This window comes from Lactuca sativa, chromosome 5 (assembly GCF_002870075.4).
Source record: "Lactuca sativa cultivar Salinas chromosome 5, Lsat_Salinas_v11, whole genome shotgun sequence".
In the NCBI taxonomy this organism is placed as follows: domain Eukaryota; kingdom Viridiplantae; phylum Streptophyta; class Magnoliopsida; order Asterales; family Asteraceae; genus Lactuca; species Lactuca sativa.
This window is the reverse complement of record NC_056627.2, coordinates 251,061,596-251,133,684: the sequence shown is the minus strand read 5'-3', so window position 1 is coordinate 251,133,684 and position 72,089 is coordinate 251,061,596. Positions and strand designations below refer to the sequence as shown.

The window sequence follows — 72,089 nt, the reverse complement described above, 5'->3', positions numbered from 1 at the left end:
TGAAAATTTTCCAATGTTCCAGAATTATACTTAAACTTGTAAGAATAACCATGTTTACTAAACTTTAGTAAATCATGACGAATAGTCTTATCGATCTTTATTGTGGATCTTGATCAGCGCACACCCAGTATACCCGATCCCTTAGTCCTTCACTTGAATCACATATACATGTGAACAAGAAATTAGTCTTAATTTACCAAAAATGAAAATTCTCATTCATCATACAATACGACTTCCATGATTCGTAGTTTTTGTCCAATTGAAACGTGGGTGATGAGAATCTTTCCTTATTTGGAAAATTTTGACACTGCCACAAACAAAAGAATCAAATCCATATTGCTAACATAGAAACATACAAACATCAATTTTCACAAATACCATTGCAAGGAGATATAAATAAAAACAAAATTTTATTTATTTATAAAATGTGAAAAAAAACTTTTCCTTACAATGCAGTTACATATGAAAACTATGTTATTACATATTTCCTAGAAATCTATCATAACTCCTAAGCAACAACTCAAAAATCTAATCATCGAACCATGCGATTGAAATCCATCTTTGTGATCAGATTCAACATACTCTTCCTTTAAGATTCCTTCCCTTTGCATAATCATCCAAAACATCAAAATGCAACCTCGTCACATCATGTATTAATAATCAATAATTAGGAGCTTAATATAGTTAGACAGTAGACTTACCTGAAGCAGAGTCAAGCTTTTTGATTCTACCTTTTCTTAGATCATTCAGGTAGCCAGGGTGGCTTCGCAACCAATGTCCATTCTCTTAGCAGTAGAAACATATAGACTCTTTGGGAATGGTACACAAGACAATCTCAGACGTAGCCTTTCTCTTTCCCTTGGAAAGATAAATCTTTTCTGGACTTCTAATGTTTCCATTGTCAATCTCCATGGAAGTTTGGGGAGTATATCTTCCAATCAAATTTGCTTTTCCAGTGCGCCAAATCGTTGATGATTCAGTAGCAACAGGCAAATAGGTAAGATCAACAAGGGTTATGTCGTCGTCTGTCACATAGTAGTCCTTAATGAACTCACTATATGACTCAGGAAGTGATTAAAGAACCCACTCAATAGCCAACTTCCTTGAGAATTAGACACCCAGTACTCTCATCCTGTCAATATGTGACGTCATCTCCAAGACGTGAGTACACACATGCCTTCCATCTTCACATTTCATTGCAAGTAGGGCTTGAGTGACCTTGAACTTTTCAAGTCTTTGAACTTATGGGTTAGGGAGAATTATTGGAGGAGGTGGAGGAAGTGAAGTATGACTTCCACGATCCAACCGCAGGACATCATCTTTAAGAGGAAAACTTGTTTCAAAGGATTTGGGAAGACCATAGTTGTCTGAACTAGACATCTACAATGAGAGAAATTCAAGTTATTTGGTTTAGTCCTTAATATAACACCCAAATGAAATATTAAGGCTAGGACTCAACACAATATTTTACATGCTAGGACCTAACATAATATTTTACAATTTGGAAGAGGGATGTCATAATCCAAACCACAAAATATTTGAAGGTAGGTATATAACGATTTACCAATTTCCACCACAAAAAACGAAAAAGAATTTTAGGTTTTAAGTGAATTGAAACTCCTAAATCCTTTGAGATTCATTGAAAAATTCAATGGTATGTTTAAATCTCGATTGTGCCCTTCAAGTTTGTGACTGGGATGTCGAGGATCAGAAACAAAGGTGTGAATAACCATGCAAATGAGCTTGGTACACCCAATGTTACCACTGCCTAATCAACGTGTCGGTTAACCACACACGCTCCATTGATCTATGATTAACTTCAAGCTATCCTTTTCCATGCATTGTCAGTCCATATTAGTGTGTCGGTTAACCACACACGCTCCACTAACGGCTTAACAAGGTGTAAAGTGCAATTTCATGGGTTGGCACCATATTCACATTTTCCTAAGTAACTAAGATTAGGAATTTATAAGTTTTTAGTTTCTTTATATTTATCATTATACTTTTAATGAAGGGAGAATTAGAGTCATATCCTACCCGTTAGGCTAACGACCATCCACCAATCAATGAAGCGGTGGGTGAGAGTGGACACCCATTAAACTGCTATTTTATAGGCAGTAACTTTATACCCCCCCTTATAGACCGGCTTCGTAAATGAGGCCTATCACGATAAGACTAACTTTACTCTTATACATATATATATATATATAAATATTAAACCTATAATATTATAATAGTATAAGGGTAGAATTTTAAACTTTTAAAATTCTAGGGTTTGGAATTAAATGTGTCAAAAGAAGACTCTACATTTACAAATTCCAAAACTTGAGGGCAAGTTTTGAACTTTTCAAAAACTTTTGGAATCCGTAACATATGAGTTTAATATAGGCTTTAATGAAAAGACTCTTGAAAATCCATAACTTGAGGACAAGTTATGGAGTTCATAAAAACATTTATGGAAAAAGACTCTTCAACACCATAACCTATGAGTTTAATGAATTCCTTAAAAGAAAAACTTTTCATTTTCCATAACTTGAGGACAAGTTATGGAGTACATTAAAGGCCATAAAGACCATCAAATAAACTACCAAACATGTAAAATTATTTCCATGATCTAGATTAAACTCATATGAACAATATAATTCATATCAAACAAATTTCATGTAATTAGCATAATCATATAAACTAATACAAAACATGAAACTTTGACAATTATCTTCTAAGTTGGATAAGCATGATCATTACCACATGAAAAACAGGTTTATAAGTCCAAAAACAGTTTAGAGTAATGATCCTACTCCAATTCCAGCCTTAAAAGTCTAAAATCTACACTCTGGAGCACCAACTCATCGAGTGCAAGAACAAACTTGGCGAGTTGGTCAGATTTGTGCTTGGACTCAGCGAGTCCACTGTCTAGAATGGCAGAAATCGATTTTTAAAGCATTAACAACAAGTAGCATCAAGTATAATTGAAAACAACCCTAGGATTTAATACCATTGATGGGCTTTGAGCATTCTAACACTCCTAAGCTGTACATGCAACCCTAAATAACTTGGATCTATGTTTTCTCTATTATACATGCAAACCTGATCTATCCAAGGTATTACCCTAACTAGCATACAAAACTTAGATAATATAGTGATAAAACAAGTTAGATGACATACATTTGGTTGTAGTTAGAAGCCTTGGACCTTTAAGAACTTAGTGCCCCAAGTGTTGCACCTAAAATGGAATCACACAACACCAATGGAGTAACTTGAGAGGAGGTTACTTGCACTCATAAATCGGCTTGCCGTCTTGTGAAACCACTAGTCACCACTTAAGTACCAATTTCATGAGCTAGAGGGGTTCTTATATAGTGTGGCTTAATTAGGGTTACACCATGCAAACCTTAATATGCATGACCTTCCATATTACTCATGCTCCATGGGTTTAAACCTCCATGGATCATCCATGGGTCACCACCTGGGTTTATCCCAACATAAGTAACTATGGATCATAAGCCCACATTATAAGAATGAATGATTTATGTCGCACCCCAAAACCAAGAATGGCGGAAACGTTCTGGGGCGGAGGACGTCATGTAAAGTATCACAACAGTGCAAAGTAATAAACAAGCAACAACATCATCCATTGCATTAATAGTAAAATTGCAATACATGATTGTTCCTTTAGAGAATAAGACATAATAAGTAATCAAAATGTAAGATGAGTCTTGACTGCTCTGTCTTCTCCAAAACCTGGTCATCGTACCTATCTATTGGTGACCTGAGAGTACAAGCTATTTTGAAAGCATAGATCAGCATTTAAGCTGGTGAATTCATAAGTGTTTTAGTGTCATTGCTTTGTAAAGCTGTAAAGAAAAGACTAGTAAATGTTTAGTGAAAGATTTTATATAAGTAGGAAACCCTAGAAAATCCTATACTTCCTATTAGTATAAAAAGTAGTATTCTACCAAGACCCGACTATTTTGAAAGTTTGCCTCTCTGTAAGAATGAAGGTTTTTCCCAAGTATGACTATCATTACCAAAATATAGCCTTATATTACCCTTTATGTGAGAAGATCACAATTTGAAAATAATGGGAAAATGTATATGTGTACTACAGTATTATTTGTATTAATCCCTGAAGTAATAACTACCTTAAAACCAATGGTTTAAGGCAAAATGTGATGTGATTGTTACCATACTAATCTGACTAAAACACGATGATGAAAGACGTCGGAAGAATGATATTTGGCAACCGTAGACTTGCAAGTCCCACTGTAGCGAACAACAAAGGTGTAGGATAGTCAATCCAGTATAGATCTATATGCCAACTCACGCTCTCCCTCCAGGAGATTCTGGTTACAAAACGTGACATAACGAAATGGTCGATGTGTCATGAAGTAGTATCTCACATTATGTTATCTTTGAATCTTGTTATAGTATACTTGTTATAGTAATAGTATTCTATGTATAGTAATCTCTATATAGTATTCTCTGTATAGTATTCTTTGTATAGTATTCTCTGTTATAGTATTCTTTGTATAGTATTCTCTGTTATAGTATGTAACAGTATATTTGTATAGACTCATGAATGAACTGACTCTTGTGTGATTCCTTGTACTAGGAATAGTAGGTAGTATCTCCTAACTATACCTATTTTAGTTACTAGTAATGTACATGTATAACCGAAAGTATGCCTTTGCTACCCAAAGGTACTGAATTGACTGATAGAAGTTTTATGTATAAATATGTATACATAATATAAAACTAATATTTAGACGACATTCGGACAAATAACTGATACCCTAAGGCCACATCCAAACAAGGAAAAGGAATTAAAGCGAGCTAGCAGTCCTAAGTCCTTTAAACATTACTTATATAACTATGCATATATAGGCATGCATTTGACAATATATGAGTTTAAAAGAAGTTTTGTAAAACATTTGAAAAGTTTAATAATAAGAATTGATGACTTGGTGTCAATTTATAAAACAATTTGAAAGCAGTTTGTTGACATAAACAGTTTAAAGTATAAGAAATCCTTTGTTTGAAACATAGTTTGAAATACCTAAAAACCTGTGTGTGAAACACAATTGTAACAGGGTTTGAAAAGAAAGATACAGTATGTAAGACAGATTGATAAAGAGTTTAACATGTAAAAACGTTTGAGAAAGTCATTTAGAAGTAGTATGCTCGGTAAAACAGCTAAAAGTGTAGTAATTCTATAGTTTGGCAGTTATTAATCACATGTGATTGATATAATAACTAACATGTTTCAACTTGTATCCCTCCATAAAAGCATATAAAAACATTTAAAATGTTAATTAAGGGGTATGAACTCACCTGTAGTGAGTGGATTGGATGGAAGTGTCGGACAAGGTGCTAGGTGTCAAGCGAAGACTTGAGCACACACACGGATCCTTATTGACATATATTGACACATATATGTATCCAATTAGTCAATTAACAACTAATTAATCAAATACAGACACCCGAAAACATGGATAACACTTTGATTCATGTTCTAGGAGTACATTAGGGTTGCATCTAAGGAGTGTGGGGCTTCTCAAAGGAGTTTATGGTCCAAATGGTAGCAACTCATGAGTTTACGGCCCATGGTCATTTCCCAATGAGTTTACGGTCGTAAACTCATGGTATTAAGTACCATTTTGTGTATTGAGGTCTTATAATTCATAAAGAAGCATCCTTACTTCAAGACTAAGCCTTAGGAAGTCATGGTGGCACAATCTCACTCCTTTATAGAGTTTACGGCCCATGGACCATTCCTCATTGGTTTACTGCCGTAAAATCTATGTATTCATGCTCTTTTTGATGCCTAAGGTCCTAAACACTTCAAGGAAGTGATCTAGACTAGTGTCCAAGGCTAAAGGAGGGACTAAGGTTCAATTTTCCCCATCTTTTAGGGTTTACAACCCAAGAACATTCCTTGGCCGTAAACACTTTTGATCATGTGTTTCTTTGTGTTTTCTAGGTGTAACCAAGTTCATTTCAAGTGTATAAAAAACTAGGATAAGTGTACTTACAATCTAGAAGCTTGATTGGTTGATTAAGGTCCAAGAACACTAGTGTGTGTTCTTGGTGTTTCTTGTAGATCTAAACAAACATGATTTTCATTGATTAAATCAATGAATGAAGCTAGTTGATAAGGTGTATCAACTAATAAAGGGATAGAATACTTACACCTTTGATGATCTAAGGATGGAATGTGGATGATACTTGAGAGAGAAGTTGGAAGTTCTTGACTTGAAAATGTGAAAAGGGGATAAAATGAACAAGTGTCACTTATATAGTCCTTAGGGTTTACGGCCCTAATACCATTTGGGCCGTAAACTCCAAACTCTTGGAGTTTAGGAACTTATATGTTGCACACATTACCCTATAGTATCCTCTATCCAGTTATCTCTTGCAGTACTAGGCTTTAGAACACTCAAACTGACTCCAAAAAGCTTAAAAGTTAGCAGAAACAGTTTTGACTTCCAATGAAATGCTTGACTGAACAGGATAGAAAATTTCGGGTTGTCACATCATCTCCCTGTTAGAGGGAATTTCGTCCCGAAATTAGAGTTTAGGCAAGGAAGTAGGTATGAATAATCGAGTAAAGAGATGAGGATATTTCAGATTCATCTGATCCTCACGCTCCTGAGTGAATTTTGGTCCTCGCTCGGTGTTCCAGTGAACCTTCACTACTGGGAAGCGGCTTTGCTTTGTCTGCTTGACCTCGCGGTCCATGATCTCTACATGTTCTTCCACGAAGTTGAGGCTCTCGTTGATCTCGATCTCGTCGACTGGGATTACGAGAGTGTCGTCAGACAAACACTTTTTCAAGTTCGAGACGTGGAATGTAGAATGTACGTTACTGAGTTCGCGCGGTAGATTGAGTCGTGGATGCTTCTATGCTCTTTCTTACTACAAGAGTTGATAACAAGGTCATTTATAAGGACAATGACGAACTGATCCATGTAAGGATGGCATACCCTATTCAACAAGTTCATGAATACTACGGGTGCATCGGTCTTATCCGAGAGGTATCACTTCGGACTCGTAGCGTCCGTATCGAGTTCGGAAGGTTGTCCTCGGGACATCCTCCTTTGACACTCATAACTGGCAATACTCGGATCTCTGATCCATCTTCGAAAGGTAATTAGTTCCTTGCGGTTGGTCAAACAATCTACCTATGCTTGGCAGAGGGTAACGATCCCTAATGGAAATCTTTTCGAGTTCTCCATTATTCGATGCACATACTAACTAATCTGTCTTTCTTCTTGATGAACCAGACTGGAGTTCCCCACGGTGAGAAGCTCGGTCTTATAGAGCCATTGCTGAGCAGTTCGTTAAGTTGACCGGACAATTCTTGCATCTCTGTAGGTGCTAGACTATAGGGCGATTTGGTCATATGGGTAGCATTTGATTGGATTCTAAGTTTATTCGCACGACAGTACGATCACTCGTAGTCTTGAGCGGTCTCTGTCCTGAAGTTCATTTTTGGAGTCATATTTGGTTCATCAATCACAGCTTCGAGTATATGAGTCGTATATAATTAAGATTGAAAAGGCAGTCGAATAAATGATTCTTCTTTAAGCTCACATCCAAACAAGGAAAAGAAGTTAAAGTGGAATCATCAATTCTAAGCCTGTAGAACCTTGATTATATACCACCCTTGCATATACTGTCTTCAGCGATAGATCAACCGTATGGGTCTTCGGGTTGAACTTGACGTACTGTACGAGTGGTACTCCGAGGAGGTTTGCCGAGGTATCTTCGGGAAGGACACAAATCATAAGGTACTCTATGCATGAGTACCTTGGAGTTCTGGAATGACGGCTTCGCATGGACGGCGATTACGGAGAAAGAGATGTACGCACGAAACTGGTATTGTGAGGATCTAATTGACTCAATTCAAATGACAATGTCGGACTACTCGGAATAACTGGCGTTAGAATATTTTAAGAAGGTGTTACAAAACAAAGCGGTGCAACCTATGAAAGAGTTTTAGTACTATAGTTTCATCTACAATACTACAGCTGCGAACAAGATATACTGCTAAAAGCAAGTACAAGAAGCACGAGAGTCCCTAACACTGATGGGGTCTCGCAAAAGATAGAACTTTAGTTGCACTAGTATTCATAAGTTTAAAAGTCTAACATTGACGCCACAGAACACACCATAATTTCAATGTTGATCCGGAGTAGTCTCTCCTGCGGCGGTGATCCTTAGTATCTTCCCGTCTACACCAGAGTTCTTTGATATTGGACAATCCTTCTTGAGGTGTACTATCTCACTGCATTGGTGACATATCTGGCTTGCACCAGCATCGGTGTTGGAACTAATGTGTCAGGTCAGAGTTATGTGGACGCGTTTGCTTTCGTTGTTCTTCCTTTTCGAACAATTCCTTTTAAAGTGTCCGATTTCACCGCAACCATAGCCAGCCTGGTTGCCTCCGATGTCAGGGACTTGAGTGATGGGTCGTGCCGGTGCTCCACAGCTACGAGCATGGTGCCATATCTTATGGCAATTGCAGCATTGCATTTCATGGCAAGCCCCATTATGATGAAAACTACACTTGATACACTTCGGGAGTTTTCCCTCGTATTGTCTGATCGATGCTGAAATGGCAGGGGTTGTCACTTGTTGTTGTTGCATGGCAAGTCTTTGGGATCGTTTGCGCTCCTTTTGGGCTTGACGCTTTCATTTCCTCTTCTCGGTTTTAAGGCTTTGCAAGTCTGTGACTGTTATCATTTGTAGGCTTCCTGGATCGATACCACGATCGGAATTGTCAACCCCCTTGCCAGCCTTGTTTGCGTTGCCACAGCTGAGGTTTGCAAGGACAGTTGCCACTGCAGCTGTTACTGCGGCTTGGAAAGTAGCGGTGTCGATATGAAGGATAGGGGTTTTGTTGTTCGGCTGACTATTTCTGGATGACGACATGATTCTGTTATACAAAAGAAAAGGAGTTCGTGAGTGATTATGGTTGAACCTAGATGTAGTCATATCATTCATGTAAAGAGTAGAAGTAAGTTCTCAAGGGTTTAACCTACATCCCTATGATACAGTCCTAGTAAAGAGTAGAAGTAAGTTCATAGAATGGTTATAAGAAGATTGCTATTCAAACTTCGAAAAGGATTGGAAGTGATCCCTGAGCTAAATTACTATAGCTCAAAAACTTGACTAGAGTGAGTTTCGGGTAGATTTCTAACGATAGTAGGATGAAAGTATTTGAACAAAGATTGACAAAGAAATTAGACGACTGGCAGTATCATTGATATTTATGACGTAATAAGTTTGGAAAAAAAATGACCTTGTAGTAGGTCTTACATCATATCCGGAGTAGAAAAGTTTTGACAGCATAAAGGCCTAACTAAAAGTACTTACGGTACTGGGGTAGTTACATAGAAAAGTGCTACATAGGGCATAGACAGAAAAACGATTCCTTATAACAAGGAAAGACAGTAAAGCATCTCCTACTGGTGATGGTCATCCCTTTGGTGAACCCTTAGTTCAGCCAGTTGGCGCTCCATATCAAGCATGTGTCTTTCGTACACCCTCTAGCGTACTCGGAGCTCTATGACTTTGGCTCTTGTTTCAGCTAGTGTTTGCAGCAGGGCCTCATGGGCTCTCTCAGATCTCTCACGAGCATCTTCAAGGCAATTGGTACGAATGGTATGCATTCCTACATTAGCATCAACCTCTGCGATACAATGGAGAGTCGTCCTGCCCTGAATTTCGTTTCGGGCAACTCTATGGACTAGGATTGGCAGAACCCTTTCTGCTGAGCTTCCCTCGCTTAGGTTATAGAAGCTTCGGTCTCCATTGAAAGGCATGGGCTGATCTTGCTCTTCGCTCCATGTTTCCAAACATTCTACCCAAGGAGGCGTCGGGCCTTGAAAAGCCAGACGAGGGTTAGGATTTGGATTGGGAGCCACCGGGGGTAGGTTCTCAACCTCGGGCTCGGAGTTAGCACCATCCGAAAATCCTTCAGCATGGTGATCATCCAAAGGGATTTGATTATCATCTTCTGTCTCTTCATTAAACCATCCATCATTGCCTTCGTTCGGAAGGTACGGGTCACTGTGGGGATGGAGTCCAGTCATGTTATCTATGCGAGAATTGGGGTAACGAAATAATTATTAGACGTACTAACAAGATAATTATAAGATAATCTTCATCAGTTACTTCAATATTTGTAAAGTGCATACCAGTTATATGTAATCAAAACAGGATAGGCCTTTGAATAAGTGACCTTAACTCCAAATTCACAAGGAACAGGGGTAAAGCAAAAATTCACAGATTCTAAGTGTATGTCATCCTAGTTACATGTAACCTTAGTGTATCCACTTAGCAATTATTGGCCTACTAATGAAGATCCTTTTAGTTCTCAACTAACTAATTATAGTAGCACATGATACTCCTAATGTCTTCATTGTGGTAGTGTTGGTAAGTGTTTAGACTTGTTGCCATATCACAACCATTCTTGGGCATATGCTAATCACTCCTCAGACTAGCATAGTTGATCAGGCTATGCCATTCCCACGACTGACCATACATCCCCAAGCTTACTTGTGATATTCAACAATCGTAATACTTTTGTTTTTGTCATTGTGACACTAATTTTAGTATGAATGCAGGCATGTATACTTAGTTAAATATTTTATTATTTAAAAGTATAAACTCTTGGTGAGAGTATTTTAATCCCATTGTATTTATAGTCTGTATAACTTCTTTGGGTTGATATACTCAATTCACTATAAACAATGCTCTGATACCAATCTGTCACACCCCAAAACCAAGAACGGCGGAAACATTCTGGGGCGAAGGACATCATGTAAAGTATCACAACAGTGCAAAGTAGTAAACAAGCAACAACATCATCCATTGCATTAATAGTAAAATTGTAATACACGAGTGTTCTTTTATAGAATAAGACATGATAAGTAATCAAAATGTAAGACGAGTCTTGACTGATCCGTCTTCTCCAAAACTTAGTCATCGTACCTGTCTATTGGTGACATGAGAATAAAAGCTATTTTGAAAGCATAGATCAGCATTTAAGCTGGTGAATTCATAAGTGTTTTAGTGTCATTGCTTTGTAAAGCTGTAAAGAAAAGACTAGTAAATGTTTAGTGAAAGATTTTATATAAGTAGGAAACCCTAGAAAATCCTATACTTCCTATTAGTATAAAAAGTAGTATTCTACCAAGACCCGACTATTTTGAAAGTTTGCCTCTCTGTAAGAATGAAGGTTTTTCCCAAGTATGACTATCATTACCAAAATATAGCCTTATATTACCCTTTATGTGAGAAGATCACAATTTGAAAATAATGGGAAAATGTATATGTGTACTACAGTATTATTTGTATTAATCCCTGAAGTAATAACTACCTTAAAACCAATGGTTTAAGGCAAAATGTGATGTGATTGTTACCATACTAATCTGACTAAAACACGATGATGAAAGACGTCGGAAGAATGATATTTGGCAACCGTAGACTTGCAAGCCCCACTGTAGCGAACAACAAAGGTGTAGGATAGTCAATCCAGTATAGATCTATATGCCAACTCACGCTCTCCCTCCAGGAGATTCTGGTTACAAAACGTGACATAACGAAATGGTCGATGTGTCATGAAGTAGTATCTCACATTATGTTATCTTTGAATCTTGTTATAGTATACTTGTTATAGTAATAGTATTCTATGTATAGTAATCTCTATATAGTATTCTCTGTATAGTATTCTTTGTATAGTATTCTCTGTTATAGTATTCTTTGTATAGTATTCTCTGTTATAGTATGTAATAGTATATTTGTATAGACTCATGAATGAACTGACTCTTGTGTGATTCCTTGTACTAGGAATAGTAGGTAGTATCTCCTAACTATACCTATTATAGTTACTAGTAATGTACATGTATAACCGAAAGTATGCCTTTGCTACCCAAAGGTACTGAATTGACTGATAGAAGTTTTATGTATAAATATGTATATATAATATAAAACTAATATTTAGACGACATTCGGACAAATAACTGATACCCTAAGGCCACATCCAAACAAGGAAAAGGAATTAAAGCGAGCTAGCAGTCCTAAGTCCTTTAAACATTACTTATATAACTATGCATATATAGGCATGCATTTGACAATATATGAGTTTAAAAGAAGTTTTGTAAAACATTTGAAAAGTTTAATAATAAGAATTGATGACTTGGTGTCAATTTATAAAACAATTTGAAAGCAGTTTGTTGACATAAACAGTTTAAAGTATAAGAAATCCTTTGTTTGAAACATAGTTTGAAATACCTAAAAACCTGTGTGTGAAACACAATTGTAACAGAGTTTGAAAAGAAAGATACAGTATGTAAGACAGTTTGATAAAGAGTTTAACATGTAAAAACGTTTGAGAAAGTCATTTAGAAGTAGTATGCTCGGTAAAACAGCTAAAAGTGTAGTAATTCTATAGTTTGGCAATTATTAATCACATGTGATTGATATAATAACTAACATGTTTCAACTTGTATCCCTCCATAAAAGCATATAAAAACATTTAAAATGTTAATTAAGGGGTATGAACTCACCTGTAGTGAGTGGATTGGATGGAAGTGTCGGACAAGGTGCTAGGTGTCAAGCGAAGACTTGAGCACACACACGGATCCTTACTGACATATATTGACACATATATGTATCCAATTAGTCAATTAACAACTAATTAATCAAATACAGACACCCGAAAACATGGATAACACTTTGATTCATGTTCTAGGAGTACATTAGGGTTGCATCTAAGGAGTGTAGGGCTTCTCAAAGGAGTTTATGGTCCAAATGGTAACAACTCATGAGTTTACGGCTCATGGTCATTTCCCAATGAGTTTACGGTCGTAAACTCATGGTATTAAGTACCATTTTGTGTATTGAGGTCTTATAATTCATAAAGAAGCATCCTTACTTCAAGACTAAGCCTTAGGAAGTCATGGTGGCACAATCTCACTCCTTTATAGAGTTTACGGCCCATGGACCATTCCTCATTGTTTTACTGCCGTAAAATCTATGTATTCATGCTCTTTTTGATGCCTAAGGTCCTAAACACTTCAAGGAAGTGATCTAGACTAGTGTCCAAGGCTAAAGGAGGGACTAAGGTTCAATTTTCCCCATCTTTTAGGGTTTACAACCCAAGAACATTCCTTGGCCGTAAACACTTTTGATCATGTGTTTCTTTGTGTTTTCTAGGTGTAACCAAGTTCATTTCAAGTGTATAACAAACTAGGATAAGTGTACTTACAATCTAGAAGCTTGATTGGTTGATTAAGGTCCAAGAACACTAGTATGTGTTCTTGGTGTTCTTTGTGTTTCTTGAAGATCTAAACAAACATGATTTTCATGGATGAAATCAATGAATTAAGCTAGTTATAAGGTGTATCAACTAATCAAGGGATAGAATACTTACACCTTTGATGATCTAAGGATGGAATGTGGATGATAATTGAGAGAGAAGTTGGAAGTTCTTGACTTGAAAATGTGAAAAAGTGATAAAATGACTAAGTGTCATTTATATAGTCCTTAGGGTTTACGGCCCTAATACCATTTGGGCCGTAAACTCCAAACTCTTGTAGTTTAGGAACTTAAATGTTGCATACATTACCCTATAGTATCCTCTCTCCAGTTATCTCTTGCAGTACTAGGCTTTAGAACACTCAAACTGACTCCAAAAAGCTTAAAAGTTAGCAAAAACAACTTTGACTTCCAATGAAGTGCTTGACTGAACATAATAGAAAATTTCGGGTTGTCACAATTTACATAATTAATCCCCATATATTTAATTAGTATCTTTTGATCACAAAATTAATTCCAAATTAATTCTTGATCAATACTAATTAAATAATATGATTTCATATTAATATATTAGAACTTAAAATATATTAACAAACCATAAATAACCTCTTCTCAATTATCCATCCTTCAAATTGTTTTGGTGCCATGCAACTGAAATGGACCAGGCTACTCTCGGGTCAAGTACATACCAATTATAATTATGGACTTAGACACTAATCCAACAGTTCAACGATCCATGAAACCTACATGATCTATGTTGACCTAGTAGTAATGGCTCGCACAACTCTTAGGGGAATTCTTCTGCTCAGCTACGGGGACATGACTATGCTTACAAACATAAATTGTGTAACTTTCTCCAGAGGAAGTCAATGCGAAGTGGAAGAAGTGACGAAATACCCACAGATCAGGGGTGATTCCATGAGCACAACACAACATCTTGAACGCAACCACCTTGTTTACTCCATTGGGCACTAGTTGGTTAATATGAACTTTATGATGATGAACAGCCTCCCGGAAAAAGTAGGACATCGGATGACGATACCCAACATCAAAAGGTTTAACGTAGATTACAATATTACCCTTAGGGGATTGATGAAACTAGCATTCTCACCAGGGAACATCACGTCGTCCTCCGACTTGAACCCATACTATTGTTGAAGAACGACGAATTGATCGGGAGTTGGAACAACACTGATAGAAGAATCCATAGAAGGAAGAAACAAGTACGAGAAGGAATCAAAGATGAAGAAAAACATTGAGGAAGAAAATAAAAGGGAAAGACAAAAAGTTAAAAGGGGAAACGTCGAGTGGGAAATTCAAAAGACCTAAATGATGATCGTTGATGCCACACCTTGGAAACTGCTTCGATGTGCAGTCGGAAAAACATGAACCAAGCATAGAGAGACACGTCATTTCAGGCTAGTCCCATATGTTGCAACTAAGTAAGCTTATGCCACAATGGATAAGACTGGGGAGACTTGATAGCGTGCCTTCTAGACACCAAAGGCACTAGCCGCATAACTAGTCGATCCAACTTGATAGGCCACTCCATTTTGTTTCCATCCCGCATCAGACTATCTCCCGATGTCCAAGGGCCAATCTGGAAGATGCACAGGAAAGTCAATAATCGAATAGCTGACACCTGTTAACTCCAGTGGAGGTATACCTACCACTACTATGTCTAAGACAAGCACGGCCTAGACAGTGGACAAATGTATGATTTACCAATTAGTGCCTCTGTCCCTAATCGGGGTCTGACACTCTTGTCTCCATAAGTAGGATATGTGCCCAGGATCTTACTATAAAAGACCACATGTCTTCAACGGTAAAGGGATCACCATCCCAACTCTCTAAGCCTTACACTACTATCATACTCATCTCTCCCATAGATTGACTTGATCGTTAAAGCGTTCTTTCGGGACCACATCTCGGAGATCGGCTAATGACCTATTTCCTTTTGTTGTGATAACATATCTCCACCGTAATCATATTTACCATATTTGGAAAGTCGACGGAGAAGACAACGAAGGTCCTATATATATATATATATATATATATATATATATATATATATATATATATATATATATATATATATATATATCCATTAGGATCACTTTCTTGAACATTGTTTTAGATCTTATGTTCAAATATTTTTAGTATCTATTGTATGCATGTATGATTGATTCTGGACCAATCATTTTAGTTATTTTAAGAAAGTAATTAATGCATATTAAATGTTGAAGATGTAATTAATATTCATTATATCTTCAACATGTAATATGCATTAATTACTTTCTTAAAATAACTAAAATGATTGGTCCAGAATCAATCATACATGCACACAATAGATAGTAAAAACAAAATAACCTAACCCTATATAGAGTTATATATATATATATATATATATATATATATATATATATATATATATATATATATATATATATATATATATATATCCATTAGGATCATATAGATCTTATGTTATATAGGAAAATATAAATAAAAATATATAAATTCATCATGTTTAACATTTTTTCATATTGACGTTAAACAAAATAAAAAAAAAAACTTAATGTGTGCATCATATCCATGTACTTTCGAAAAAAGTTTTTTAAAAGTTTATCTTCTATCGAAAAAATAACTAAAAATATGAAAATTCATCATTTTTAACCTCTACCCGTATTGATATCCGATTTTTTTTTTGCATATAGCGTAAAAATGAACATCATATGCACATATGCATTTACGCATATATGCATATTTTAATTTTTGTATATGTGCGTATGGTGTACATTTTATGTAAAAAAAATTTCGAATATCAAAATGTTAATAAATGATGAATTTAGATATATTTTGTTATTTTTTCCGATATAAGATAAAGTCTAAAACAATTGTTGAAAAATCAAGCACATTTGAGTTTCTGCTTACATGCACATTTTTTAAAAACTTTTTACACAGATTTCTTTAAAAAAACATCTTAATTTGCTAAAACATCGCTATATAAGGTGATCCATTGAATTTTGTTTCTAAAAAAATGAGTTTTTTCAAGTGATATATACATATGGTGCACATTTTTCAGATTTTTTTTGGAATATCAATATGGAAAGAAAATAAAAAATGATGTATTTACATATTTTTAATTTTTTTTTTATCTATAGAAGATAAATTCTAAAAGAATGAATGAAAAAGTGATACTAATAACCTAAAACATGTATATCGATTTTGTTTTTAGCATTCATAATGTGAATATGAACGGTATATAATTTTGATTTTAGCATTCACTATTTGAACTTAACTTACTATTTCAATACTTCAATCAATCACAAATTAATTTAGTAAAACTAAATGTGAATCGACTTATAGTTCTTTGTAATTTTATAATATTTTAACGCTTTAATTAATTATAAATCGGTTTTGTAAACTTAATAAGTGAATTTATTCACATTGTAAATCTGAACTGCATATAATTCTATTTTTATGATTCACAATGTCAATCTGACTTGTTATTATTCACATTCCGAATCAAAAGTGAATAGACATCCATATCAATATAAAAAAAATAATTTTTTTTCACCTTGCTGGTTTGTTTCACACTACGAATCCAAACTGCATATATATTCCACTTTCAGCATTTACAATGTGAATCTAACCTAAAATTCGTTTTTACATCTATGTATTATCTATTTAAAGAGTATCAAAAATGATGAATTTTGATGTATATATTTTATTTTTTTATTTTTTGATAAAAAAAATAAACCTAAATATTAAAAGAAAAAAAAACTAACAAAATGAAGTATATTTTTTTTAATATCAATATGGATGTTTATGGAAAGAAGATAACAAATTATGAATTTCAATATATTCAGTTTCCTTTTCGATAAAAAGATAGTCATAAAAATAAAAGACATGAAAAAAGAAGTAAATTTTTTGTTATGACCAAGTGCATGTTTTTTCAACCTTTTAATGTGTATCATTTTTTTTGTCCTTGAGAATTTTTTTATAATGAGCAAGATTGATTATTTGATTTCATGGTTTAAAATGATTCTTTATTGAACTTATATATATATATATATATATATATATATATATATATATATATATATATATATATATATATATATATATAGAGAGAGAGAGAGAGAGAGAGAGAGAGAGAGATTCAGGTATTCTAACTAAGTATTATATTATTATATGCATGATTGTGGACCAATCAAAAATTAATAGAAAAAACAATAATAAAATAAATCAATAAGGGTAACTAGGTAATTTGACAAATAACTTCCACAAATACTCCCTATAATTTTGCTAGTTATGTTGATTTTAACCTAATTCCCCCCTTTTATATAAGGCCTACGAATGATCTGATAAATCTTCATCACCGGTGTAGGATCAATCTTCATCAGCGGTTAAAGACTCCTTCACGCCGACCATCCAATCAACTACTGACCTAATTTTCCGGCGACGATGAAGAAGATACTAAAGAACCCCACTCCCGATGTTGAAGATGCCATGACCAAATCGGTAGCAGCAGTAGCAGCGATAGAGGCACCATAGCAGCGACGACCGACGTCGGTGATCGACGAGCGGTGGGTTTCCTTCGACGGTGAGCGACGATGCGGTCGATGGGAACAGCAGAGAAGGAAGAAAACGATGGGAAAATGGAGGACCTCTGGGGTTTGGCTAGACCAAAGGAAGAAGCAACAAAGCTGCAGTGGCCTTCGGTTGGTGCAAATGGGAGTTGTAGGGCGGCAGTGGGTCGTCTAGGGTGGTGGCAGTCGACATTTCCGTCTGCTTTTTTGAGGTTTGTTTCTGTTTTTTTTTCTTGTTTTAGACAGAAATCAATAGAGGGAAAAGATGGGTGTTCGGGTTTGTTGTTTTTACAAGGAAGAGAACATGAAAATGGGGCTATTGACCATTGAAACAGAAATATGAAGGGGAATTTGCAGTGAAACAGGTGAGCAGGGGGCTGTTTCTGCAGCTCCTTCATTCTTCATCTTTTATTGTTTAATTTTTAATGGTAATGGAAGCAAGAAATTAGTGGCTTTTGCTTGTGGAATCGGTGATGAGCAAGGATGGCCAAGAGAGGGTTGTTGCTCTCTTGATTTACCCATCTCTAGTGGTGTTCTTTGTAAGGAAAACAAAGGAGAAGAACAGGGAAGGCTTTGGTTGATTCATTTGACAGAAAAGAGAAGGAAGAACAATGGTGATGATCTCTTCTTTGATTGGGTATGTTTCTTTTGATTGAGTTTTACTAGTTAAATAGATAAAAAAAAATCAATTCTCTTGATGATCTTATTGTTATTGTATAGTTATGAATTTTGATAGATATGGAGTACATTGTGATCTAAGGGAAAGAAAACATAAATGTGTGGTACAACTTTTGAGATTGACATGAAGAAGATAAAAGGAATCATGAATTCCAATTCTGTTGGAATGGAGTCATGAATTCCAATTCTGTTGGAATGGTGTCATGAAGAAGATAAAAGGAATCATGAAATCCAATTCGGTTGGAATGGAATCATGAATTCCAATTCTGTTGGAATGGAGTCATGAATTCCAATTCTGTTGGAATGGAGTATGGATATTTTCTCACTGATTTATGCATGTTCTACGATTCTCGTTTATTGGTTTTGGTGCAATTCATAAGTCTACATCTTTCTCCAAAGGAATTTAGTTTTTTATTTTCCATTTGCTAATGCATTATTGGAATCTAAACTACAATTTTGTTTTGTTTTCACAGAAGTTGATGCTTGAAGAACGGACCACAAAATTGAAATTGATTCTAAGCAACATTATTCTTTTAGAATGTATTAGTGTCGTTATTAGATTTGATGTTTTCTTTCTCGTTTTGAAAGTTTTTTTAGTTTTATTCTTTAACAATAAATGTAATTCTTAACAATTGTTACCCGTATTCTATAAGAAATAATGTATTTTTTGTTTTGATTCGTCAACTGATTGTTCAAGAATTTGTTATTCTACAAGAAGTTTTTAAAGTCATGATCAAGAAATAGGTTCAATAATATTTTTATTATTTATGGTTCAAGAATATTTTTATTTTGGAATATACTCATAAACATATTTTATCAGAATGTCCGAATTAAAAGAATTATATTTCGTATAATCGGATTTTTAAAATTAATAGAATCTATGATCCTTAAAAAAATGCAATTTTCCTTTATTAAATCTATATTAGTTGACTAAATTACCCTTGTAATTAATTAAGATGAAAATTTTCAATTATATTTAATTCAATAATATATATTAATCACTTTCTTAAGATAAGTAAATTTGATTGGCCTACATTAATGCATACAATAACACAATAATTACTTTGAATAGATTAACTTAAGCATATATATATATATATATATATATATATATATATATATATATATATATATATAGAGAGAGAGAGAGAGAGAGAGAGTTAGGTTCATGTGAGACGACCTAATTTTGTGAGACCGTGAGACGTAATCCTAGTAACTTATTTTGTAGATAAAAAAAACATTTTTAAAATGCAAAATAATTGAAATTTTTTGAAATTTGTTTTTCAAATATTATGTTCGCCATTTATATTTTCCAAAAAAAAAATTTAAAAATTGAAAAAAAAAAATACTTTTTTTCATATTCTTGTAGAATATTATAATATTTTATCTTTTCCTTTCTTTATATATATATATATATATATATATATATATATATATATATATATATATATATATATATATATATATATATATATATATATATATATATATATATATATATCAATAAACATTTTCCCTCGTATTCTTACTTCCTCAAAACCTTATGTTACTAAATACACCATTCGAATTAATACTTCAAAACTTGCAGATGCCAACAAAAACAAAAATACATTCCGGTGTATTTAATAAAAAAGACAACTTAAAATTTAAAGTCTAAATATTGGTTATTCAATTATCAATTTAATGTTTAGTAGTTGATCTAATGCAATAAAAATCGTAGTTTTATAATTTACATTACAACCACAACAACATGTTCACTTTTTTCATATATAAAAGTACATGTTATAGTCCGCCGTAGATGGTAATGTTGTCTTTGATACAAACTAGCTTCAAGTTGGTTTAATGGTATTTGAGATTTGATTACTCTATAATTGAATGGTCTCGTGATCCAATCTTATAAATTCAACGTTAGGAGACCCGCTGATCACAAAGATTGTATATTCAATACAAATTAAAAATAAATATATAAATTAAATAAATAATAAAAAAAATCAAAAACCCTAATGTACATAAAAAATCTTGAAGTAACTAAATATGAATACACCAAAATGAATTTTAACATCACCCTCTAATTCCATTTTTAGTTGATCTTGTAGATATATTGGGTTAAATCTCTTTTATGGAAGTTTAGCAGGTCTCAATTTCGTTGGGCCAATCTTATTATCATTGACGGTTAGTAATTTGAAAACCCATTGACATATTGTTATTCCTAACTAGTCCACTAGAACAGCCCACTTTTTTGTTCAAATATGAGTTATATATCATCCTACAATCATGCAATACAATATGTTATTCTACCAAATCAATTAAACCTAAAGAAAGCATTTATATTTATATCACCCATTACAACCAGTCTTATAAAAGCGGTCAACTCGGCCGATTATTCAGCACTAGGACATATAAAATAGCGGGTTTTTTTTATTATTATTATTTTTTAAAATCGGTAAGCAATTTAAAGTCGGTCAAACTCGGTTAGGTCGACTTAACTCGTTTGTATTCGGTATATCTCGGTCATATTCTATCAAACCTGGCCAAATCGTTCAATGAAATAATTGACATATTTAGTATATTTAATTGTTTATTAAAAAAAAATTTGGTTAATCTTAATTTTTAAATATATAATAGAACATTTTGATCGAAAAATAAAAAAGTAAGACTAAATGTTAAATGATTATTCTAGTATTAAATAATGAATATAAATTTTTGAAATAGTTTATTACTTTAACATTAAAATATATATTTGATATTCATCTATCTTGTTATAAATTTTAAAGAATTTATAATATTTGCTATATATATAATTTCTCCAAAATTAATTGTTTTGTAGTTTGTCATATCAAATCTGAATACTTTCATTCAACTCAAGTACTCGCTATTTCATTGTTGACCAACTTATTACCGTCTAGCGACTAGCATTATACCTTCTAGTGTCGGGTATAATGTTGTATTGAAATGTCAAACTAATGTAATTTTATATGTCTATTTTTGTGATTTGATGCAAAACAGATAAGTTAGGTTCTTGTTTCATGCTAAATATCATCACACTTTCTTTTTCTATTTTGTGACATGATGTAAAAAGAACAACTTATTTTCTAATCAAAATACATCAATTATTAAATGTATTAATTTGATGATATAAAATTGGGTACTTTGTGTTTTTCTTTTAAAAGAGATTTTTGAACTATTTTAAATTTGAGAAAATGACGCAACGGCCTATCATGCATTCCGACTTTACTTTTTCAGTCCCTAAAGTTTTTTTTGTGCCTTTTAAGGAAATAATGTTATTTTTTACTTGTTCATTTGGTCACCTAACCTAATACAATCAGTATCATATGCCATGTATCATTTATGTTTGTTGACATGCCTAGTTAAACTTGATAATTTGACTTTTTTTTTAATACAATCGGTTTCAAATTCCTCCAACTAAGGGCATGTTTGATATTCATCTAACTCGGTTTGGGTCAGATGTTTCAGCTTACTCGGTTAGACAATTGTATTTGATACGAGCTGTCTCGGTCAGATGTGAAGAAGTTGTTGACTTGTCCAAAAGACACTCCTGCCCTTAATAATTAAATTTTCTCGTGACCTAAAAGAGACAACATCCAGACGCCTCCTCCATCGCCTCCATCGAATAGCTCCCACCCGATGGCTGCATCGAACAACTCCCTCCCGATCGCTGCCCTCAATAATTCTTCATCCTCCCAATCGCTACATAACCTTTAAAATCAGAAGTTCTTTGTTTATAAACTCTAAAATCAGAATTGTTTTTGCTCTAATATTGTTGGCACAGTGGCACCGGTCATCGCCCATGATGGTCACCATTTCACGGCCTCACCTCAACATCGCCCACCATCAATATCATCAACCTTTCTTTAGGTAATTTTGCAATTCTCTGTCTTTTTTTTCATTTACACTCTTGTACTCTATTTTTGTTTAATCTGATTATCTTCTTTCGTTGTTGTAATTAATCATGGGTTTTGTCTTGCTGTTTGAAAATTAGGCTAAATAACGATCTCTATGAATGGGGTATGTTCTTGTTGCTGCTCTTAGATAATTCCTTGAACTTGTGAATTTGTTTGAAAATCGTAAAGTATTTGTTTTATTGAACTGATTTATGAATTATTTCTTGTTTCGTCTAATCATTTATAATTCTTGAAGGGTGAAAAGTTTACTTTGTTGGTTATATCCTTATATGCTCAAGTAAGCTGCCGATTTTGTGTAATTGAGTTCTTTGAAACACCCTTTTCAATCTACACTTTTTCTTTGTGAGAAGCTAATTTGGGTTCTTAATTTCGTTGAGATTTTGCTTATGTTTGTCATAAATTGTAATTGCCATTAAATGTTTCTTTTATGTCATAAAAGTCACTCATTCAATGCTTTGATACTATATTATCACCACATGATGAGTTTATTTAATTTGGAACAGGAGGCTTTAATTGGAGGTTATTTGATCAATAAAGCTTCTATAGGGTTATATGTTTTAGTTAAGAAATACCAGTATGATAATTTTTAGTATGTTTTTATAATTGTTCAACAACTTCATCTACTAGAGCAACAGGGTAAAATGGTCATTTTGCATAAGTCAACACATTCAGTCAGATGTACAATCAAACAATATGGTTTCTTACTCAGTCAAAATTTATTACTTAGATAGATCTTTCTCGGTTGGTACTTTCTCAATCAACAACTATCAAACGAGGCCTAACTCAACTCAAATGAATCATAGTTGTTTCTAAGGTTTTTTTAACTACACCAAATTTCTAAACTCCTTTCAAATGAATGTTCAATACAATTACCAGGCACACGTTTACAAGATAAATGAAAAGAAGCCTGAATCTGAGCTTCAGACTGAAATCGGTTGAGGGTTTTGGAGAATCACTTCGATGGAGGTAAAGAAGGATGGATAAGTGGAGCATCTCTTTCGTTTCGGGATTAAAGATGTGATTTGTTGCTTCCAACCTCCTTTGAAGTAGTTGTCATCTTGCTTTCCCAATTATGGTCGAGAAGTTAATAAGGGTTTATAGGTGTTGTAAGTCTTAATACTTCTAGGTTTTTTGTTGTTGCTATGAACTAGAAGATTACGAGAGAGAGAGAGAGAGAGCCCTCTTCAGCTCTCTCTGAGCACCAACTAGGGAAGAGTAAAGGTTTTATTGGATGCGAAATAGGGCTTTTGCTGGTGGCTCGAATCAAACATCAAATTTTACAAATATTTGTTGGGTAATGGACATAAAGCTATTATTCACACTTTTTGAGCCGATAGAAAACGATTTGGACACGAAAAGGTTATGCAACCTGAAGAAGATGATGAATAAGAGCTCTATGTGTGTGTTTGTGAGAGAGAGAGAGAGAGAGAGTGTGTGTGTGTGATAATGTGTGAGGTAAAAAGACATGTCATTTCGTTTATAATAAACAAATAAATGAAAAGATCAATTAAGTGAGTTGGCATAAGGGGGTAACCAGATTACCCTTTCGTTTTGACAATAAGGATCAATTAGACCCGATAAAAATAATTTTATTCCCTTAAAAGACACAAAAAAGACTTTAGGGACTAAACTGATAAAATCAAAATACATAATAGGGTTGTTGTGTCATTATCTCTTCAAATTTCAATCCAAATGCCAAATATCTATTTAAAAAACATCAAACATAAGTTATATGTAAGAAAATACGGAACTTAGTGTATATATTTTCATTTTTAGACTCCTACAAATCACAGTACAAAAGCTTTAATATATTAAAGAACAATTTCCTTTAAAAATCAGCATCATAAATCCTAAAAATTCATCTACTTTGTGAAATCTAACGCAATGTACAACTAACCATGCATAAAGATAACTTAATACAACCACTTTTTGATGATCAAAGATCGTAGATTTTTTAGTATTTTTCAAGTTTCAAATACAAAAAAATTCCATCGGTAACCTTCCAGGTTAATCTAAAAACATAAAAACGCAAAATAATATTTAAGTCCAACCTTTTTCTTGGTATAGTATCTTTCTACCTAAAAATGTTTTTAAAGTCAATTACGTAAATGGTCCTTATGGTATGCATAGTCATACTTTTGAAAAATTGATACCAACCATCTTCATGGCTTTCAAATCTATTATCTATGGTTCTTGTGCCAATTATGGTCTATTTTTTCCGTTAGAGCACATCATGTGCCCTATACACGCGAGCAAATTGGACATTGCAAGGTTTTTTAACTACACCAAATTTCTAAACTCCTTTCAAATGAATGTTCAATACAATTACCAGGCACACGTTTACAAGATAAATGAAAAGAAGCCTGAATCTGAGCTTCAGACTGAAATCGGTTGAGGGTTTTGGAGAATCACTTCGATGGAGGTAAAGAAGGATGGATAAGTGGAGCATCTCTTTCGTTTCAGGATTAAAGATGTGATTTGCTGCTTCCAACCTCCTTTGAAGTAGTTGTCATCTTGCTTTCCCAATTATGGTCGAATATGAGAAGTTAATAAGGGTTTATAGGTGTTGTAAGTCTTAATACTTCTAGGTTTTTTGTTGTTGCTATGAACTAGAAGATTACGAGAGAGAGAGAGAGAGAGAGAGAGAGAGAGAGAGAGAGAAAGAGAGAGAGAGCCCTCTTCAGCTCTCTCTGAGCGCCAACTAGGGAAGAGTAAAGGTTTTATTGGATGCGAAATAGGGCTTTTGCTGGTGGCTCGAATCAAACATCAAATTTTACAAATATTTGTTGGGTAATGGACATAAAGCTATTATTCACACTTTTTGAGCCGATAGAAAACGATTTGGACACGAAAAGGTTATGCAACCTGAAGAAGATGATGAATAAGAGCTTTATGTGTGTGTTTGTGAGAGAGAGAGAGAGAGAGAGAGAGAGAGTGTGTGTGTGTGTGTGTGTGTGTGTGATAGTATGTGAAGTAAAAAGACATGTCATTTCGTTTATAATAAACAAATAAATGAAAAGATCAATTAAGTGAGTTGGCATAAGGGGGTAACCAAATTACCCTTTCGTTTTGACAATAAGGATCAATTAGACCCGATAAAAATAATTTTATTCCCTTAAAAGACACAAAAAAGACTTTAGGGACTAAACTGATAAAATCAAAATACATAATAGGGTTGTTGTGTCATTATCTCTTCAAATTTCAATCCAAATGCCAAATATCTATTTAAAAAACATCAAACATAAGTTATATGTAAGAAAATACGGAACTTAGTGTATATATTTTCATTTTTAGACTCCTACAAATCACAGTACAAAAGCTTCAATATATTAAAGAACAATTTCCTTTAAAAATCAGCATCATAAATCCTAAAAATTCATCTACTTTGTGAAATCTAACGCAATGTACAACTAACCATGCATAAAGATAACTTAATACAACCACTTTTTGATGATCAAAGATCGTAGATTTTTTTAGTATTTTTCAAGTTTCAAATACAAAAAAATTCCATCGGTAACCTTCCAGGTTAATCTAAAAACATAAAAACGCAAAATAATATTTAAGTCCAACCTTTTTCTTGGTATAGTATCTTTCTACCTAAAAATGTTTTTAAAGTCAATTACGTAAATGGTCCTTATGGTATGCATAGTCATACTTTTGAAAAATTGATACCAACCATCTTCATGGCTTTCAAATCTATTATCTATGGTTCTTGTGCCAATTATGGTCTATTTTTTCCGTTAGAGCACATCATGTGCCCTATACACGCGAGCAAATTGGACATTGCAAGGTTTTTTAACTACACCAAATTTCTAAACTCCTTTCAAATGAATGTTCAATACAATTACCAGGCACACGTTTACAAGATAAATGAAAAGAAGCCTGAATCTGAGCTTCAGACTGAAATCGGTTGAGGGTTTTGGAGAATCACTTCGATGGAGGTAAAGAAGGATGGATAAGTGGAGCATCTCTTTCGTTTCGGGATTAAAGATGTGATTTGCTGCTTCCAACCTCCTTTGAAGTAGTTTTCATCTTGCTTTCCCAATTATGGTCGAATATGAGAAGTTAATAAGGGTTTATAGGTGTTGTAAGTCTTAATACTTCTAGGTTTTTTGTTGTTGCTATGAACTAGAAGATTACGAGAGAGAGAGAGAGAGAGAGAGAGCCCTCTTCAGCTCTCTCTGAGCACCAACTAGGGAAGAGTAAAGGTTTTATTGGATGCGAAATAGGGCTTTTGCTGGTGGCTCGAATCAAACATCAAATTTTACAAATATTTGTTGGGTAATGGACATAAAGCTATTATTCACACTTTTTGAGCCGATAGAAAATGATTTGGACACGAAAAGGTTATGCAACCTGAAGAAGATGATGAATAAGAGCTCTATGTGTGTGTTTGTGAGAGAGAGAGAGAGAGAGTGTGTGTGTGTGTGTGTGTGTGTGTGTGTGATAGTATGTGAGGTAAAAAGACATGTCATTTCGTTTATAATAAACAAATAAATGAAAAGATCAATTAAGTGAGTTGGCATAAGGGGGTAACCAGATTACCCTTTCGTTTTGACAATAAGGATCAATTAGACCCGATAAAAATAATTTTATTCCCTTAAAAGACACAAAAAAGACTTTAGGGACTAAACTGATAAAATCAAAATACATAATAGGGTTGTTGTGTCATTATCTCTTCAAATTTCAATCCAAATGCCAAATATCTATTTAAAAAACATCAAACATAAGTTATATGTAAGAAAATACAGAACTTAGTGTATATATTTTCATTTTTAGACTCCTACAAATCACAGTACAAAAGCTTCAATATATTAAAGAACAATTTCCTTTAAAAATCAGCATCATAAATCCTAAAAATTCATCTACTTTGTGAAATCTAACGCAATGTACAACTAACCATGCATAAAGATAACTTAATACAACCACTTTTTGATGATCAAAGATCGTAGATTTTTTAGTATTTTTCAAGTTTCAAATACAAAAAAATTCCATCGGTAACCTTCCAGGTTAATCTAAAAACATAAAAACGCAAAATAATATTTAAGTCCAACCTTTTTCTTGGTATAGTATCTTTCTACCTAAAAATGTTTTTAAAGTCAATTACGTAAATGGTCCTTATGGTATGCATAGTCATACTTTTGAAAAATTGATACCAACCATCTTCATGGCTTTCAAATCTATTATCTATGGTTCTTGTGCCAATTATGGTCTATTTTTTCCGTTAGAGCACATCATGTGCCCTATACACGCGAGCAAATTGGACATTGCAAGGTTTTTTAACTACACCAAATTTCTAAACTCCTTTCAAATGAATGTTCAATACAATTACCAGGCACACGTTTACAAGATAAATGAAAAGAAGCCTGAATCTGAGCTTCAGACTGAAATCGGTTGAGGGTTTTGGAGAATCACTTCGATGGAGGTAAAGAAGGATGGATAAGTGGAGCATCTCTTTCGTTTCGGGATTAAAGATGTGATTTGCTGCTTCCAACCTCCTTTGAAGTAGTTGTCATCTTGCTTTCCCAATTATGGTCGAATATGAGAAGTTAATAAGGGTTTATAGGTGTTGTAAGTCTTAATACTTCTAGGTTTTTTGTTGTTGCTATGAACTAGAAGATTACGAGAGAGAGAGAGAGAGAGAGAGAGAGAGAGAGAAAGAGAGAGAGAGCCCTCTTCAGCTCTCTTTGAGCGCCAACTAGGGAAGAGTAAAGGTTTTATTGGATGCGAAATAGGGCTTTTGCTGGTGGCTCGAATCAAACATCAAATTTTACAAATATTTGTTGGGTAATGGACATAAAGCTATTATTCACACTTTTTGAGCCGATAGAAAACGATTTGGACACGAAAAGGTTATGCAACCTGAAGAAGATGATGAATAAGAGCTCTATGTGTGTGTTTGTGAGAGAGAGAGAGAGAGAGTGTGTGTGTGTGATAATGTGTGAGGTAAAAAGACATGTCATTTCGTTTATAATAAACAAATAAATGAAAAGATCAATTAAGTGAGTTGGCATAAGGGGGTAACCAGATTACCCTTTCGTTTTGACAATAAGGATCAATTAGACCCGATAAAAATAATTTTATTCCCTTAAAAGACACAAAAAAGACTTTAGGGAAAAGACTTTAGGGACTAAACTGATAAAATCAAAATACATAATAGGGTTGTTGTGTCATTATCTCTTCAAATTTCAATCCAAATGCCAAATATCATTTTAAAAAACATCAAACATAAGTTATATGTAAGAAAATACGGAATTTAGTGTATATATTTTCATTTTTAGACTCCTACAAATCACAGTACAAAAGCTTCAATATATTAAAGAACAATTTCCTTTAAAAATCGGCATCATAAATCCTAAAAATTCATCTACTTTGTGAAATCTAACGCAATGTACAACTAACCATGCATAAAGATAACTTAATACAACCACTTTTTGATGATCAAAGATCGTAGATTTTTTAGTATTTTTCAAGTTTCAAATACAAAAAAATTCCATCGGTAACCTTCCAGGTTAATCTAAAAACATAAAAACGCAAAATAATATTTAAGTCCAACCTTTTTCTTGGTATAGTATCTTTTTACCTAAAAATGTTTTTAAAGTCAATTAGGTAAATGGTCCTTATGGTATGCATAGTCATACTTTTGAAAAATTGATACCAACCATCTTCATGGCTTTCAAACCTATTATCTATGGTTCTTGTGCCAATTATGGTCTATTTTTTCCGTTAGAGCACATCATGTGCCCTATACACGCAAGCAAATTGGCCATTGCACCCTCCCCCCCCCCCCCCCCCCCCCTTATCTCTCTCTCATTAACGTCTTTGCGCCATTAATAATGTAATTATGGCTAAGAGCATCAACAATGGGAAGTTTTTGACCATAATATGGTGGATGGAAAAAATATTTACCATTTTAGTATTATTTCAAAACTATTTACCATTTTGGTGTTTTTCTTCTTTTTCTTTTATTTTTTAATTTCCTTTTCAGTTTTTTTTTTAATTTAAATATCTTATTTTTCTTTTTTTCTTTTTTATTCCACCTTTTTATTATTTTTCCTATTTCTCTTTATTTTTTAGTTTCTTTTCGGTTTTTTTAAAATTTAAATATCTTGTTTTTTTCTTTTTTATTCCACCTTTTTATTGTTATATATATATATATATATATATATATATATATATATATATATATATATATATATATATATATATTTAAATGACAGCTTTCATTTTAGTTTTTTTTTATCCTTTTTTTACTGTTTTGTAAATATATGTTTTATTTATTTATTTTTTTATGTTTTATTTAAATATCCGATTTTCTTATACAACCTTTTTACCATCAAAATTTAGCCTCAACATTAAAAAATTTTCAAAAACCACCACTATAATCAAATTTTAAGGTGTAAAAATTCCAACATTCACATACAATGTTTTTAAAGTGAAAAAAAAATCTCAACATTGTTTCTTACAAAGAAAACACCACAAAAAAACTCCAACATTGTTTATTAGAAAAAGAAAAACATCACAATTAGCTTCATCTTGAAACCGGTAAAAAATCATTACCTGTAAAAAAATATTATTTTTTAAATTAACTTGGCATAGACGGACATCTATTAAGTGGATGACTCTCCAACCATTCTTGAGCACGTGGATTTAACCGGGACATAATCGAAAACGATGTCCGTCTATGCCAAGGTAATTTTAAAAAAAATATTTTTTATGGTATTTGTTATAGTTATTCTCTTGTTATTATTAATTTTTTTTACAGGTAATGATTTTTTACCGGTTCAAAATGAAGCTAATTGTGATGTTTTTCTTTTTGTAATTAAAAATGTTGGAGTTTTTTTTGAGGTGTTTTTTTTTTGTAAGAAACAATGTTGAGATTTTTTTTTCACTTTAAAAGCATTGTATGTGAATGTTGGAATTTTTGCATCTTAAAATTTGATTATAGTGGTGTTTTTTGATGATTTTTTAATGTTGAGGCTAAAATTTGATGGTAAAAAGGTTGTATAAGAAAATCGGATATTTAAATAAAACAAAAATAAATAAATAAAAAAACATATATTTAAAAAACAGTAAAAAAATGATAAAAAAACTAAAATGAAAGCTATCATTTATATATATATATATATATATATATTTAAAAACAATAAAAAGGTGGAATAAAAAAGAAAAAAATAAGATATTTAAATTAAAAAAAAAACTGAAATGAAACTAAAAAGTAAAGAAAAATGAGAAAAACAATAAAAAGGTGGAATAAAAAAGAAAAAAAGAAAAATAAGATATTTAAATTAAAAAAAAACTAAAAAGAAAACTAAAAAATAAAGAAAAATGAGAAAAACATTAAAATGATAAATAGTTTTGAAAGAACACTAAAATAGTAAATATTTTTTCCATCCACCCTATTATGGTCAAAAACTCCAACAATGAGGAGTTTAATGGAAGAGTTGAATGAGATGTGATATCTACTTGTCATTCAATGGATACAACTCCACCATTGTGAAATGCCACCTTGGCATTCAATGGATTTGAAGTTCAATGACCGCTGAACTCTTCATTGGGAAAAAGGAAAATATTTTTTTAATATGTTTTCATTGAACTTGTAGAGTTTAATGCGTTGTGGGATAAAAATGAATAGAGTTGTATGGAATAGTGAATGATGATGTGACACTCCATTAAACTCTATAGAGTTCAATGCATTGTGGATGCCCTAAGCTACATTTGATCTTAACCACGAAAATTCATTCATTCCTCACATTTGTAACGCGACTATAAATTTTGGAAAATTGATATTATCATTCTTCCTTCAGCCAAACACCATCTTTTTAGAGGGTGTTTGGGAAAACTTTTTAAATAACTTTTGTCTTTTAACTTTTCTAAAAAGATATAAAGATGTTTGGATGATGCAAAAGTTCTTTTCAAAATAACTTTTTTTAAAGAAGAAAATGGTGAGTTTTCAAAAGTCAAGAAAGTGTATTTTTTGTAACTTTTGCACTTTTAAAGCTAAATCACACTCAAAAGTCAAAAAATACTACCCAAACACTTTTTAAAACCCACTTTTGGCTTTTGTTTCCTCAAAAGAACTTTTATAAAAAAAACTTTTACAAAAAGATCTTTTAGGCTTAAAAAGTTTTCCCAAACACCCCCTTAGTTTTTACAAATTAGGTTTATAGGTGTTTTTGTCACATGTGCTTTGATTTCTTGCTCAGGTCATTCACGTTAGGAGTTCAATGAATTGAGGTTGAATGATGTGATGTGGCAAAGTTGAATGGATAAAATTTCATTACGGAGATGGCGAGATGCCAAAGAATCAAGATAGCACATGTTCAATGAGAGTTTAACCACATTGTGAGTTTATTGAGTTGAGATAAAATGTTGCTCATATAGATTGTACAGAATTTAATGTTGCTCATCCTATTTTTTTTTAATGCTTCTCACTTATAATACTTTTATTTTTTCTAATATATCCATTCGCCATTAAAAACAAAATCATTTTTAATAATTATTAAAAATAGATCATATATGATAACACCAAAAACCTCAAATATGTACTCAACCATATATATTGTTGGCTGTTCACTTTATAAAAACCTTTTTAAATTATTTGTACACCTTTACAGTGTTTGCATCACATAATTGAAGAGATTTAACGTGACATTATTTTTGGTTAAGTTTCAATGGTTGGTCGGCACTGATGACTAGACATGCCGCCCCTGACTTGACCTGGAAAACCAGAAACTCTATCATGGTCGGTCCGCTAACAACAAAATCACCAAAAAGAAGGTTCCTGTAACTGGAAATCCCTTTCAATTTCATTTCACTCGAATTTGAATTTCATTTAGCTTTTCCATACACAAACATAATAAGTACACCCTTCCACCCTCGCATTTTCTTTCAAAGTATTCTGCGTTCAGCGTGAAAAACTTCTTCAGATTCCTTCATATCTAACTACAGGTACGCTTCAAATTCGCTTTTGTGTATATAATATATACGCCCTTCAAGGTTTAGATTCATGCTGTCATGCAGATATGTGCGTATTGTTTGATCTATCATCTATTTAACTTTATTTATCGAGTATTCGCTTGAATTTTACGAATTGAGCTTATTTCTTTGCTACGCGACTTAGGTTTTTGCTTTTCTTTGTTTTTTATCTAATTGGGAATGAAATTGGGGTTTAAAAGCTATTGAATCAGTACACATTCATATGTAAGTAAACTTTCGTATTTCGAATTCTATGGTTAATGGATTCAGATCAAGGAAAGCTCCTAGGGTAACTGATCGATTGGAGTTCCGTACTACCTGACAATTGATGAAAATTTTGCAATTGAATCCTTGTTCTGCATGCTCGAGTTTATAAATAGAAGTTAAGGGTTGCTCGATTCTTTGAGTAATTGTGTGTGACGAACCAAGTGTTTAGTAGTTTGGATCATTCAAATTCAACAGTAATTCTATAACAACTTGTTTTTACCCTGTTTTCAAGCTCTTGATAAATCTAGATTATGTTGGTGGTGTGCATGGAAACAATACTACACTTGATACCTCTGTGCATGTCTGGTTTTAGACATTGATAATCTCCATTTTCTTTTCTTCATCAATTACTTGAAGCTTTTTACTTTACTAATATTTTATAATGACAAAGATCTCCACACTATTTTACTCTCCTTATAACTATTAATTAGTTTTACAAAAAAATTTAAAAGAAATATACAACAGTAAACAGTCTTTCTTTTTTTTATTGAAAACTCAAGAACATGCATTACTAGTTTCTTTCATTTTCTTCCCAACTTGAGAACACAATTAATAATTATTATTTTTGTCCTTTTTCTTTCTCCCATCCCTTTCTCTTCAAAAAGAACTTGAGATCACATGTAAATGCTACACAAGTCACAATATTGAATGTGCATAATAGCAACTACTAACATATTTACCATTTTCTTTTCATATTTATTTTTCTGTATTCGCAAGGTTATAAAATATGGCTGATGTCGAGGAAATTCAACCCCTTGTTTGCGACAATGGAACTGGAATGGTCAAGGTAAAAAAAATCCTCCTTTAATAATACTTTTCTTGCATATTATATTATTTTATATTTTTTACTTATGTTCTAAAAATTCAAATATTTAAGGCTGGATTTGCTGGAGATGATGCACCAAGAGCTGTGTTTCCTAGCATAGTTGGGCGACCTCGACACACGGGTGTAATGGTGGGAATGGGCCAAAAAGATGCTTATGTGGGTGATGAAGCACAATCAAAAAGAGGAATCCTTACATTAAAATATCCAATAGAGCATGGAATAGTGAGCAATTGGGATGATATGGAGAAAATTTGGCATCATACTTTCTACAATGAGCTCCGTGTTGCCCCTGAAGAACACCCGGTGTTACTCACAGAAGCACCTTTGAACCCTAAAGCTAATAGGGAAAAAATGACACAAATCATGTTTGAAACTTTCAATAGTCCCGCAATGTATGTTGCTATTCAGGCCGTGTTGTCTCTTTATGCAAGTGGACGTACAACAGGTACGCACTTCCAACAATTAATATGATTATCAAAAATTAACAGGTTGAGTTGAGATTTTCAACCCATTTAATTATAGGTTGCATTTTATGTCAGCCGCTTAACGGGCCACTGTGTATCTGATTCTGGTCCATGCGGCTTAGCTTAGTGGTTAATACAAGAATAACTCTTTTACGGAAACTTTTTAAAACGTATTAAATTATTTTCTATTTGATATTTGAAGGTATTGTTTTGGACTCGGGTGATGGTGTAAGCCACACGGTTCCTATATACGAAGGGTATGCTCTCCCGCATGCTATCCTACGGTTAGACCTAGCGGGCCGTGACCTTACAGATTCTTTAATGAAAATCCTCACCGAAAGAGGATACTCCTTCACAACAACCGCGGAAAGGGAAATTGTGCGTGACATAAAGGAAAAACTCGCGTATGTTGCACTCGATTATGAACAAGAATTGGAAACCGCAAAAAGCAGTTCTTCAATAGAAAAAAGCTACGAGTTGCCAGATGGACAAGTGATTACTATTGGGGCGGAGAGATTCCGGTGTCCGGAAGTCCTATTCCAGCCGTCGCTAATCGGAATGGAATCGACCGGGATACATGAAACGACTTATAATTCGATCATGAAGTGTGATGTTGATATTAGGAAAGATCTTTATGGGAATATTGTGTTGAGTGGTGGGACCACTATGTTCCCCGGAATTGCTGACCGTATGAGTAAGGAAATTACCCAATTGGCCCCGGGTAGTATGAAGATCAAGGTGGTGGCACCGCCTGAACGAAAATATAGCGTTTGGATCGGAGGATCTATCCTAGCTTCACTTAGCACCTTCCAGCAGGTAAGTGTCTCACATCAGCTAGACACACTCACTCACATCTACATGACTACATGTATATATGTTAAGAGTTATGTTTCTTTTTCCTCGATTTTGGAGGGAAAATAAAAGATTTCATATCATTTATCTAACATGGTATCAGAGCAAATAAGTAACATTGTTTTGTTTAATATTTGCAGATGTGGATTTCGAAGGCCGAATATGATGAATCTGGTCCACCGATTGTTCACAGAAAGTGCTTTTAAGTTTGTTACAAACAAGATTTGTGGTATGTACGAGTTTATAAATTATTGGATTTTGTCTACGGTTGAGGCTTTATTTACTGCTAATCTGCTATAGAGTGAATATATAGTGTGGTGATTGAATGAATATATATCGGGTGATCATTTTATTATTATTATTAATTTTTTTTGTGTTCTTGCCATATTTTTGGTTTCTTTCTTTGTACTTGTATTTACATAATGGTAACATGATATTTGTTATTGAGGTTTATTGTTTATAGATTTTTTTTGTGTGTTTATCAGGTTTTTTTGTATTTTTATCAGGTGAAATGGATTTTTTTAAAAATATTATTGTGGCATTTTGTATATCATTTGTCAAATAAATAGAGATAATTCCAAATGTGAAACAAGCTAACAACTCAACGTGTTAAGTGCACTATAATCATTATAATGTGAATTGCATTCTCACGAACTACCATAGAATATCGACTTCCCTGGAAAGCAACGTCTCAGCCCCTCGAAGTAAGTATGAGTCCAATTATTCATCTAAAATAAAAGCGCTCATGTTTTAATCAAATTGAAAACAACAAATAATTATTTCTTTCACATAAACTAAGCACAAGGATTTCTTTTCTCATGTAGATTGTGAGGACTGTTTTTTTTTTTTTTTTTTTTTTTTTTTACTCGTCAAATCCGAAACGAGGAGTACACAAAATTTTCCTTTAAAAAGATTTTATGGCTTCAGACAACACATTCACCATATGTTTGTATTATATGCTTATGGTATACAAAAATATTAATAAAAACACAAGTAGGGTCTCTATATAATGTGGTCAAAAGCTACATTATATTCTATGTCTTCTATTCTTGGACCGATTCGGTTTCTATTATTAGGCTTCGATCATGAAAATACGACATAATGAGTGTCAAACCGAACAATTGTTTTGTGTTTTTATCTGACACATCACGACATAATGCTTTTTAACTAATACAAAAAACAACACAAGTAGAACACGAAAAATGTGACAAAGATAAAATAAAATAATCATTTGTTTATTTAATTCATAATTATTCATAAAACATGAAAAACATGCAAAACACATATAACTATTGTGTCAAATTTTAATCTCGGACATCTAACACTTGTACTCTGGTATGTACCTTATGGCCCATTATTTTTGAAATTTGTGCATTTTAGTCCCTGAAGTAGTACGCGGGGCGTACCACTTGGTACGCTTAGCGTACTGAGTTGAAGGTGAGTCGGGACCCAGGTCATGTACGTTGGGCGTACGTGGACTTTAATGAAACCCTAGTTTGGGGGTTTTGCACACTATATAAGCATCCTTATTCATTAGGGCTGGCCTCCTTACCAGCCTCTAAAGCCCCAAAACCCTATAAACGAGTCTTAGCCTCCATTGTTTAGTGTTTGAGCCCTTAGAGAGAATTTGGTGTTCATTTTGTGCATTTTGAAGGAGTTGGAGAAGACTGAAATTGCTTAGCTTGGAGAGAAGGTCGTGGATCTAGAATCACCGCCCTTTTTGCAAAGCTTTTGAGGTATCAAGTTCTCATCTTGACTTCTAGTTGTTTAGATCTCTTTTTGGGATGATTTGTCATGCTTTTGGCCATTGTTGGGTGGATTGTTTAGTTAAGTCATCCCAATGACTTATCCTTTTAGATCTAGGTTTTTCATGGGCTCCTTATGCTTAAAGGTGCCAACTTTATGGAGCTTAGGGCCTCATGCATGCATTAAGTCACTTATTAAGTCATTGTTGAGCTTAAGAGCTTTATTCAGTCATACATGAACGTAAAGTTAGCAACTTTACATGGTAATCCAGCTCGAGGAAGTCAGATCTACATTCAGTAGTGAAGTCTTAATGGGCTAAGAGCTAAAACTGGAAGGTGGCAAAACTGGAAGAGTACGTTGGGCGTATAAGCCTATACGTGCAGCGTACAAGCCCTTGAGCCAGTACGCTTAGCGTACAAGCTGAGTACGCCCTGCGTACCCAGTCAGGTGGCTTTGCGATTTTGGGCTTTGCGTTTGGGCCATGTTTTAGGCTTGGAATGATGGGGTTTAGTTGGGCCATCTCAGTTTAGGAGTTTTAGGCCATGAACATTATTAGGCCTTGGGTTAAGCCCATGAAAAGGATTAGGCCCATTCGGAAATTGGCCATATTTGAGCCTTGGTGGATTATTTTGCTTTTGGGCCTTCGAGATTGTAAGATTGGGCATTAGTCTTGGACCAATCTAGGTTAGGGGTAAAATGGTCTTTTACCTCAAGATTGGAATTATGGTTATGGATTAGAACCCAAATGTTAATTGGATTTTATTCGGTATTGATAGCTCGAGGATTGTCAGACTAGCAACCAGGGATTATCCGTTTGATTCAGCAGTGCGAGGTGAGTTTCCTCATTGGGTTTAGTGGGTTAAAGGCACCAATGTCGGCCCATGTTTATGATATGTTAGTATGCTAGCTGTCTGCGTGACTCTTGCATGTATTATTTGCTTATATGCTTACCGGGCAGGACCCAATGTCGGGCGATGCCTGATGACCATTTTGTATGATATGTGATTATTGTATGTGTATGTGTTTACTTGTTATATGTTATATGTATGTTGGGTGGGGCCTGGTCTGTTTACCGAGCGGGGCTCGATGTCGGATGGGGTCTGGTACTAGGCCTGTGGAAAATACCCAATACCCGATTACCCGACCCGACCCGTTTTGAATTCGGGTAGATCGGGTCGGGTAAATCAGGTTTCGGGTTTGAAAATTCGGGTAATCGGGTAACCCGATATTTAAATAGGTCGGGTAGTGGGTAGGTTTAAAAAAAATCAAGTGTACCCGAATACCCGATTTATAAAATAAAAAAAACTGATTAATACACTAGTTATAATACCTATTAAAGTCGTATCTAATTTTACATAATTATTGTTCCTTATAGTTTAAACCAAATGTTATATGGCTTCTTTATTTGAACGGTATATAATAAATACAAAAGAATTTGTTAAAAATGAAATGAAGTTTTGAACAGAATGTTACAACAAATATAATGAAAATGAATAAGATGTTAGATTCCCCTTCATTTTCTTTGAGCATTAGGGATCTGTTTCTTTTTTTTTCAACTATGCACATGTTTGTTTTTTGCCATTTCTTCTTTGTGAATTGAAATATAGCTATATAATTGGTCCCTGCAATTTAGATAACATGCTAAATTTTATTATTTATAACTTTTATGTACTCACCTTTTGCATTAAATCATGTAACATGTTTGGTTAATCCAAATTTGATCAAACATTGATCATGTACTCTATAAACTGTTTTTTTTTTATCAAAATTTGAAATGGAACGAAAAATTCACATAACATATTATAATGACTTGTATTGTTATCATATATGTGCTTGTTAATTGTATAGAATATTTTGTTACCCAATTTTTTATTAAAGCAACTGAAATGCAAAAAAGAATTAGAAAAAATCAATAAGTGACACTTAAGTAATTTTCGGGTATACCCGAAAATACCCGACTCGACCTAAAACCCGAATACCCAAAACCCAAGAACCCAAATTACAATATAGGTCGGGTATCAGGTATTATTTTTTTTTAAGGAAATACCCGAACTACCCGACCAGTTCTACCCGAAACCCGAAAATTTTACCCGATCAACACCCCTATCTGGTACCGGGCGGGGCCCGATGACAGGGCGGTGCCCATTATGTATTTATTTGTTTATGTATGGTATGTGCTATTCTGGGGAACTCACTAAGCTTTGTGTTTGCGGTTTTCAATTTATGTTTCAGGTACTTCTGGTTCGAGTTGACTGCATCGCACACACCACATGGATTCTGCTTTTGATATATTACTTTGATTGTTATGATGTTGAGATACTTACTTTTATTTGAATTGTATGGATAATGTTTTTAGAATATTGTTTTATTTAAATTAAACATAAAAAATTTTGGATCATATTTTTGGGACGTTTCAAGTTGGTATTAGAGCCTTGACTTGAGGGATTCGGGCATACTCTTGGGTGTGTTTGAACTGAAACTAAGGATTTGGTAAAGTTTTTCGAAAAGAAAGATATTTTTTTAAGAAAATACTTTTTCTAAAATAAGTCGGGGTGTGGTGCATGCAATCAGCCGAGCTCAAGTAAGCTTTCCCAAAATACCCATACATGTTATCTGTTATGCTCTGATCTATAAATCTATGAATCGCATCCTAGTTAAGGCTAAGGATGTGCTCAGTTTTGCTAGAAGAGATGTCTTTGTATGCCTATTGTATGAGCTTGTAGAATTACATGCTAGTATTGATTAGTCGGTGACAGGGTGGCCTAATTAGGCAATGTTTGAACCTGGTTATCTGGTGCCCGAATGCAGTTTTCTTTGTGCTTTATAGGAGTTCTAACTAGCTTTAGCTAACTAGTAAGCGGATATGCTAAGTTACATATTATGATAACTAAACAATTTGAGAAGGCTAGGTTTTAACTCTATTGCGCAACTCTTGTCTGAGTCCAACTGTTGTAGTGTGAGACTTCTCATTCGGAGAATTATCTGGTTTTTGTAATATTTAATTATATTCACGAGCTAGTAAGAGGAAGCTAGCAGGAGTTCCTTCGGCAGCTGATGGTGGAGAGTGGAGTGGAGTTTGCCCTAGGAAAACCTAGGATGAGATCTAGTGTTGAGAGCCTTATCTGAGAGGGATAATTGTATGGATATAGAGTGACTTGGTGTAGTCAAGGCAATCCTTGAGGAAAGTACGGATAGATGTGGAAGGTAGTATGTTCTCGTACTACTTAAAGCAGAGGATTCGTACTCGATTCAAGGAGGGTTGTGATGAAACCGGGGAACTTTGCGTAGTTTGTGATTCCCTCGATATATATATATATATATATATATATATATATATATATATATATATATATATATATATATATATGCGTATTCTGATGGTTTATATGGTCTATTTTCAGTATGGTGACGTTGAGAGGCAGACCTGTTGGCAGTTCTGGTGCTAGTGAGGGTTTGGGCTCAGGTTATGGAGCCAAGCAGCTTGATAACCAGACGAGGGAGTTCATCTCGTCTGAGATTATGCGTAGTATCCTTGAGCAGACTCCTGTGATCTTTGGAATGGTCAAGGAGGGTATACTGGAGATTCTAGACGAGCAGTTGAGCGCCTTTCGCCCTGAGATGGTGGTTTTGGTTGGGACTCGTTCTTTGACCTTCAGGGAGTTTCGTGCATTTGGAGCTCCAAATTATCACGAGGCGAAGGACCCAATATTAAGCAAGAGGTGGTTAGCGGATGTTGCTAAGGCCTTCCGTACCGGCCGATGTCCCGTGGGGGACAAGGGCAGATTAGCCTCCTGCCTGTTGAAGGACAGGGAATGAGACTTGAGGCAGGACATGCAGTGGGTGATGATGATGTTGATGTGATGTCATGGGATGATTTCTTGACTAGGTTCCGAGCTGAGTTTACACCAGTGATTGACGTGCAGTAGTTGGTGCGAGAGTTTCCGGACCTCCGCCAGACTACATATATGGTGGATAAGATCATCGCTATGTTCTGGGAGAGGGCGCTTATGGTTCTGCAGTATGTGGCGGATGAGGAATGTGAAGAAGGTCTGGTATCATAAGATGCTGAGGAGTGACATTTGATGGTTTGTGAGCGGATCCAGCTGTAAGATGCTGGAGGATATGATAGCTCGAGCTAGGGAGAGGGAGATTGACCTGGAGATGGAGAAGAACAGGAAGCCAAAGTATGTGTCGAATGTTGAGGGTTCGGGAAAAAGGCCCAATGTATCTGATTCTAGACCGAGAAGCCATCGGGGTCGTAGCCGTTGTGGCAAGTGTGGTAAGATGTACGAGAGGGCATGCAGGGTGGGTGGTTTTGGCTGCTTCAAATGTGGTCGGACTAGTCATATTAACAGGGATTATACTGCTACTGCTACTGCTACTACCACTACCACCACCACCCAATTATCTGATCTGATTTGCTTTCATTGCAATCAAAGGGGCCTCAAGAAAGGCCCATTGTCTGAGTTTAGCTGTATTAGGACTGATATTAGCACCCACTCCTGCAATTCTTTGGATTATTGATGGCCGCTAGGTTTGGGCAGACACACTTGTGGCGAAGAGCAGGGATTTCCAGCTGACAGCAGAGGAGGCGCATGCAACTCTCGATGTGGTGACGGGTATGTATATTCTGCTTATCTCTTTATTTATATCGAATTGCATGCTTATGTTTATATGTTTTATTTTAGGATCGTACCTAGTGAACGATATTTTTGCCTTGGTATTGTTTGATTAGGGGGCTACACGATCATTTGTATCACTTGCGTTAAGCAAGAGATTTTTTGGAGCTCCGAGGGAGTTGGATTGTCGTCTTAATGTTGAGATTGCTGACAATAGGACTATTCAGGTTGCGAGGGTTCATCTGGGGTGTACTCTTATGTTGTTCAATGAGCAGTACTTGGTGGATTTGGTTCCCATTTCGTTGCGTGGGAACAAGGTCATTGTAGGTATGGATTGATTGAGCCCTAATGGGGAAGTGATCGATTGTGAACAGCAGTTGGTTCAAATTTAGACCCCAAGTGGGGGAGAGTTGGTGATTCATGGGGAGAGATCGCAGTGTGGGCCGATTATGTATTCTGCAGTGAGGGGTAGACGTTATCTTCAGCAGGGTTGCTTGGGTTATGTCGCCTATGTCATGGATACCCGAGATAAGGGTAAGGCAACTGTGGATGATGTGTCAATTATGCGGGATTATCCGTATGTATTCCCGAAGGATTTGCCTGGGTGCCTGTTGAATCATAAAAGTGACCCTCTTGAACTTCAGCTACCTCAGCCTCTAAGCCACCGCAGTCAAGCCACTTCATCAGCAATTATCAACCGATGTCTCTAGTACCGCAGTCTCTATCTAGTTTATGTTACTTTGTCTTTTCTGTAAAACACTCTATTGTCCAATATGCCTTGCATGGCTACTATTAGAGTTGTAAACCTGTGATCTTTGTGAGTCTCTATAAACAGAGCTCATTCTCATGTATTCATTTATCATCGCATCTAATTCTAATGCACATCTCAGAAGTTATCTTTCTATCTTACTTATTCACTCTTCTTACTCTCATAATCAGTCACAACCTCTCTTCGGAGCAAGTCCTTTGTGACTTAATCACTAAGTTTGATCTCACATATTAACTTGGCTTGAATGCATTCCTCGTTATGAATCATCTTATGTGTATACTTGATATAACAATTGTTGTCATTTACATTTCTTTACTTTTCCGCTACTAACTCTCTAACTTCTAACTCTTAATATTATTGTTGAGCTTTTAGATCCTTTGAGATTAACTATTCCGCCATATACTTGTTCTAACGTTTGTTCAAGTGTGTCTCAAAGTTTTTCTCTCAACAGTGCCTTCAAAGAGACAGGTTGAGTTCAGGATTGATCTGATTCCAGGTGCGGCTCTGATAACCAAAGCACCATATCGGTTGGCTCCTCCCAAGTTGCAGGAGTTTTCTACACAGTTGCAGGAGCTGTTAGACAAGGGATTTATTCGACCGGGTAGTTCACCTTGGGGAGCACCGATACTTTTTGCGAAGAATAAGGACGGGTCTCATCGTATGTATATTGATTACCGGAAGTTGAACAAGGTAACGGTGAAGAACCGTTATCCACTCCCGAGGATTGATGATCTTTTTTACCAGCTTCATGGTGCATCTTGGTTCTCCAAGATTGATTTGTGATCGGGTTATCATTAGATGCGGGTTAGGGATGAGGATGTACACAAGACAGGCTTCCAGACTCGTTATGGTCATTACAAGTTCGTAGTGATGCCTTTTGGGCACACCAATGCTCCAGCTGCGTTCATGGATCTCATGAACCGTGTGTGCAGGTCAATGTTGGATCGGTCTGTGATAGTATTTATTAATGGTATCTTGGTTTATTTCAAGACTCTGGAGTAGCACGAGGAGCACTTGAGGGAAGTGTTGGAGACATTGAGGATGGAGAGACTTTTCACAAAGTTCTCCAAGTGTGAGTTTCGGTTGCGGGAGGTGCAATTTATAGGGAACCTTGTCAACCAGGACGGTATTATGGTCGATCCGGCCAAGGTTGAGGTCGTGATGTTATGGGAGGTTCCAAGGTATACATCTGAGATTCGGAGTTTTCTAGGTTTGGCAGGTTATTATCGGAGATTCATCCAGGATTTCTCCAAGATAGTTGTTCCTTTGACCCGAGTGACAAAGAAGACGATTACATTTCACTAGGAGCCTGAGTAGCAGGCAACTTTTGAGACTCTTAAGCAGCGGTTGTGTGAGGCGTCGATTTTGAGCTTGCCGGAGGGTATCGATGATTTCGTGGTTTATTGTGATGCTTCAATATTTGGATTTGGGACGATGTTGATGCAAAGGGGTCGTGTGATCGCCTACTGTTACACCCCCAAACCGGAGCGGCGGAAACGTCCGGGGATGGCTGACTTCATGTTAACTATCACAACACATGCATCATAGTAATCAAAGTACAAAAACCATTGTATTAAATATATATAATTTTTACATAATGTTCACGTCATTTTATATATGACATCAAAAGTTATGTATAGCCAAAGATAGAAGACATGACTCTATACTTCTCCGTCTTCTCAAAAATCCCGGGAATGAAACTGTCTACTGGTTCCCTGAGAATACAAGTGTTTTGAAAAAGAGAGTATCAACATTTAAGTTGGTGAGTGCATAAGTATTTATGTTTAGAAGTTTAGTGTTTGTTTCTTGAAATAGTAATCATGTTTATTGTTCCAGAAAATCCAATATTTTCTGAAATCACTGAAAAGTAGTTTTAATACCATAAAACCGTTATGTAGAAGTGTTTTTGTCCTATCAAGTAGTGTAACATAGTTTTAATTCAATGAAACTATAAAAATAATGTTTTCTGTATTGTTTATGTTTTCCAAGTTCTGTAATTGTACTCTTTGAAAACCCTGTAAAAGTGAGTATGTCTGGCTCCACCAGCTGTAACTGTAAATCGTAATGTAATAGTGTAAATCGTATTATTGTAAAACCAGTACTTTGTATTCATACTCTTTGGTTTAATTATACACTAATCGTATGTGTCCATATCTTTTTGTGAGTTATTATAACCATACTATGACTAGATGGCCTGATACGACGCTTTGTAGGTGTCAGAACTATTAATGACATTTATCACTCATAGGCATCCCAGTTCAACTGTAGCTAACCGTCAGAGTGTTGGATTGTCAATCCCATATAGATCTATACACATTTGTCTCACCCTCTTTCGGGAGATTTTGTTTATAATATTAGGACTTTAATTGTATTTTCTAAATGAATAAGCAACTGAATATTGTCTCACAAAAAGCATATTGATTATTATGTATATAACAAATGATGAAAAGTCATTTTAAAGTACATGTTGTAACATCCCCCTCTGGCACGTATCACAATATTGTCCGCTTTGGGCCACTCGGCACGAGGACTTCCCAAGGGGTCACCCATCCTGGTACTACTCCCGCCCGAGCACGCTTAACTGCAGAGTTCTTATAGGATCTGCTGCCCTCACGGCTTTAAAACGCGTTGTGACAAGGAAGGTATCCACACCCCTTTATAAGGAAATGTTTCGTTCTCCTTCCAAGCCGATGTGGGATCAGATCTAACCCACTTTCACCCCCCATTATAGGGTTCGACGTCCCCGTCGAACACATCGACCCGTGCCCTAGCTCTGATACCATTTGTAACATCCCCCTCTGGCACGTATCACAATATTGTCCGCTTTGGGCCACTCGGCACGAGGACTTCCCAGGGGGTCACCCATCCTGGTACTACTCCCGCCAGAGCACGCTTAACTGCAGAGTTCTTATGGGATCTGCTGCCCTCACGGCTTTAAAACGCGTTGTGACAAGGAAGGTATCCACACCCCTTTATAAGGAAATGTTTCGTTCTCCTTCCAAGCCGATGTGGGATCAGATCTAACCCAGTTGTAACAGCCCGAAATCTCAGGTATTGTTAAATTATGTTTTTGGGGTAATTTAAGAGGGGACTCGGCGAGTTGGAGCCTAGACTCGCCGAGTAGGATCGCAGACTTGGTCGCGGGTTCGCGACTGGACTCGACGAGTCCAGATATGGACTCGGCGAGTCTACGCTGTTTAGCGAAAACCCTAACCGTTCAGGTTTGGGACGTATAAAGGAGACTTATTGGCCGTCATTGTTCATTTTAGCCTCCTGAGAAGAACCCTAAATCGATTGTGTGCATCCGGAGCAAGGATTATAGGCCATTGTTGATTATAAAAGAGTGGTTGTGCAAAGAAGAGAAGGGATTGGCTAAAGGAGCAGCAAGGGAGTCACATTCTGAGGATTGGGGACACAGAAGATACATCATCCAGGTAAGAATTCGAGTATACTCTGCTATATTGATGTATTTATGGATTTAGGGTTTATGGAACCCTTTTGTGATTAGATTGAATGTTACCCTAGTCCCCTAAACGAGTGTAACCCTGTATTGAGACCTTTGGGAGGTCCAGAATGTCCCATGTCTATGCATTTCGGGAATTGATGAAGGTTTTGGATTGGAATCCTTATGCCTTAGGTCAAAATGTAAATGATGAATCATATGGTGTATCATGAGCACTGAAATGAGGACTTTATGTGATGGATCAGCCTAGGAAGGCCAGGCCTAGGAATGGTCGAAGCAGTTCTGACCTTAGGATGCAGTTTGAACGGTTGCATGGCATGGACTCGCCGAGTTCGATGAACAGACTCGGCGAGTAGCTTGAAGATTAACTGGGACTCGTCGAGTTGTTCTTCAGACTCGGCGAGTTGAGTCGGGGTGGCCCCGCGATTCTTCCAGGAGTAACTCGTCGGGTCAAGGAGGATACTCGACGAGTAGATAGGGAATCTCAGAGAGTTGGAGGACGTCTAGACTCGCCGAGTCGCCATGGCACTCGCCGAGTCCGGTCGAGTTGACCGATTGACCGTTGACCGTTGACCAGAGTTGACCTAATTATGACTTCTTAGGGATAGTCACACTTAGAAGATATAAGTGTTAATGAGAGATATGTGATGTTATAGGGAGGTTGTAGCTCGTCGGATTGTGCACGAGTGATTTCGGGATTTGCTAGCTTTCAGCATTTACGAGGTGAGTCTTCTCACTATACTGTACCCGGAAGGGTTTGACTGTGTGACCGGAAGGTCAGATATGATATGTGATATGTATGCTATATGTGGTAAGTCATTTGTTATATGTGCTATGTATGTTATGTGGGCCGGAAGGCAATATGTTATGAGCCGGAAGGCGATTATGTTATGGGCCGGAAGGCATTGTGTAGAGGACCGGAAGGTCAGGGCCTGGAAAGGCGTATGTGCGTAAGTGTATATTGGGGAACTCACTAAGCATTTATGCTTACAGTTGTTATGTATGTGTCTCAGGTACTAGCGAGGACCGTGGGAAGGCGCCGGCGTGATCGATACACACTGAAGGATGTTTTTTATGATCTTGGGATTTAGACAATTTGTATTTGACATGATACTTAAATTATTTATGCCTTGTTTTGAATAGAAATACTTTATTTTTAAAATGAAAAATTTATTTGAAAATTTGCGTTGTTACAATTGGTATCAGAGCCTAGGTTTGAGGGATTCGGGTGCACCTCCGGGAGTAACTGAACTCAAACCGAGGATTTGAGGAAAACTTTTTAAATAAAGGCATAAACTTTTGTAAATGGTTTTGTGGTAAGCAAGAAAGAAGCAGTGTGTACGAGCAGTCAGCGCCCGAACGGTAAAGACCCCAAAATACCTTACAATATTATATGATATAAATTGTTATGCATGCTAGAAGACTAGGTATTCATGATAGGACTAGAGTGGCCTGATTTGTGATGCCTTAGTCTAGGGAAGTTTGCCGATATGAGATGCTTTGCTAGTGTGCGGGTAGATAGTGCATATCAGAAGTAGAGTACTCACTATCCGGGGTTTGGGGAGGAAGACTTGGGATGAATGCTGATGCGGTGTGGTCGGTAGTATCGGGCCCGTACTACCGAAGACACCGGGTCAGTGGGAGACCCAAGTAAGAATCCCTAGATATCGGGGACTGAGTAGGGTTGCGTTATCAAGTGCGATTATACTCGATGGAGTCTCTGATAGTTTTATGTTGTATTTCAGAGACATCATGGTTAGACCACGCCACGGAGCGAGTTCGAGCGGTGTGAGTGACGAGGAGATTCGTCAGATGATTCATGAGGAGGTAGCTGCGGCGATCCGGGCTGAGATCCCGGAGATGTTTGGGTCTATTAAGACCACCCTGATGGAGACGTTTGATGAGCGGTACGCCGCATTGACTGAGGCTGCAACCGTTGCAGCTACCGCAGCCGTGGCCGCTGCTAGGCCACCAGGGGGTGACTCGTTGCTGTTCCGGGAGTTCAGCAACACGAAGCCACCTGAGTTCGATGGGACGCAGGATCCGATTGTTGCGATGAGGTGGATCGCGGATATAGAGGGGTGCTTCTACACTTGTTCATGCCCGGAGCACCTGAGGGTACGGTTCGCTTTGAACCAGCTCCGTCTGGGAGCAAGGGACTGGTGGAAGTTCGTGACGGCGAACTTCACTTTGGCAGAGACTACAGCAGTGACATGGGAGGGGTTTACTGCCATGTTCAGGGATGAGTACGTTCCCCCGGTGGAGAGGGAACGATTGGTTCAGGAGTTCTTAACCCTCAAGCAGGGTAGTGATTCGGTTGCGGCAATCACGCGGAAGTTTCATGAGAGGGCGATGTTCTGCCCCGAGCTGGTGTCCACAGAGCAGGCTCGGATGAGCCGGTACTTGGGAGTTTTGAGGAGGGATATCCGGGAGTTTGTGTCGAACTCCACCTATCATACTTTTACTGAGCTTCAGGCGAATGCCAGGAAGCGTGAGATCGAGTTGGAGACTCAGGCCAGGGAGGAGGCCGAGTCTCAGCAGGTGGACCGGCGGCTGGCTCAGTCTCAGCCGGCAGCCAAGCGGACCAAGTCCGCCGATTCGAGGACGGGAGGTCCGAAGGGCCGCACTTGCGGAAAGTGCGGCAAGGGTCACGATGGGGCGTGTCGAGCTGGTGCTTGCTACAAGTGCGGAAAGGAGGGGCACATTGCTAGGGAGTGCCCCAAGGGGTTTATGGTTTGCTTTCATTGCAATCAGACCGGCCATCGGAAGGCCGAGTACCCTCAGCTTCGTCAGGGATCTGCACCTACAGCCAGGACTACTGAGACGCGACCGGTGAAGGTCGAGGCCCCGAGGGCTCGTGGGAGAGCCTTTCAGCTGACTGCGGAGGAGGTCCGCGCTGCGCCCAATGTTGTGGCAGGTATGCTGTAATTCATGTATTTATTTTAATGTTGAGATGTTATGCTTATGTTATTATATGCGTAGGTACTTTCCTTGTGAACTCTGTGCCTGCTCTAGTGTTATTTGACTCGGGTGCGAGTAGGTCCTTTGTATCTTTAGCCTTTAGTCAGCATATCAGCGTTAGTCGCGAGTCGTTGAGCCGACCTTTGAGAGTTTCTATAGCTGACGAGAGAGTGATTTGTGCCACGGAGGTTCTTCGGGGGTGCGTGCTAGAGATTTTCGGGGTTGAGTTCCCTATTGATCTGATTCCTATTGCGATGGGTGATGTCTGTGTCATCGTGGGCATGGACTGGTTGAGCCGATTCGGCGCTGTCATCGACTGTGAGCGTCAGCTGGTGACTATACGAGACCATAGTGGGGGAGTCCTTTCGGTGTACGGCGAGGGTACCCGTTCAGGATCAGCTTTTTGTTCGGCCGCTAGGGCGAGGCAGTGTCTACAGCAGGGCTGTAAAGGTTTTGTGGTGTATGTGATGGATACGCGGGAGGTTTCCGAGAGACCGAAGTCAGTTGAGGAGGTCCCTGTGGTGCGTGAGTTTCCAGATGTTTTCCCCGAGGAGCTGCCGGGAGTACCTCCTGTGAGGCAAGTAGAGTTTGGTATCGATCTGGTTCCGGGGGCCGCGCCTATTGCTAAGGTGCCTTATCGTCTTGCACCTCCAGAGATGCAAGAGTTGTCCTCGCAGCTCCAGGAGTTGCTGGGGAAGGGATTCATTCGGCCGAGCAGCTCGCCGTGGGGAGCACCTATTCTGTTCGTCAAGAAGAAGGATGGTTCACACCGGATGTGCATTGATTACCGGGAGTTGAACAAATTGACGGTCAAGAACCGTTACCCATTACCGAGGATCGATGATTTATTCGATCAGTTGCAGGGAGCATCTTGGTTTTCCAAGATCGATCTGAGGTCAGGGTACCATCAGGTGAGAGTGCGGGATGAGGATGTCCAGAAGACAGCGTTTAGGACGCGATATGGGCATTATGAGTTTGTGGTGATGCCTTTCGGGCTCACCAATGCCCCGGCGGTGTTCATGGACCTCATGAACAGGATATGCAGGCCGATGTTGGATCGGTCAGTGATTGTATTTATCGACGACATTCTGGTGTATTCGAGATCTAGAGAGCAGCATGAGGAGCATTTGAGGGAGGTCCTTGAGGTATTGAGGTCGGAGAAGCTTTATGCAAAGTTCTCCAAATGTGACTTCTGGTTGCGGGAGGTCCAATTTCTAGGACACGTTGTTAATCAGAAAGGGATATTGGTCGATCCGGCCAAGGTTGAGGCGGTGATGAGTTGGGAGGTACCGAAGTCACCCTCTGAGATCAGGAGCTTCCTTGGGTTGGCAGGGTATTATCGGAGATTCATTAAGGATTTCTCCAAGATCGCAGTGCCGCTCACCAGATTGACCCGGAAGGGTGTTGCATTCTCATGGGGGCCCGAGCAGCAGACCTCCTTTGAGACACTTCGCTAGAGGTTGTGCGAAGCCCCGGTATTAGCCCTCCCGGAAGGGATGGAAGATTTCGTAGTATATTGCGACGCATCGATTTCGGGACTGGGTGCAGTGTTGATGCAGAGGGGTCATGTGATAGCGTATGCGTCGAGGCAGCTGAAGCCTCATGAGGCGAGATATCCCACGCATGATTTAGAGTTGGGGGCAGTAGTATTCGCTCTCAAGATTTGGCGTCACTACCTGTATGGGGTTCGATGTACGATATACACGGACCATAAGAGCTTGAAGTATTTGATGGATCAGCCCAACCTAAATATGCGTCAGAGGAGGTGGTTGGATGTGGTCAAGGATTATGATTGTGAGATCCTGTACCACCCAGGCAAGGCTAATGTGGTAGCCGACGCGTTGAGCCGCAGGGCGGAGAGCACTCCATTGCGAGATGTATGCTTGAGACTGACTGTGATGACTCCAGTATTGGATGCTATTCGTGGGGCACAGGCCGAGGCTGTACGACCAGAATTGCAGAAGAAGGAGCGGGTTGTGGGGTTGATTTCAGAGTTCGTTAAGGATGGACGAGGGCTTATGACGTTTCAGGGTCGGATTTGGGTACCGTTCGTGGGCGGTACGCGTATCACTTTGATGGAAGAGGCTCATAGATCGAAATTCTCGATCCATCCCGGTGCTACGAAGATGTATTTGGATTTGAGGAAAGAGTATTGGTGGCCCTGTATGAAGAGGGACGTTGCATGGTTCGTTGATAGGTGCTTGACCTGCCGTAGGGTTAAGGCCGAGCACCAGAGACCGCATGGCAAGTTACAGCCATTAGAGATCCCCGAGTGGAAGTGGGAACAAATCACTATGGATTTCATCACCAAATTGCCGAGGACTGCCAGGGGAGTTGATGCAATTTGGGTGATTGTGGATAGGTTGACGAAGAGTGCACACTTCCTTGCCATCAGTGAGAGTTCTTCAGCGGAGAAGTTGGCGGAGATATATGTGAGAGAGGTGGTATCTCGGCATGGGGTACCGATCTCGATTGTTTCAGACCGTGATGTACGTTTCACTTCCAGGTTCTGGAAGAAATTTCATGAGGAGCTGGGTACTAAATTGCATTTTAGTACCGCATATCATCCCCAGACAGACGGCCAGAGCGAGCGGACGATTCAGACGCTGGAGGACATGCTTCGAGCGTGTGTGTTGGACTTCGGGGGTAGCTGGGATGCATATTTACCCTTAGCAGAGTTTTCCTACAACAACAGCCATCATTCGAGCATTGGTATGCCACCTTTTGAGCTGTTGTATGGTAGGAGATGTCGGACCCCCATTTGCTGGGGAGAGGTGGGACAGAGAGCGATGGGCAGCACAGAGATCGTGCTTCAGACGACAGAGCAGATTCAGCAAGTTAGACAGAGGTTGTTGACCGCCCAGAGCCGACAGAAGAGTTATGCAGACAGGCGCCGATCCGAGCTTGAGTTTCAAGTCGACGACTTCGTTCTCCTGAAGGTCTCTCCTTGGAAAGGAGTGATTCGATTCAGGAAGAGGGGCAAGTTGGGGCCCCGATATATTGGGCCATTTCGTGTGATTGCAAGGATAGGCCGGGTAGCCTATCGGTTGGAGTTGCCAGCGGCGTTGGGACAGATCCACGACACCTTCCATGTGTCGCAATTGAGGAAGTGCATAGCCGATGAGTCGGCAGTGGTTCCATTAGAGGACATTCAGGTGGATGCGAGCCTGAATTATGCCGAAAGACCAGTGGCCATCAGGGATCGGAAGATCAAGGTTCTGAGGAACATGGAGGTACCTCTGGTGTTGGTTCAGTGGCAACACCGTAAGGGATCGGAAATGACTTGGGAGCCGGAACGTGAGATGCGGGAGCAGCATCCGGAACTATTTTCTGAGTGAGACTTCGAGGGCGAAGTCTAATCCTAGTGGGGGAGAGTTGTAACAGCCCGAAATCTCAGGTATTGTTAAATTATGTTTTTTTGGGTAATTTAAGAGGGGACTCGGCAAGTTGGAGCCTAGACTCGCCGAGTAGGATCGCAGACTTGGTCGCGGGTTCGCGACTGGACTCGACGAGTCCAGATATGGACTCGGCGAGTCTACGCTGTTTAGCGAAAACCCTAACCGTTCAGGTTTGGGACGTATAAAGGAGACTTATTGGCCGTCATTGTTCATTTTAGCCTCCTGAGAAGAACCCTAAATCGATTGTGTGCATCCGGAGCAAGGATTATAGGCCATTGTTGATTATAGAAGAGTGGTTGTGCAAAGAAGAGAAGGGATTGGCTAAAGGAGCAGCAAGGGAGTCACATTCTGAGGATTGGGGACACAGAAGATACATCATCCAGGTAAGAATTCGAGTATACTCTGCTATATTGATGTATTTATGGATTTAGGGTTTATGGAACCCTTTTGTGATTAGATTGAATGTTACCCTAGTCCCCTAAACGAGTGTAACCCTGTATTGAGACCTTTGGGAGGTCCAGAATGTCCCATGTCTATGCATTTCGGGAATTGATGAAGGTTTTGGATTGGAATCCTTATGCCTTAGGTCAAAATGTAAATGATGAATCATATGGTGTATCATGAGCACTGAAATGAGGACTTTATGTGATGGATCAGCCTAGGAAGGCCAGGCCTAGGAATGGTCGAAGCAGTTATGACCTTAGGATGCAGTTTGAACGGTTGCATGGCATGGACTCGCCGAGTTCGATGAACAGACTCGGCGAGTAGCTTGAAGATTAACTGGGACTCGTCGAGTTGTTCTTCAGACTCGGCGAGTTGAGTCGGGGTGGCCCCGCGATTCTTCCAGGAGTAACTCGTCGGGTCAAGGAGGATACTCGACGAGTAGATAGGGAATCTCAGAGAGTTGGAGGACGTCTAGACTCGCCGAGTCGCCATGGCACTCGCCGAGTCCGGTCGAGTTGACCGATTGACCGTTGACCGTTGACCAGAGTTGACCTAATTATGACTTCTTAGGGATAGTCACACTTAGAAGATATAAGTGTTAATGAGAGATATGTGATGTTATAGGGAGGTTGTAGCTCGTCGGATTGTGCACGAGTGATTTCGGGATTTGCTAGCTTTCAGCATTTACGAGGTGAGTCTTCTCACTATACTGTACCCGGAAGGGTTTGACTGTGTGACCGGAAGGTCAGATATGATATGTGATATGTATGCTATATGTGGTAAGTCATTTGTTATATGTGCTATGTATGTTATGTGGGCCGGAAGGCAATATGTTATGAGCCGGAAGGCGATTATGTTATGGGCCGGAAGGCATTGTGTAGAGGACCGGAAGGTCAGGGCCTGGAAAGGCGTATGTGCGTAAGTGTATATTGGGGAACTCACTAAGCATTTATGCTTACAGTTGTTATGTATGTGTCTCAGGTACTAGCGAGGACCGTGGGAAGGCGCCGGCGTGATCGATACACACTGAAGGATGTTTTTTATGATCTTGGGATTTAGACAATTTGTATTTGACATGATACTTAAATTATTTATGCCTTGTTTTGAATAGAAATACTTTATTTTTAAAATGAAAAATTTATTTGAAAATTTGCGTTGTTACAATTGGTATCAGAGCCTAGGTTTGAGGGATTCGGGTGCACCTCCGGGAGTAACTGAACTCAAACCGAGGATTTGAGGAAAACTTTTTAAATAAAGGCATAAACTTTTGTAAATGGTTTTGTGGTAAGCAAGAAAGAAGCAGTGTGTACGAGCAGTCAGCGCCCGAACGGTAAAGACCCCAAAATACCTTACAATATTATATGATATAAATTGTTATGCATGCTAGAAGACTAGGTATTCATGATAGGACTAGAGTGGCCTGATTTGTGATGCCTTAGTCTAGGGAAGTTTGCCGATATGAGATGCTTTGCTAGTGTGCGGGTAGATAGTGCATATCAGAAGTAGAGTACTCACTATCCGGGGTTTGGGGAGGAAGACTTGGGATGAATGCTGATGCGGTGTGGTCGGTAGTATCGGGCCCGTACTACCGAAGACACCGGGTCAGTGGGAGACCCAAGTAAGAATCCCTAGATATCGGGGACTGAGTAGGGTTGCGTTATCAAGTGCGATTATACTCGATGGAGTCTCTGATAGTTTTATGTTGTATTTCAGAGACATCATGGTTAGACCACGCCACGGAGCGAGTTCGAGCGGTGTGAGTGACGAGGAGATTCGTCAGATGATTCATGAGGAGGTAGCTGCGGCGATCCGGGCTGAGATCCCGGAGATGTTTGGGTCTATTAAGACCACCCTGATGGAGACGTTTGATGAGCGGTACGCCGCATTGACTGAGGCTGCAACCGTTGCAGCTACCGCAGCCGTGGCCGCTGCTAGGCCACCAGGGGGTGACTCGTTGCTGTTCCGGGAGTTCAGCAACACGAAGCCACCTGAGTTCGATGGGACGCAGGATCCGATTGCTGCGATGAGGTGGATCGCGGATATAGAGGGGTGCTTCTACACTTGTTCATGCCCGGAGCACCTGAGGGTACGGTTCGCTTTGAACCAGCTCCGTCTGGGAGCAAGGGACTGGTGGAAGTTCGTGACGGCGAACTTCACTTTGGCAGAGACTACAGCAGTGACATGGGAGGGGTTTACTGCCATGTTCAGGGATGAGTACGTTCCCCCGGTGGAGAGGGAACGATTGGTTCAGGAGTTCTTAACCCTCAAGCAGGGTAGTGATTCGGTTGCGGCAATCACGCGGAAGTTTCATGAGAGGGCGATGTTCTGCCCCGAGCTGGTGTCCACAGAGCAGGCTCGGATGAGCCGGTACTTGGGAGTTTTGAGGAGGGATATCCGGGAGTTTGTGTCGAACTCCACCTATCATACTTTTACTGAGCTTCAGGCGAATGCCAGGAAGCGTGAGATCGAGTTGGAGACTCAGGCCAGGGAGGAGGCCGAGTCTCAGCAGGTGGACCGGCGGCTGGCTCAGTCTCAGCCGGCAGCCAAGCGGACCAAGTCCGCCGATTCGAGGACGGGAGGTCCGAAGGGCCGCACTTGCGGAAAGTGCGGCAAGGGTCACGATGGGGCGTGTCGAGCTGGTGCTTGCTACAAGTGCGGAAAGGAGGGGCACATTGCTAGGGAGTGCCCCAAGGGGTTTATGGTTTGCTTTCATTGCAATCAGACCGGCCATCGGAAGGCCGAGTGCCCTCAGCTTCGTCAGGGATCTGCACCTACTGCCAGGACTACTGAGACGCGACCGGTGAAGGTCGAGGCCCCGAGGGCTCGTGGGAGAGCCTTTCAGCTGACTGCGGAGGAGGTCCGCGCTGCGCCCAATGTTGTGGCAGGTATGCTGTAATTCATGTATTTATTTTAATGTTGAGATGTTATGCTTATGTTATTATATGCGTAGGTACTTTCCTTGTGAACTCTGTGCCTGCTCTAGTGTTATTTGACTCGGGTGCGAGTAGGTCCTTTGTATCTTTAGCCTTTAGTCAGCATATCAGCGTTAGTCGTGAGTCGTTGAGCCGACCTTTGAGAGTTTCTATAGCTGACGAGAGAGTGATTTGTGCCACGGAGGTTCTTCGGGGGTGCGTGCTAGAGATTTTCGGGGTTGAGTTCCCTATTGATCTGATTCCTATTGCGATGGGTGATGTCTGTGTCATCGTGGGCATGGACTGGTTGAGCCGATTCGGCGCTGTCATCGACTGTGAGCGTCAGCTGGTGACTATACGAGACCATAGTGGGGGAGTCCTTTCGGTGTACGGCGAGGGTACCCGTTCAGGATCAGCTTTTTGTTCGGCCGCTAGGGCGAGGCAGTGTCTACAGCAGGGCTGTAAAGGTTTTGTGGTGTATGTGATGGATACGCGGGAGGTTTCCGAGAGACCGAAGTCAGTTGAGGAGGTCCCTGTGGTGCGTGAGTTTCCAGATGTTTTCCCCGAGGAGCTGCCGGGAGTACCTCCTGTGAGGCAAGTAGAGTTTGGTATCGATCTGGTTCCGGGGGCCGCGCCTATTGCTAAGGTGCCTTATCGTCTTGCACCTCCAGAGATGCAAGAGTTGTCCTCGCAGCTCCAGGAGTTGCTGGGGAAGGGATTCATTCGGCCGAGCAGCTCGCCGTGGGGAGCACCTATTCTGTTCGTCAAGAAGAAGGATGGTTCACACCGGATGTGCATTGATTACCGGGAGTTGAACAAATTGACGGTCAAGAACCGTTACCCATTACCGAGGATCGATGATTTATTCGATCAGTTGCAGGGAGCATCTTGGTTTTCCAAGATCGATCTGAGGTCAGGGTACCATCAGGTGAGAGTGCGGGATGAGGATGTCCAGAAGACAGCGTTTAGGACGCGATATGGGCATTATGAGTTTGTGGTGATGCCTTTCGGGCTCACCAATGCCCCGGCGGTGTTCATGGACCTCATGAACAGGATATGCAGGCCGATGTTGGATCGGTCAGTGATTGTATTTATCGACGACATTCTGGTGTATTCGAGATCTAGAGAGCAGCATGAGGAGCATTTGAGGGAGGTCCTTGAGGTATTGAGGTCGGAGAAGCTTTATGCAAAGTTCTCCAAATGTGACTTCTGGTTGCGGGAGGTCCAATTTCTAGGACACGTTGTTAATCAGAAAGGGATATTGGTCGATCCGGCCAAGGTTGAGGCGGTGATGAGTTGGGAGGTACCGAAGTCACCCTCTGAGATCAGGAGCTTCCTTGGGTTGGCAGGGTATTATCGGAGATTCATTAAGGATTTCTCCAAGATCGCAGTGCCGCTCACCAGATTGACCCGGAAGGGTGTTGCATTCTCATGGGGGCCCGAGCAGCAGACCTCCTTTGAGACACTTCGCTAGAGGTTGTGCGAAGCCCCGGTATTAGCCCTCCCGGAAGGGATGGAAGATTTCGTAGTATATTGCGACGCATCGATTTCGGGACTGGGTGCAGTGTTGATGCAGAGGGGTCATGTGATAGCGTATGCGTCGAGGCAGCTGAAGCCTCATGAGGCGAGATATCCCACGCATGATTTAGAGTTGGGGGCAGTAGTATTCGCTCTCAAGATTTGGCGTCACTACCTGTATGGGGTTCGATGTACGATATACACGGACCATAAGAGCTTGAAGTATTTGATGGATCAGCCCAACCTAAATATGCGTCAGAGGAGGTGGTTGGATGTGGTCAAGGATTATGATTGTGAGATCCTGTACCACCCAGGCAAGGCTAATGTGGTAGCCGACGCGTTGAGCCGCAGGGCGGAGAGCACTCCATTGCGAGATGTATGCTTGAGACTGACTGTGATGACTCCAGTATTGGATGCTATTCGTGGGGCACAGGCCGAGGCTGTACGACCAGAATTGCAGAAGAAGGAGCGGGTTGTGGGGTTGATTTCAGAGTTCGTTAAGGATGGACGAGGGCTTATGACGTTTCAGGGTCGGATTTGGGTACCGTTCGTGGGCGGTACGCGTATCACTTTGATGGAAGAGGCTCATAGATCGAAATTCTCGATCCATCCCGGTGCTACGAAGATGTATTTGGATTTGAGGAAAGAGTATTGGTGGCCCTGTATGAAGAGGGACGTTGCATGGTTCGTTGATAGGTGCTTGACCTGCCGTAGGGTTAAGGCCGAGCACCAGAGACCGCATGGCAAGTTACAGCCATTAGAGATCCCCGAGTGGAAGTGGGAACAAATCACTATGGATTTCATCACCAAATTGCCGAGGACTGCCAGGGGAGTTGATGCAATTTGGGTGATTGTGGATAGGTTGACGAAGAGTGCACACTTCCTTGCCATCAGTGAGAGTTCTTCAGCGGAGAAGTTGGCGGAGATATATGTGAGAGAGGTGGTATCTCGGCATGGGGTACCGATCTCGATTGTTTCAGACCGTGATGTACGTTTCACTTCCAGGTTCTGGAAGAAATTTCATGAGGAGCTGGGTACTAAATTGCATTTTAGTACCGCATATCATCCCCAGACAGACGGCCAGAGCGAGCGGACGATTCAGACGCTGGAGGACATGCTTCGAGCGTGTGTGTTGGACTTCGGGGGTAGCTGGGATGCATATTTACCCTTAGCAGAGTTTTCCTACAACAACAGCCATCATTCGAGCATTGGTATGCCACCTTTTGAGCTGTTGTATGGTAGGAGATGTCGGACCCCCATTTGCTGGGGAGAGGTGGGACAGAGAGCGATGGGCAGCACAGAGATCGTGCTTCAGACGACAGAGCAGATTCAGCAAGTTAGACAGAGGTTGTTGACCGCCCAGAGCCGACAGAAGAGTTATGCAGACAGGCGCCGATCCGAGCTTGAGTTTCAAGTCGACGACTTCGTTCTCCTGAAGGTCTCTCCTTGGAAAGGAGTGATTCGATTCAGGAAGAGGGGCAAGTTGGGGCCCCGATATATTGGGCCATTTCGTGTGATTGCAAGGATAGGCCGGGTAGCCTATCGGTTGGAGTTGCCAGCGGCGTTGGGACAGATCCACGACACCTTCCATGTGTCGCAATTGAGGAAGTGCATAGCCGATGAGTCGGCAGTGGTTCCATTAGAGGACATTCAGGTGGATGCGAGCCTGAATTATGCCGAAAGACCAGTGGCCATCAGGGATCGGAAGATCAAGGTTCTGAGGAACATGGAGGTACCTCTGGTGTTGGTTCAGTGGCAACACCGTAAGGGATCGGAAATGACTTGGGAGCCGGAACGTGAGATGCGGGAGCAGCATCCGGAACTATTTTCTGAGTGAGACTTCGAGGGCGAAGTCTAATCCTAGTGGGGGAGAGTTGTAACAGCCCGAAATCTCAGGTATTGTTACATTATGTTTTTTTGGGTAATTTAAGAGGGGACTCGGCAAGTTGGAGCCTAGACTCGCCGAGTAGGATCGCAGACTTGGTCGCGGGTTCGCGACTGGACTCGACGAGTCCAGATATGGACTCGGCGAGTCTACGCTGTTTAGCGAAAACCCTAACCGTTCAGGTTTGGGACGTATAAAGGAGACTTATTGGCCGTCATTGTTCATTTTAGCCTCCTGAGAAGAACCCTAAATCGATTGTGTGCATCCGGAGCAAGGATTATAGGCCATTGTTGATTATAGAAGAGTGGTTGTGCAAAGAAGAGAAGGGATTGGCTAAAGGAGCAGCAAGGGAGTCACATTCTGAGGATTGGGGACACAGAAGATACATCATCCAGGTAAGAATTCGAGTATACTCTGCTATATTGATGTATTTATGGATTTAGGGTTTATGGAACCCTTTTGTGATTAGATTGAATGTTACCCTAGTCCCCTAAACGAGTGTAACCCTGTATTGAGACCTTTGGGAGGTCCAGAATGTCCCATGTCTATGCATTTCGGGAATTGATGAAGGTTTTGGATTGGAATCCTTATGCCTTAGGTCAAAATGTAAATGATGAATCATATGGTGTATCATGAGCACTGAAATGAGGACTTTATGTGATGGATCAGCCTAGGAAGGCCAGGCCTAGGAATGGTCGAAGCAGTTATGACCTTAGGATGCAGTTTGAACGGTTGCATGGCATGGACTCGCCGAGTTCGATGAACAGACTCGGCGAGTAGCTTGAAGATTAACTGGGACTCGTCGAGTTGTTCTTCAGACTCGGCGAGTTGAGTCGGGGTGGCCCCGCGATTCTTCCAGGAGTAACTCGTCGGGTCAAGGAGGATACTCGACGAGTAGATAGGGAATCTCAGAGAGTTGGAGGACGTCTAGACTCGCCGAGTCGCCATGGCACTCGCCGAGTCCGGTCGAGTTGACCGATTGACCGTTGACCGTTGACCAGAGTTGACCTAATTATGACTTCTTAGGGATAGTCACACTTAGAAGATATAAGTGTTAATGAGAGATATGTGATGTTATAGGGAGGTTGTAGCTCGTCGGATTGTGCACGAGTGATTTCGGGATTTGCTAGCTTTCAGCATTTACGAGGTGAGTCTTCTCACTATACTGTACCCGGAAGGGTTTGACTGTGTGACCGGAAGGTCAGATATGATATGTGATATGTATGCTATATGTGGTAAGTCATTTGTTATATGTGCTATGTATGTTATGTGGGCCGGAAGGCAATATGTTATGAGCCGGAAGGCGATTATGTTATGGGCCGGAAGGCATTGTGTAGAGGACCGGAAGGTCAGGGCCTGGAAAGGCGTATGTGCGTAAGTGTATATTGGGGAACTCACTAAGCATTTATGCTTACAGTTGTTATGTATGTGTCTCAGGTACTAGCGAGGACCGTGGGAAGGCGCCGGCGTGATCGATACACACTGAAGGATGTTTTTTATGATCTTGGGATTTAGACAATTTGTATTTGACATGATACTTAAATTATTTATGCCTTGTTTTGAATAGAAATACTTTATTTTTAAAATGAAAAATTTATTTGAAAATTTGCGTTGTTACAATTGGTATCAGAGCCTAGGTTTGAGGGATTCGGGTGCACCTCCGGGAGTAACTGAACTCAAACCGAGGATTTGAGGAAAACTTTTTAAATAAAGGCATAAACTTTTGTAAATGGTTTTGTGGTAAGCAAGAAAGAAGCAGTGTGTACGATCAGTCAGCGCCCGAACGGTAAAGACCCCAAAATACCTTACAATATTATATGATATAAATTGTTATGCATGCTAGAAGACTAGGTATTCATGATAGGACTAGAGTGGCCTGATTTGTGATGCCTTAGTCTAGGGAAGTTTGCCGATATGAGATGCTTTGCTAGTGTGCGGGTAGATAGTGCATATCAGAAGTAGAGTACTCACTATCCGGGGTTTGGGGAGGAAGACTTGGGATGAATGCTGATGCGGTGTGGTCGGTAGTATCGGGCCCGTACTACCGAAGACACCGGGTCAGTGGGAGACCCAAGTAAGAATCCCTAGATATCGGGGACTGAGTAGGGTTGCGTTATCAAGTGCGATTATACTCGATGGAGTCTCTGATAGTTTTATGTTGTATTTCAGAGACATCATGGTTAGACCACGCCACGGAGCGAGTTCGAGCGGTGTGAGTGACGAGGAGATTCGTCAGATGATTCATGAGGAGGTAGCTGCGGCGATCCGGGCTGAGATCCCGGAGATGTTTGGGTCTATTAAGACCACCCTGATGGAGACGTTTGATGAGCGGTACGCCGCATTGACTGAGGCTGCAACCGTTGCAGCTACCGCAGCCGTGGCCGCTGCTAGGCCACCAGGGGGTGACTCGTTGCTGTTCCGGGAGTTCAGCAACACGAAGCCACCTGAGTTCGATGGGACGCAGGATCCGATTGCTGCGATGAGGTGGATCGCGGATATAGAGGGGTGCTTCTACACTTGTTCATGCCCGGAGCACCTGAGGGTACGGTTCGCTTTGAACCAGCTCCGTCTGGGAGCAAGGGACTGGTGGAAGTTCGTGACGGCGAACTTCACTTTGGCAGAGACTACAGCAGTGACATGGGAGGGGTTTACTGCCATGTTCAGGGATGAGTACGTTCCCCCGGTGGAGAGGGAACGATTGGTTCAGGAGTTCTTAACCCTCAAGCAGGGTAGTGATTCGGTTGCGGCAATCACGCGGAAGTTTCATGAGAGGGCGATGTTCTGCCCCGAGCTGGTGTCCACAGAGCAGGCTCGGATGAGCCGGTACTTGGGAGTTTTGAGGAGGGATATCCGGGAGTTTGTGTCGAACTCCACCTATCATACTTTTACTGAGCTTCAGGCGAATGCCAGGAAGCGTGAGATCGAGTTGGAGACTCAGGCCAGGGAGGAGGCCGAGTCTCAGCAGGTGGACCGGCGGCTGGCTCAGTCTCAGCCGGCAGCCAAGCGGACCAAGTCCGCCGATTCGAGGACGGGAGGTCCGAAGGGCCGCACTTGCGGAAAGTGCGGCAAGGGTCACGATGGGACGTGTCGAGCTGGTGCTTGCTACAAGTGCGGAAAGGAGGGGCACATTGCTAGGGAGTGCCCCAAGGGGTTTATGGTTTGCTTTCATTGCAATCAGACCGGCCATCGGAAGGCCGAGTGCCCTCAGCTTCGTCAGGGATCTGCACCTACTGCCAGGACTACTGAGACGCGACCGGTGAAGATCGAGGCCCCTCCCCCCCCCCCAAAAAAAAAAACAGTGAAAATAGGAAAAAATGCAGGGGTATGAACTCACATTTTGTGAGTTTCCGGTTGTAGATACAGTGTAGTAGAGCTAAATCCACAAGTTAAAACTCGTGATAAAGACCGAATCCTAATTTATATTAATATAAAATTAATTATAAATTAGATAGTCTATAAATGTTTAAAAGTGTTAAACGACACTTAGTTATTGTGAAAAGAGTTACAATAATCCTTAGAATAGTGTGTAGTTGTTTTTCGTGTTCTTCCTGAAATCTAATGTATTTTGGTGTTTTCGGCCCAAAATAAGAAGATTGGAAGGTGTTTTTGGGATGATAACAAGATAAATAGTTGATACTTGTAAGATTCTAAGAAGAATTAAATGATTTTTGTGTGGAAAACAAAGAAAGGAGAGACTTGGCATGTTCTTGAGAGGAGAGAGGTGTTTTCGGTTGATGATACTTGAGAGAGAAGTGTTGTTTTCGGCTGAAATGTGTAAGAATGAGAGAAGATTTCGGCATCTTACAATTTATACAAGAGAGTTTTCGGTTATAAATGGTTTTCGGCCAAGAACACAAACCGAGGAAGGAGTTTTCGGTTGGGAACTCATACCGAGGAGATAAGGACTTTTCCCGAGGAGATAAGCATGAGAGGGTTTTCTTTCATAAACCTTATGCCAGCTTCGTATTTTCGGTCCGAAGTGGAAACTCTCCAAGGTAGATTTCTACTGAAGATAATTCTTGGCTTCGCACGTTTATGGTCCGAGGTTCTCGGCTGCAAACGGTTTACGGTCCGAAGGAAGAAGGAAATTGCGAGGGTTTTTGATTCAAGCGAGAATCCTCGGTTTTTGGGTCGTTTCACTTCCAAACTTTACAACACATTTTCTAAATGTTTATATGTATCAAAAATATTAATTTAATTTTTATTAAATTAACAAATCAATAAGTTTGACTTTAATCTGATATGTTTGACTTATGTTGACTTTTACAAGATAGAAAATAACGGGTTGTTACATTATCCCCCCGTTAAATGGAATTTCATCCCGAAATTAAAACTATATAGATACAGTATGACTAGGGAAAGAGATGCGGATACTTTTGTTTCATTTGATTCTCTCGTTTCCAAGTGAATTCAGATCCCCGTTTTGCATACCAACGAACCTTCACTATCGGGATAGGGATTTGCTTTGTTCTCTTTACTTCCTATCTAGGATTTCTACTGGTTCTTCCACGAAGTTGAGGCTCTCGTTTATCTAAATTTCATCGAGTAGAATAACAAGAGTCTCGTCGGATAAGCACTTCTTTAGATTAGATACGTGAAAGATAGGATGTATGTTACAGAGTTATGAGGTCGTTTGAGTTTGTAAGCTACTGGACCGATTCTAGCAAGAATCTCGAATGGTCCAATGTACCTTAGATTAAGTTTTCCACGCTTTCCAAAGCGTATCATGCCCTTCCAGGGTGAGACCTTCAACATGACACGGTCACCAACTTAGAATTCCAAGGGTTTTGTTCTCTTATCAGCGTAGCTTTTCTTTCTGTCTCTGTAAGCTTTAAGTCATTCTCTGATCTGTACTATCTTCTCATTAGTTTGTCGAATGATCTCCAGACCAGTGAGAGTATTGTCTGGAACTTGACCTCTAGCCAATTGCGTATCACCCACTTCAGCCCAACACATAGGTGATCTGCATTTGCGACCATAGAGGGCTTCGAATGGGGCAACCTTAATGCTAGTATGGTAATTGTTGTTGTGAAGAACTCGACTAATTGTAAATGGGTATCCCATGCTTTACCAAAGTCGATCACACATGCTTGCAGCATGTCTTCTAACATCCTTTTGTTTGTGGTGTTGGATAAGGTGTCTAAGTCAATAACTATTTCTGGTATGTACTTGACCCGGTGTGACATGGTCCATTTGGGTTGCATGGCATCATGCATTTGGATAAACTAAAACGAGAGAAATAACACTTATGGTTTATTAATATATTATAAGTTCTAATATATTAATAATATTATTTAATTAGTATTGATCAAGAATTAATTTAGAATTAATTAAGTGATCAAAAGAATTAATTCACAAATATCATCTGACCTTAAGTCAAATGACTCCAAGACTCCAGCCCTTTGGATTTGGCCTATGCGCTTCTTGTTGACATGTCCAAGACGACAATGCCACAAGGATGCCTTATCCAAACTAGTAGAAGAATCAATATGCAACACATTATTTCCTAAGTTGTCTACAACCGACACAGTTTCATATACACCATCACAAGGTAATGCTTTAAAATAAAGAACATTATTATAAAAAACATTAATACCACCACATTCATTATCAAATGAAAAAGTAAATCCTTGTTTGTACAAACTATGAAAAGAAATAATATTTCTCGCCATTTCAGACGAGTAACAACACTTATTCAAATCTAACATTAACCCACTGCTTAGCAACAAAGAATAAACTCCAATCTTGGTGACAGGTGAAGCTTTCCTATTCCCCATGGTAAAGTTTATCTTTCCGTGCTCCATATCCTCACTTCTTCTTAGGCCCTGCAAATCAGAACATATATGAATACCACAACCTGTATAAAGGACCCAAGAATTAGTATGCAATAATTTATTAGACAATATATTGTAAATACCTGCTGGGTAGGTTTGACCTTCCCATCCTTAACATCTTGCAGGTACTTGGGACAGTTTCGTTTCCAGTGCCCATTATCATGATAATAGAAGCATTCAGCTTCCTTTGGGTTGGAAGAAGGAGTGATAGAACCACCTTTGGTTCCACTCGAAGAAGAGCCATCAAGAGACTTTCCCTTGGTACCCTTCGAAGGGGTTTACCTCTTTTTCCCTCTACTTTGCCCGATTTCCAGAACAGGGGCGGTGTTAGGAGTCGGAGTAGTAACAACCGATTTTCCTTTGAGACCACTTTCGGCGGTCTTCAAAAGTCCTTGAAGCTTGCTGAGTGTGACCTCCTCCTTGTTCATATGATAGGTCATTTGGAACTGATCATAACATGGAGGTAAGGAGTGCAGTATGATGTCAATAGCCAACTCCTCAGGGAAGTTCACATTCAACTTCAGCAAACGGTTCACAAACCTTTTCATTTTCTGCATGTGGCCCGTGATGGGTTCACCATCCTTTATTCGGGTTGTTATAATGGAAGAGATGATTTCATACCTCTCTTGACGATCATTCTGATGGTATCTATCCATCAGGTCCATGTGCATCTCAAAAGGGTAAAAGCCCTCATAGGACTTCTGGAGTTCAGCTGTCATTATGGCCAACATGATACATCTCACCTTGGTAGCATCTCTCTCATGAGTCCTATACTCAACGATCTCCTATGGAGTAGCATAAGACTCATCAATTTCTTCTAGCTCCTTGTCAATGACATATTCCTTGTCCTCGTAACGTGTGACCATCCTGATGTTCCTTATCCAATGATTAAAGTGTGAACCATCAAAGATGACTCTCCCACAAAGGTTCATGAGAGAAAAGGAGCCTATTAGGTTTCACCCAAAAGCAGCATTGTTGGAAGACATCTGAAAAGGAAGAAAGAGAAGTTTAGATTAGATATAGAATCCTTAACAAGACACCCAAATGCAATATTAAGGCTAGGACCCAACATAATACTTTATAACTTGGAAGAGGGATGCCGTAATCCAAGCTATAAAATATTTAAAGGTAGGCGAATGATGATTCACCAATTTCCCCATGAAAAACGAAATATGTATTAGGTTTAAATTGGATTGAAACTCCCAGATCTTTGGAGATTCATTGAACTTTTCAATGGCATGTTTAAATCTTGATTGTGCCCTCTCAAATTTGTGACTGGGATGTCGAGGATCACAAAGAAGGTGTGAAGAACCATGCAAATTAACTTGGTACTCTTAACTTTATCACCTAATCGATGTGCCAGTTAACCACACATACTCCACCGATCTATGATAAACATTAAGTTACCCTTTGCCATACTTACTAGTCCATGTTAGTGTGTCGGTTAACCACACACGCTCCACTAACGACTTGGTAAGATACAAAGTGTAATTTCATGGGTTAGCACCAAATTCACATTTTCCTAAAGTAACTAAGATTGGGAATTTATAAAAGGTATAGTTACTTTATTATCATCATTATACTTTTAATGAGAATTATAGTCCTTGTCCTACCCATTCGGCTAACGAACCTCCACCAGTCAAGGAAGCGGTGGGTGAGAGTGGACACCCATTAAGCTGGCATTTTATAGGCAACAACCTTATACCCACCTTATAGACCAGCTTCGTGAATGAGGCCTACTAACGGTAAGACTGACTTGATCTTATATATATATATATATATATATATATATATATATATATATATATATATATATTATTAACTTATAACACTATAAAGTATAAGGGTTGGATTTTAACTTTTAAAACTCTAAGGTTTGGAATTAAAGTGTGTGTGAGACTTTACAAATTCCAAAACTTGAGGGCAAGTTTTGAAACTATTCAAAAACTTTTCATTTATATAACTTATGAGTTTTAATGGTTTTAAAGAAAAGACTTTTGGAATTCCATAATTTGAAGACAAGTTATGGAGTCCATTAATTAGAATTTAGATCAAGAATTACACTAACAAACAATTTGCAAATAATTCCTATGATCTACTAAAACTCATAAGCATGAACATTCTTATTAACAATTTCAAGAATCATATAAACATATGTAACACTTGAATCTTTGAAAATGGATTAGCATAATCATTACCGCATCAAAAACAGATTTTATAAGTCCAAAATAGTTTAGGGTAATGATTATAGTCCATTTCCAGCAACAAAACTCGAAAATCAGCACTCCGGGCCTCCTACTCGCCGAGTGCAAGAACCTACTCGACAAGTAGGATGAGTTTTCACTTGGGCTCGTCGAGTCCCCCCATGGACTTGGCGAGTCCACTAAACAGTGAGCAGATTTTCGACTTTTTCAAGCAATTTGCATCAAGTATAATGAAAACAAACCTAGCTCTGATACCACTAATGGGTTTTGAGCATTCTAACACTCCTATGGTGTACATGCAACCCTATAAACCTTGGGTCTATGTTTTCTCTATTATACATGCAAATTTGAATTTTCCAAGGTTCTCAACCTAACTAGCATGTTATGGGGTACTTGTAACATAAAATCTAGTAGAAGAATATACATTTTCCTTCTGGTTGATTGCTTGGAGTTTTGAGAGCCTAGCACCAATAATGTAGATGCCTCAAGTGAAATCACAAATCACCAAATCAACTTGGAAGCCTTGAGAGAATAGTATGCACTTGTAGAAATTGACCCACTCTTGTTTTCACACACACTAGTGTCATTTAATGTGAAAAAGACCTCTTTGTATAGTATGGTGGATTAGGGTTACATCCATGTAAACCCTAATACCCATGGCCTTTCATTTCCATAGGATCCATGGGTTAAAACTCCATGGACTATCCGTGTAAGCTTACCCCATCCTAAATGAACATTGGCCCATTCTATATATATATATATATATATATATATATATATATATATATAAGAGTCCATATTTAATTAGTCTCTTTTGATCATTAAATTAATTTCAAATTAATTCTTGATCAATACTAATTAAATAATATGATTTCATATTAATATATTATAACTTATAATATATTAATAAATCATAAGTATACTATTCTCAAAAGATTATCCATACAAATTGTTTTTGTGAAGTGCAACCCAAATGGACCATGCCGAGTGGGTCAAGTACATATCAAATATGGTTATGGACTTTCCTCATTGGGTTTAGCAGATCGAAGGCACCAATGTTGGCGCATGTTTATACTATGTTAGTATCTTATCTTCCTGCGTGACTCTTGCATGTGTTATGTGCTTATATGCTTACCAGGCAGGACCCGATGTCGGTTCGGGCCCGATGACCATTTTGTATGCTATGTGATTATTGTATGTGTATATGTTTACTTGTTATATGTTATATGTATATTGGGTGGGGCCCGATCTGTTTACCGAGCGGGGCTCGACGCCGGGCGGGGCCCATTATGTGTTTATTTGTTTATGTATGTTATATGGTATTCTGGGGAACTCACTAAGCTTTGTGCTTACGGTTTTCATTTTATGCTTCAGGTACTTTTGGTTCCAAGGGGAAGAGCTCGGGTAGACTGCATCGCACACACCACATGGATTCCGCTTTTAAGATATCACTCTGATTATTATGATGTTGATATACTTACTTTTATTTGAATTGTATGGATAATGTTTTTAGAATACTGTTTTATTTAAATTAAAAATGAAACTTTTTGGATCATATTTATGGACGTTTCAGGAAGAGGAAAATAGGGACACAAATTTGAATATAAATTTCATCTTAATTTCGTTTCGTGTCGTGTCATCGATTAACACCGGTATAATATAGCAACTTAAACTTGTAGCTTTTTAGGTAACATTTTCAGAAAGAAGAAACATAACTTTTATTGAAGTTGACAGAACTATGATTGTTGTTGGTCTTTCATTGTCATTTTCGGTTGAAGTTATCAATACAACGTGTTATACTCAAAATCGGTCTATTATTGTCAAACGTCATGGGAAAACTGCTTAAGAGCTATTAAAAGGAAGAAAACCAAACATTTCTTCTTTTCATGTGTTCGGATGTGTCGGTTACATCTTGAATCAAAGAGATTAGCATTCAAAGTTTGAGGCTAAAGCTGATAAGGTTGTATTTTTAGGATACTCTAGCATGTCCAAGGCTTTCAGAGTATTTAATCTTTCAAGACAAATTGTTGAAGAAACAATTCATTTCACATTGGATGAGGATGTATTCATTCATGATCGAGTTGATCACCCCTCATCAATTCTAAATGAACTCACTTTCATTCCTTCAGGCCCAATTCCTGATCTCATGTCAAATGACGATGATCCCATTGTTCCTAATGTTGACCAATTAATTAGTTCTCAGCCTATCTCTGAAGATCAGCCTAGTGTTCATGAAGAAGTTGGTTCATCAAATCAAGAAGACTCTCCCAAAGCAATACAAATGAAGGATCTAATCCAAGAATCCTTCGATATCATCCAAAATCTCAAATCATTGGAGATGTAAATTATGGGATTCTCACTCGTATCAGATTCAACAACAACTTTTGCATGTTTGTTAAATTCGTCTCTATGATTGAACCAAAGAATTTCAATGATGCATTGAAAGAGGCTGATTGGATTAAGGCCATGTAAGATGAGCTAAATGAATTTGAAAGTCATCGTGTGTGAAATCTTGTTCCCAAACCTCAAAGAAAAACTATCATTGGTATTCACAAACAAAATTGATGAAGATGGAATCGTAACAAGGACAGGCTTGTAGTTCAAAGTTTTTTTCAGCTTGAAGGGTTAGACTATGATAAAACATTTGCTCCAGTTGCTAGACTTGAAGCAATTCTTTTGTTTCTAGCTTTTTCTTCCTTCAAAAACTTCAAAGTCTACCAAATGGATGTCAAGACTGCATTTCTACATGGAGTTCTTCAAGAAGAAGTCTTCATAGACCAACTTCCAGTGTTTGAAAATGAAGAGTTTCTAGATCATATGTATCATCTTGATAAAGTTGTCTATGGCTTAAAGCAGGCTCCTAGGGCATGGTATGACATGTTGGTAAGCTATCTTCTCTCAAGAGTATTCAAAAAAGGAAAGATCGATAACACTATGTTCATACAGAAATCAGGATCTGATATCATTCTTGCTCAAGTGTATGCACACGATATCGAGAAGCTAAGTTCAGAATTTGAGGAGGAAATGGCCAAGAAATTTCAAATGAGCATGATAGGTGAACTAACTTTCTTTTTGGGCTTGCTGGTCAAACAACTAACTGATGGCATTTTTGTTTGTCAAGCTAAATATATTGCAGTTATGTTGAAGAAGGATGGTTTCACTAATTGCAAACCGGCAAAGACACCAATGTCTTCATCAACGTCTATTGGCACCGATCCAAGTGGCATTAATGTAATTGTAACTCTGTTTCAAGGAATGATAGGCTCTCTACACTACCTTACAGCCAGTCTCCCTGACATTATGTTTTCCACCATATGGTGTGCTCACTATTAGGCCAATCCTAAGGAATCTCATCTTCATGTTGTCAAGAGAATCTTTCGGTACTTAAAACATACACCCAATCTTGGGTTATGGTATCCTCGTGACTCTGAAGTCAAGCTAGTGGGATACAATGACTCCGATCATGGTGGGTGTGGTATTGATTGTAAAAGCACTTCAAGAGCAAGTCAAATGCTTGGAAATAGATTGGTAAGTTGGTCCAACAAAAATCAGACATCAGTGGCTTGTTCTACCTCTGAGGCTGAATATGTTGCCGCTAGAAGGTGATGTGCCCAGATTCTATGGATTCAGAATTAGCTCTTGGATTATGGTCTGAACTTCTCAAAAACACCCATCTTCTGTGATAACACTGGTTCCATTCAAATATGTCAAAATCTAGTGTAGCATTCTAAGACCAAACGCATCAACATTCACCATGATTTCATAAGGGACATAGTTAGTTCAAAAGGGAAAAGTGGAATTGTTCTATATTCCATTCAATGATCAAATAATTGACATCTTCACCAAGGCATTGGATTAAAAGAGTTTAAACAAATTAATTGTTGATCTTGGCATGCTTTCTATGGTTTAATTGTTAATTAACTTCTTTTTGATCTTATGAAAAACTCAAAAACAAACAAGTGCTTCTCCCATTATGAATGCAAAGTCTTACATTTAGTATTTACATGTATTTTCTTTTCAAACTTATCTAATATTTTTCAACATCTTATTTGAAAGGATTGAAGTTGTCTTGAAGGGTCTCAATGCTCTTGGTATCAAGAAAAAGAGTGGCATCGTGTCCTTTTCCACTTACGGATAATCACTTGCTCCTCCAGTCATTGTTATGAATGCAAAGTGCAACCATCAAAGCAGTAAGTCTTAGCTTCATCTACTCACCCATAATCCAATAGAACCTCGTATTCCCTCATGTTGATCTTGAAGTCACGATGGTTTTATGGATTCAAGTCAGTTAACTCGTTGGTTACAAAGACATATCTTTTCTTTTTTCTTGCCCCTGATGAAGCTTGAAATCCATATGTGAAGCTTTAATGATAAAAGACTTCATCAATTGTGAGTTTCTTGATGATGTACTTACCTTTGTTTGCTCTCTTTTATAACTAATTTCAAGTGGTAGATATATCGGAAAATGGAAGGGCATTAATGACCATTCAATTCCAAAGATTTGATGGATCAAGTCTTTATCACTTTTCTAAAAAAGCTGCATAATTTTCTATTTAAACTATTTCTTGTTTGACTAATTCTTTTGTTTGTATTCGTATATCATTATTTTGTACCATTATATATAAAAGGAATCTGATATGGCAATTTGATCTTGTTGGGTTTTGAGCACTCTAACAGTCCTATGGTGTACATGCAACCCTATAAACCTTGGATCTACGTTTTCTCTATTATACATGCAAATAAGAACTTTCCAAGGTTTTAATCCTAACTAGCATACTATGAGGCAACTATACTACAAAGACTAGTTAGATGACATACCTTTTGGTGTAGCTTGATGTCTTCAAGCTTTAAGAGCTTAGCCCCAATAGTGTAGAAGCCTCAAGTGGAATCACAAATCACCAAAACACCTTGGAAGACTTTGAGAATAAGAATACTTTGGTTCTCTCTAGTGAAATTGGCTAGCCCTCTTAGTGTACCCACACTAGTGCCTATTTCACCAACCAAGGACATCTTTATATAGTGTGGAGACTAGGGTTAAACCCATGACCTTTCATTTTATATGATCCATGGGTTAAACACTCCATGGACTATCCATGAAAACTTAGCCCAACCTAAATGAACTTGGCCCATTCCATATATATATAAGAGTCCATATTTAATTAGTTCATTTTGATCACTTAATTAATTCTAAATTAATTATTGATCAATACTAATTAAGTAATATGATTCCATATTAATATATTAGAACTTATAATATATTAATATACTATTCTTAAAAGATTATCCATATAAATTGTGCCGGTGAAGTGCAACCCAAATGGACCATGCCGAGTCGGGTCAAGTACATACCAAATATAGTTATGGACTTAGACATTAATCCAACAGTCTCCCACTTGGATAATCTAAAACTATTATTGAGTATGACTT

The 72,089-nt window shown here is 38.5% G+C and overlaps 1 protein-coding gene and 1 pseudogene across 1 annotated transcript; one reads left to right on the top strand and one right to left on the bottom strand.

Moving 5' to 3' along the window:
• The first annotated feature begins 32,329 nt into the window (after nt 1-32,329).
• Nucleotides 32,330-35,362, top strand: LOC111878310 (actin-2). The gene is made up of 5 exons (XM_023874823.3): nt 32,330-32,473; nt 33,485-33,554; nt 33,645-34,038; nt 34,260-34,873; nt 35,050-35,362. The coding sequence occupies exons 2-5, from the start codon at nt 33,495-33,497 to the stop codon at nt 35,113-35,115; spliced, it is 1,134 nt and encodes a 377-aa protein (XP_023730591.1). The 5' UTR covers nt 32,330-32,473; nt 33,485-33,494; the 3' UTR covers nt 35,116-35,362.
• Nucleotides 35,363-44,872: 9,510 nt separating this feature from the next.
• LOC128126514 (5S ribosomal RNA) lies at nt 44,873-44,990 on the bottom strand (annotated as a pseudogene).
• Nucleotides 44,991-72,089: the final 27,099 nt, after the last annotated feature.

What these genes read in the sequence shown, in the direction of transcription:
- LOC111878310 (XM_023874823.3), top strand. Translation starts at nt 33,495, where the DNA reads ATGGCTGATGTCGAGGAAATTCAACCCCTTGTTTGCGACAATGGAACT. An exon ending in ATGGAACTGGAATGGTCAAG is followed by an intron (nt 33,555 to 33,644) that starts GTAAAAAAAATC and finishes CAAATATTTAAG; the next exon opens with GCTGGATTTGCTGGAGATGA. An exon ending in TGCAAGTGGACGTACAACAG is followed by an intron (nt 34,039 to 34,259) that starts GTACGCACTTCC and finishes TGATATTTGAAG; the next exon opens with GTATTGTTTTGGACTCGGGT.